Source organism: Daphnia pulex, chromosome 5 (assembly GCF_021134715.1).
Source record: "Daphnia pulex isolate KAP4 chromosome 5, ASM2113471v1".
Classification (NCBI taxonomy): domain Eukaryota; kingdom Metazoa; phylum Arthropoda; class Branchiopoda; order Diplostraca; family Daphniidae; genus Daphnia; species Daphnia pulex.
Window position 1 is genome coordinate 1,837,700 of NC_060021.1, and position 72,089 is coordinate 1,909,788.

At 38.7% G+C, this 72,089-nt stretch overlaps 4 protein-coding genes, 2 long non-coding RNA genes and 1 pseudogene across 11 annotated transcripts; 4 read left to right on the top strand and 3 right to left on the bottom strand.

Annotated features, from left to right (window-relative positions):
• Positions 1-13,482: 13,482 nt before the first annotated feature.
• On the top strand, positions 13,483-19,898 carry LOC124193886 (glutamate receptor ionotropic, NMDA 2D-like). Its single transcript, XM_046587876.1, is given in 18 exon segments — positions 13,483-13,831; positions 13,946-13,948; positions 14,266-14,452; positions 15,461-15,611; positions 15,711-15,943; positions 16,853-17,000; positions 17,189-17,372; positions 17,522-17,631; positions 17,774-17,886; positions 18,056-18,179; positions 18,274-18,434; positions 18,942-19,003; positions 19,006-19,031; positions 19,139-19,183; positions 19,186-19,234; positions 19,317-19,358; positions 19,361-19,551; positions 19,644-19,898. Coding segments are annotated over 18 exon segments (2,358 nt in total). The 3' UTR covers positions 19,824-19,898.
• Positions 19,899-21,360: 1,462 nt separating this feature from the next.
• Positions 21,361-23,707, bottom strand: LOC124193473 (extensin-2-like). Of its 4 annotated transcripts, none has more exons than XM_046587309.1 (3): positions 23,598-23,707; positions 22,880-23,406; positions 21,361-22,759 (listed from the first exon to the last, which is right to left on the bottom strand). In XM_046587309.1, the coding sequence occupies exons 1-3, from the start codon at positions 23,599-23,601 to the stop codon at positions 21,578-21,580; spliced, it is 1,713 nt and encodes a 570-aa protein (XP_046443265.1). In that variant the 5' UTR covers positions 23,602-23,707; the 3' UTR covers positions 21,361-21,577. The 4 variants fall into 4 exon arrangements, with proteins under 4 accessions (XP_046443265.1, XP_046443264.1, XP_046443263.1 ...); XM_046587308.1 differs by having other exon boundaries at positions 21,361-22,267; positions 22,343-23,406; XM_046587307.1 differs by having other exon boundaries at positions 21,361-21,721; positions 21,761-23,406.
• A 316-nt stretch (positions 23,708-24,023) lies between these two features.
• On the bottom strand, positions 24,024-24,763 carry LOC124193671. The gene is made up of 2 exons (XR_006874391.1): positions 24,633-24,763; positions 24,024-24,567 (listed from the first exon to the last, which is right to left on the bottom strand). It is a non-coding gene; the product is annotated as an uncharacterized LOC124193671 (long non-coding RNA).
• An 856-nt stretch (positions 24,764-25,619) lies between these two features.
• LOC124193559 (unextended protein-like) lies at positions 25,620-31,300 on the top strand. Of its 3 annotated transcripts, XM_046587449.1 has the most exons (14): positions 25,620-25,984; positions 26,048-26,178; positions 26,271-26,621; positions 26,731-26,990; positions 27,099-27,632; positions 27,753-27,916; positions 27,973-28,117; positions 28,180-28,209; positions 28,284-28,564; positions 28,632-28,770; positions 28,849-29,144; positions 29,220-30,229; positions 30,323-30,455; positions 30,568-31,300. In XM_046587449.1, the coding sequence occupies exons 7-12, from the start codon at positions 27,979-27,981 to the stop codon at positions 29,394-29,396; spliced, it is 1,062 nt and encodes a 353-aa protein (XP_046443405.1). In that variant the 5' UTR covers positions 25,620-25,984; positions 26,048-26,178; positions 26,271-26,621; positions 26,731-26,990; positions 27,099-27,632; positions 27,753-27,916; positions 27,973-27,978; the 3' UTR covers positions 29,397-30,229; positions 30,323-30,455; positions 30,568-31,300. The 3 variants fall into 3 exon arrangements, with proteins under 3 accessions (XP_046443405.1, XP_046443404.1, XP_046443406.1); XM_046587448.1 differs by having other exon boundaries at positions 29,220-30,455; XM_046587450.1 differs by having other exon boundaries at positions 25,620-25,975; positions 29,220-30,455.
• Positions 30,889-31,583, bottom strand: LOC124193560 (extensin-2-like). The gene is made up of 2 exons (XM_046587451.1): positions 31,478-31,583; positions 30,889-31,356 (listed from the first exon to the last, which is right to left on the bottom strand). Exons 1-2 carry the CDS (start codon positions 31,479-31,481, stop codon positions 30,929-30,931), a joined length of 432 nt encoding a protein of 143 aa, XP_046443407.1. The 5' UTR covers positions 31,482-31,583; the 3' UTR covers positions 30,889-30,928.
• Positions 31,584-33,681: 2,098 nt separating this feature from the next.
• Positions 33,682-35,623, top strand: LOC124193888 (annotated as a pseudogene).
• A 598-nt stretch (positions 35,624-36,221) lies between these two features.
• Positions 36,222-37,830, top strand: LOC124193643. The gene is made up of 5 exons (XR_006874381.1): positions 36,222-36,562; positions 36,936-37,115; positions 37,202-37,318; positions 37,403-37,457; positions 37,556-37,830. It is a non-coding gene; the product is annotated as an uncharacterized LOC124193643 (long non-coding RNA).
• Positions 37,831-72,089: the final 34,259 nt, after the last annotated feature.

Below are 72,089 nucleotides of genomic sequence, written 5' to 3' on the forward strand. Positions count from 1 at the left end.
AAATTCATGCTACATTGCAAATGGAAGAATTTGGATGGATTCAAATTGTTTATGAAATATGCTGGGAAACTTTACTCAGGGGTAGTTACTTCAGATTATCAATCACAGGTTTTACGGTGCAAAAAAATGTTCCCCATGAGATTTAACGAATTTTCGATTTATTTCCACAGGTTGCTCGATGCTTGGGGTGCTCAAAAGACTACATCTGCACCAAAGTAGGGATCTTATAAAGACGCAGTCAAAACCCAAAAATTCTTTCAGAATCTGCATAAAGGCTGTAAAAATACTACATTCTAAAAAAAAATTTGCGTAAATATTGATAACTTACGCGATGGTTTTAATTAAATTTTCAATGTCTGGTTTTTAATAGAGATTAAACACCGTGGGCATAATTTTGTCAATTATGACAGCGTTCAGCTCTTCTATATAATGAAATTACCCATCGTTATTCTGCCATTGAATCTCCCAATGAACAAGAATCTCTATATTTTTCGCCAGTTGAATATCCCCAATATCACCGTAAAAAATGAGGAAGATGATGGCGTAAGGTAACAAAAAGATCTATTTAATCACTTATGAATTGTATTGGTCTATAAACTAGTATCTTTGTTTTCCAAACAGGGTATACGGTAATGAGGTGTCAAGTTTAGAAAAAGGACTTGGACCATAAGCAGGCAAGGATGTCAAGAGAAGTTAAATACAAAAAAGAAGAATTTATTTAAAAATGGTAAATTCGTTGTAAAAGAAAGAGATTTAACCAAAAGAAAGAAAATTGAATTTTTTGTTGGACTTGCTTATAATTGCATTGAATATCTAGAATTTAGAGAACACTTTCATGGGAAGCTTCATAAATTATTTTAATTTTACTTTATTTATCTTGAATTTAACATACAGAAAAAATAGATCGACTTTGATCGTATTTGTGGTCTATATGATTACTGTAGAACAACCCTCTTTGCTCGGTTTACCCCAAGGAAGTGGTAGACGACAACTGACTTATTGCCTTTTTGGGCCCCATTTCTCCAAGTAAGCCCTCTAGCGTTAAATAGGTAAACAGACGTTAAATAGAGACAATGCACTGTGACATCTAGGAGTAAAATATGAACACACGATGGGAAATATAGAAGCTGCGGGAAATGCAAGTTTCAAAAATCGGTGATCTTACAGCACACGTTTCGTTATGAAGGAATATATATAAAAAATTTGTGTAAATGCTCTAACACTGAAGTATATCATTTTTTCTACAAAAATTTGGGCATTAAAATGAATATGAAATAGGTTTGCAACCGATAAACAGGATACATAGATATATTTCTAGCATATTAAAGGTCTCAGTATTTTGGCTACAACCCTACTAGCATACGTACGTCAATATGACGTTTCAAAGTCGTCCGCTTTGTTTGAGCTGGACATCCAAGCCGGACGTCATTTTTCATTGTTTTGTAAGTAAAAATGTCCTCTCCAATTAACGTCCAAACTGGTAATCGATTTGGTGTCCGTAAATGAACGTCAAATGGATGTCAAACAAAGAAATAAAAGAATTGGGAAAAAGAATTTCCCTCTACGAGTGCCAAACCTTGGCCTTCACGCATACTAACTAAACGCTCTTATTATTACACCATTTGACTTGATATAACAATTAAAATTTTATGTATTAATTTTACAAATCCTACACACTAATCAGAATAAAATTTTCGTACGACTCCATAATGCGTATGGAATATTATGAAAGAACCGGACAGAACAATATAAAATAACTAAATTTTATAATATTTTTTTACTTAAATCAATTATTCAATTGTTTATATTCTCTTAAAACTAAATAAAAACTATAGAAATTTACATTTTGATAGGCTTACAATTGTTATTTCGATCAACTGATTCGTGTTTCTGGCAAGGTGTTTCTCGTGGATGTCCACTGGACGTAAGTTTTTGTCTTTAAATGAACGGTATAAACTGATTATCCGATGGATATTCCAGCTAGGAAACCAAAAAACAGAAGATGATCAGATCATAATCGACCGTCAGAAGGATGTCCGCAGCTGCCGGAAAATGGACGGACCTAGTTTGGATTGCCGGACGTTCTATGGAAAACTTGTGCTAGTGGAGAAATTTTTTTTTTTGGGGGGGGGGGGGTGTATTTCAGTATTTTTTGGTCGCGGACTAGAAAAGCGGCATGCCGACTGGAAGCAAGGATCGATGAATCGCATTCAAACGTGATCGCTGATGGCATCTCCTGTGTTTCTGCCAAAGCCGTCAGGGGCCTCCGCACCGATATCAGGAAGCTTTAGACCGTCTCTCTCACCAACACCCAGCACCAGGGTCGTGTGGCAAAAGGGCTCACACTGTGGAAACTCCATGACATCGCCCGGCTCACTTCGTGCAACACCAGCCTCTCCTTTGGCGAATGAAACCTCCTCCACAAGAGCCGTCTTGGCATTCTACCGCTTTTCGGCACTATTGGCCTGGCCGCTCCCAAAACAAAATGTCGCAGATGCAAGGAAGTTGTGGAGTCCACTTCCCACGTTACCAGCCACTGCCGCAACAACCTGCCAGCTATCGGCCGCCGTCATGACTTGGTACTGGCCGAAATAGTCAAGACCATCACCAGATCTGGTCACACGTCCCACGTCAACAGAGTTTTTGAGAACTGCACCCTCAGGCCAGACATAGTCGTTACTACTCCTAACATCATCATCGACCTCACCATCACCTTCGACGCTCCTGAATCGCTCTACGCTGGATTTGCCAATAAGGAAGGGAAATACAGTTGTTTTGGACTCACGCTCTCTTTCGTCATCGGAGCACTTGGTTCCTGGCTTCCGTTCAATGATGCAGTCACCACCACCATTATAATCCAGCCCTCCGCGTGGATGCGCCTACGGTGGAAGTGCCGACTCATGGCCATCCAGGGTTCAATAGGCATTATCTCCCGCCATATCCGTGGTAACCATGAAATGGACGAAGACCCTCCTTCTACTCAGCCATCACCATAACGTTCACCTCTGTCCATGCTCTCAAACTCCTCTCACACTCTTTTTATTGCATTAACTTGTTAAATCTTACACCATATCAACACATATCAATGTATTTCGACCAACCATATTCAAGTAAATAAATATAGCATAACCCCCCATGTAATAAATCTATCGGTTGCAACCACCATTGTTGACACGGTATCTTATGGCAGATATTCACACCGTTAATTGATATAAGGTAAGAAAAAACTATATGGGACACGGCCAACGATAATACGAATTGGGACAAAAAAATAAGAGGTTAAATGTGAAATCCAATCAAACTAAATTTGAACTATTAGGCGGAATACACTACTGAGTGAAAGGGCATGTTTTAATACTTAGGATGAAACGAGAAATCGTTAATTGAAATATCACAATTTCCGTTTCGGGGAGGAAATTTGAGGAAGTTTTTGGCTGTAAGAAAAATTCACGCAGAAAGGATTATCTAGACCAAAAATTGACTAATGTTATAAATAATTATACCAAAAGATAGAGAATAAAGCGTTCTACAATAAGACATTAGATTATCTCGATACTTTGAGTATTTTTCGAAATATTTCGTTACCAGGAAGTGGAAAAAAACGAACTTTGGAACAGCGTATTGGGACAACAAATTTAAAAAGAAAACACATTTTTCGTTTTTCATAATGTCTATAGATCAATCGACGCAGAATTGCAAGGCTAATCCATTGATGTGCATTATTTATGTGTTTTATTGCTAAGTCAAATCATTATTAACAAAACATTATTTCAGTGACGTTGGATCGATTCTGGCTAGATCCAAGAAAATTGCCACTTCTATTTGTTTGAAATTGATGAATATTTTATTATAATTAACCAAAAAAGCATCTTGAAATACTTGGGATTAAGCGAAAAATTGTTTCAAATCTCACAATATCCCTTAAAGACAAGAAATATAGACCCTATGCTAGCTGTCAGAAAAAATCACGTCGCAAAGAATATCTAGAGTAAAAGTGGACTAATGCTATAAATAATTATACGAAATATACGGATTAAAAAGTTCTACAATAATACATATGGTTTTCTCAATATTTTGAGTATTTTTTGAAATATTTTGTTACCAGGAAATAGAAAAAAACTTCCAATTCTTGAACAGCAGACGCGTTTTTGAAAAAAATAAATTTTTTTTTTCGATATTTCACAATGTCTGTTTATCAATCGATGGAGAATTTCAAGACAAATTTATTGATGTGCATTATTTATGCGTTTTATTGCTTAGTTTAAGCATAATAAGCAAAACATTATTTCAGTGACGTTTGATCGAATCTGGCCAGATCCAAGAAAATTGCTACTTCTATTTGTTTGAAATTAATGAATTTTTTTTTATAAATGAGCGAAAGGGCATCTTGTTAGACTTAGAATTAGGCAATAAATTTTTACAATTCTCACAATTTCCTTTACGGACCAAAAATGTTTACCCTGTGCAAGCTGTAAGAAAAGATCACGCCGTAAAGATTATCTAGACTAAAAAAGGACTAATACTATAAATAATTATACAAAATATAGGGAATAAAAAGCTCTACAATAATATATAAGGTTTTCTCAATATTTTGAGTATTTTTTGAAATATTTCGTTACCAGGAAATGGAAAAAACTTCGAATTCTGGAACAGCAGACGTGTTTTGAACATCCAATTTCGAAAAAAAAAAATAGTTATTTCATTTTATTGCTTAGTTAAAGCATTATTAACCAAATATTATTTCAATGACGTTGGATCGAGTCTAGAAAAATCCAAGAAAATTGCCACTTAGCTATTTGTTTACTTGATGAATATTTTTTTATAATTGACTGAAAGGGGAACCTTGTAATACTTGGGATTAAACGAAAAAACTTATCAAATATCACAATGTCCCTTACGGACAAGAAATTAAGACCCTATGCTAGCTGTAAGAAAAAATCACGCCTTAAAGAATATCTAGAGTAGAAGTGGACTAATGCTATATAATTATACCAAAAGATAGGAAATGAAAAGTTTTACAATAATAAATAAGATTTTCTCAATATTTTGATTTTTTTTAATATTCCGTTACAAGGAATTGGAAGAAAACTGTGAATCTTGGAACAGCAGACGCGTTTTTATAAAAGTTTTGGAAACCAAATATTTTTTCGTTATTTAACAATAACTGTACATCAATCGATGAAGAATTTCAAAGCAAATCCATTAATGTGCATTATTTATGGGTTTTATTGCTTAGATTAAGCATTATTAACCAATCATTATTTCAGTGAAGTTGGATCGAGTCTGGCCAGATCCAAAATTTCTTGTTCACCCTGAGGCCCGTTTCCACGCCGGGCTTTGAGTCCTTAAGACATAACTGCCATGATTTGTTTAAATTATTTACCATATCAAAATTTTATTCATTAGGTATGTAGGTAGTAGAACTATAGATCATCAAAGCTGTTTCAATAAATGTTTTTATGGGACTTGGAAAGGGGACTTGAGAAGGGGACTTAGTGCTAGAAATTGTTCCCTAGTGTTCCTTGCCTAAGCTTAATTGCCTAGTAATGATAAGAAACGCTCGTACCGTAACGTTTTGGGATATGAGGTAGCTGGACTGCCTCATTCGACCAGCACGTATGGGTATTAATGTATCCCTGGTTTGCTATTTTAATAAATGCTCTCTCTTTCTTCGCCCCTTCTCCTCTTCGCTCATCCTTACTCCATGAATTAATCGTTCAAGACCTCCACAAATTTCTTGATTGTAAATTTTAAACTATGGAAAAAGTTATTCGCTGTATATTTTTTGCTTGCTGGGAAGGTTCTATTCGTCCAAAAACTTGTAAAAAACCATTGTCAACTTATGGCATCATTGGCATTGTGTCTACGTTTATTGTCCTCTTTTCTTACATTATGTACAGAAACCATAGTAACTTTATACATTCCAATCCTTTAAACTTTATTCCACCCTCCCAAACAAACTTATTTCTATTTTTTAGTATGATCATCAACGTGGATTAGGGATACACTCAGATTTACCAGGAATATAATAACCAATCCTTCATTTTTCTCAGTAATATCCCATGGTAAAATTATGTCCCTTTTCCTTAACTGTTTTTTTTTTACTTGAACTTAGCAAATCCAGCCGCAACATATACAATCCGTGAGCCCAATTTTATCTCACAGGAGATGACTTCAATTCCTGAATAACTAAGACCGCTGTCAAATCTAACCCAGAGGGTAATGGAATCAGAATGTAACAATTAAAAATTGATCCAACTAGAATTTATAATAACAAACCATTTAAGACTGGAATTTCAGCCCATATCCAACATGCACTCCCAGCCGAACAAGTCTTCATCACTTACCAACTACCCCTAGGAAACATTTCAAGAATGGAAACCGAAGTTAAGGAAACACTCAATTCTCAATAACGCAATTAACCATAAATTGTCATAAACCGGATCAGGCAAGAAATACAGGACAAGATCGTCAAAAAATCACGTTCTCCTAATAATGGACGACGTAGACTAACATTACCTAATTTAACCATCAATAAAAACCAATTTTCCAATCAGATGATAAATCTGCAATCAGATGAAAACTCCTTTTTTCAACTCCTGATGCCTGAACAAATCCCACAACAACAAATACAGCGATTTAACCCTCCTTTGCAATCGCAGTTGGGTAACAACAAGCCCAAGGGACTTTACTTAACAGGAACTCTCATGCCGCAACTTCGTTACATCCATTTCTTTGACTTACAAACCAATGATCTTCAAACTTTCCAACTCAGTTTTAGCTTAATTTCAGAAGCCGTCACGCACCTTATAAAAAAATTAACACACCTATCGTTTTCTTTAAAACCGAAATTTATCATTACCAGAGAGAATGGCTTTCAAACTTTATTGAAAATACTTGAACCGTCCAACACCAATTATCCTGGGTTCATGATAAAAGAATCATTAAATCCCTATCCCAACTCTATAATCCTGATACTGTCCCATCTTCTTTGTTCCATGACAAAAAAATTCTGAAACTGAGAAACTCAAATTCCACACAATTCCATATCTTAAAAGTTAATAAAAGACGTAATAACACTGTTATATGGAATGTTGCAGATTATGATAAAGCCAACAGACATGACAATATAACATACATATCTGATCAATATAAGTATAGAGAACTCTCTCAAAAGGAATTCACTTAAAAATTTAAAAACCTTAAGCAAACAAATTGTGCTACCTCTGAAAATCTATTCGCTCCTCCACCTCAACCCACTGAAGACGAAGCCATCTGCGACCGTCCCCTTACCGACTCTAATTTCTATTATTTACCAAAAATCCATAAAACATGAAAGCAACAAGTAAGAATTTCCTGGTATACCCAACGAGGCCATTACTTACCTTTTGAATAAATATATAACATAATTAACAAGCCATCTACTCAAACTCGTCCATGGCCCTCTTAAAGACAATCGAAATATTTTTCAACAGCTGCTATCCGTACCCTTACTGCAGTATTCTTTACTGGTTATATTGCCGACGTAACCCATCCTACTTTCCCGTGAAAACTTGCATTGAAGTTTCTACCAGATTTTACGGATAACTTTTCTTTCCTAAAATAAGTAGTACGTATTTTCTGAAATTCTCACTCTTGTATTTACTAACTCCATGATAAGCTTTGAAACAAAACTATGTTTTATCAATTAAAGGATACGGCTATGAGAGGCTGTAGGGGGAGACCGGGGTTTTTTGGCTCACTTTTTACACACCCGGCCCTGCAGCCCGTAATTTTTACCAGAATGGTAAAATATTTTAAAATATGAAAGCTTATTATCTTATCTGAAATATAGCGTCGAAAAAATACGATAAAATGACTCATAAACAGTGATAATGAGTGATTTATCACTTTGCTTTAAGGAACAAATCGCCACCGCTACTAGGGGAAAGTTGGCCGCCAAGAGAAAAATGCGAACTTTTGAACGACGATAATAATGGGCCAACTTACCCCAGCTAGAAGACAATGTTATGGGACAACTTGCCCAGAAAATAAATGTCCGATCTACCCCATGGGTAGGTATCCAGATTCTAAATTTAAAATGAAATAGTAAATAAACTTTATTTTAAAAACCAAAATACACAAATTTTAGCCAAGATAATAAGTTTTCTTTTTACAAAATATTAGTTGATAACGAAATACGTGGGAGAAAAATTACTATCGCTGGAAAAAGTTACTTTGTAAGTAAAAAATTAGTTTATCCTGCAAATCTACATTTTTAGCAACAAACCATCAGTAACTAGATGAAAACATGATTTTTTGTAAAACTACTCGATTTGGCTATCTAAAAATCAGCTCAATTGGAATTGTATTTAAATAAATCAGGAAAGAGCATCTTACCTCGTATACCAAATGACCTCGGTCTCCCCTATCTCAGTATATTTTACAGCTATGTGTACAAAACCAGACGCCAACTTATTGATAATCCACCCTTATATTTGATTATCTTTCTATACGTTTCATTGATGATCTTTTTTCATAGTTTCTGACCCATAAGAAATTCATAAAATTATCCTTCTCATTAGTGATACTAATATCCTTTATGAAGTAAGCACACCATCAAAATCTCAAAATTTCTTCGATACACGGTTTCCATCACTTCTAAAAACATCATCCTTTTGGAACCATACTAAAAAGTAAGCTTACTTAAACCCAGCTCCCAAAAATCCACTACAACGCATTAATGCAACCCTTTACTCAAAATCACTTCGAAGCCGACGAATTTCATTCACTAAATTCATTTTCAAGCGCCAAGCTAGGAGAATGCTCAATAATTTCCGCAATATGGTCAACAACAGTCAACTCCTAATAATCTTCAAATTTGAACAAGCATTTCTGCAACAAACAAAAAATTCCAGAACTTCTTTCAAATTTATAACCAACTTCAAAAATGCAGCCTGCTAGCCTGCCCTGAAAAAAATATTGAACACCCTACACTCTAATATCCTTTTACATTACAGTGAACCAGATCTTTGAAAAAAAAAAGAAATAGAGGACTTACTTCTTTCAAAACCCATTAAATTGGAACTTAGGAAAAAGAGAAACCTCCCATTATTCTAAACACAACCTTCAATAAAACAAAAAAAAATTTCTTCCAAGCTTCATCTTTCAACCTCCCAGTCAATCAAAATGAGAATAATTTTGTTTTTTCAAAATGTTTTACCACACATTATGGCATGTGCTACCAGCAAGGTACTTTACAAATTTAGACACCCCAATTTAAACATTGGGTGGTAAAATTGGATGAATGTTCCCTTTCACCTTCATTGGATTTAACATTTCTTATTCCGTCTGTCCAGGTGATCAAGAACCTGCAGAAAACGGATTGGTTAACCTGCAATTACTTAGTTGCCATTATTGAAGCGTCCTTTAATACGTCAGATTCAAATTCAATAGGAATTGATTGTTTTCTAAGGAAGTTTGAAGGCATTCATTGCACAGGGCCAAGAGGGAATGGGGGATATTCTTTAACTGGGTGTATTTTCCCAATGGGCGAATGTTAACTAATTATTTTGAAGTACTTTTATCCAACCTCATCAGAAGTGCTGCATCTCAAGAATGGTCATTGCCTTGTATTGAACTTCAAAGTGAAATTAAATCCCAAAGATTTCACATTTCCTGCCATTATTAGTGACTCCAAATTTTAGTCGTCCTCCTCTGTGGTTGTCCCATCAAATTGCTCTCCGTTGCCGGCTTTCCGGTCCCCGTCTTTCCGGTCACCTTTCTGACCGTCGCCGTTTATTCCGTCTCACTCGACCATATTTTGAAATTTATCACCGTTCTTCTAACATTCAACCTGCCAGGGAACAAGAATCTGTTACGTGGTACCCAGTTGAACATCCCCAAAATCACCCAAAAAAAAAGGAAAGAAAGGAATTTTGTTGTTTTTGCTGCCATATAGTGGTAAGTCCCAAATCTGTTTTTTGTTTCTAATGAATTTTCTTACCCCCTAGATAAAATGGGAGACCTACATACCATCACCGAGATGGTGAGTAAGTATGGCCATCTTAGATTCTCCAAAACGGAGATTTCATTCCAATCCGGAAAAGTTAAAATTGAAAGTTTTCATTTTGTCTATGTTTCTAACGAGATTTAATCAATATTCAATTTATTTTCTCAGGTTGCCTGGCCTGGCTTGCCATAAAGAATTTGTCTGCACAAAAGTAGCGATGGGTTAGGTTAGGTTAGTAGGAGGAGTAAGAGGTTCGTAGGACGCCTTGAGGAAGTAACTCTCCAATCTGAATGCCCGAACTGCATCCTTAGTTCTCCTTTCGGTAACGTCCCTGGATAGGCGATGGGCTCGTTTCAACACAACTTAGTCACCTTGGTATGGGATGATACATGGAAGGAAACTAAACCATGCCAGCTACGAGTACTAGAAAGAGGTACGGGAGTACGCTACACCGAAAACAATTTCACCACCTTTGCAGTTAGGGACCCTCTCAAACAACTCGACTTCATATACCGCCCCAAAAACGTGTCCGTCTGTACATTGGCCAAAGAATCTTCCCCTTTCCGAGTCGTGGAAGGGATGGACAAGGTAGTTATCACCGTGGAGTTACTTCAAAGTGAAATTCCTGAAGGTGAAAACGCACTGATCAGAATGCCTCCTGGTCTTACGTCTAACCTTTCAACCTCCAACGACGCACTCATGGTTACCATAACACGGGCTGAGATCGAGTTCGCAAACCACACCCAATACACCCGGGACCTGGCAATTGAAGTTTCCAACCATCTATATAGCTAAAGAAATTCGTAACTTACAATGCGAGCAACGGAAAGCTAACCACTACGCAGCGATATCTACCGCTCAATACAATGGTTGGCTCGTGGCCAGCTATTTGGGTTTACCCATTTTCTCCAAGTTAATAGTGGTAGGAGAATCAGCACCCGTCCTCCGTTGCATCGCGTTCTGCGTTGTTTCTTCTGATGGCTCTTGCCCGGGCAAGGATAGGGAATTTGGCAACACCTCTCGCCTTCATGGCAGTAGATACAAGTCTACAGGCCTTAACCATAGAGTAGGCCATGGTTGAGTCTATGCATTAACCATTCAAAATACAAAATGTCAAGTAGGCTTCCTTTTTTTTACTGAATTTTAAGTTTTAAATGTTGATGCTAAATTTCATGTTTTACATCCAAGTTATGCAAATAATCAAACGCAGGTACTGCAAAATTTTTATTACTGTGCACCCATATGAATCACCAGGGTTCCAATCACCAGAATTGAAGGATCGCCAACCCTTGTATAAGGCTTACAACCTCAATAACCCACCCGTATTTCCAAGATTAACTTATAACTATTAGGCCTATCACACAAATTAGAACCAGTTGTAAGTTTGATTCATTTCCGCTGCCAGGTTTTAAAAGTGATGATGAGGAGACTCCCGGAAACATAATTGATGCAAAGAAGCCTATTAACCCTGAAAAGTATCTCATAAAACCTTCTGTTCTCCGTTGAGTGATAACCTAATTAATGCAGGTTTTATATACGGGAACTGGCCAAAAATATAGGCCCCCAAATCTATTCCAGGCACGAAAGCAAAAGTATTAAGATTCTACTTCGGAAGCTTTTGCTTTTCTTGTCTTTCTGCCTCTGTGCATGTTTGATTGTTCTTTTACTTGTGTTATCTTTTCTGTTGCTATCATAAATTGATTATATTCCCTTCCACGAGCAACTCTCAGTTTTTTTAGTTACGACTTTTCAACCTTTCCACCGCCAACCACAATTCATAACCTGCACAAAGATAGATCTCCTTAACAACGAATTGAAAGTTTACAAGACTTATTTACCTGTCTTGAAAAATAGAATAACCAGCAGCATATGAAAGCCAAATTGCATGTGGAAGCTTTAATTGCATTACCCTCTTTCCCTAATGAAACAAATCTGGAAATTTTTCTCATAGAGCTGAAAGAATGGGTTCAACGTCAATTAGACGTAAAAATTGGTAAATATTTTATAGCTTTCCTGTCACTTTGTTCAAGTTAACTAAATTGTGTCATAGAAAAACGTCACCATAAATTTCGAAACTCTGCAACCACTGCATACAATACTAGTACAGGAGCCAGCCTACAATGATGCAAATTTTCATTGGCAAAAGGTTTGAAGCTGGAATATGAAAGATGGGGGTGGGGTAGTCACGTCTGGTCCACCAGAGTGGCCGCGTCTAAGCGTGACAGGTTGCCAAAGTCGGCGTGAAATGCAAAAAAAAACACTTTCTTTGGCAAGAAAAAAACTTATGCCATTTGATAGAAATAATAATGATAAGTCTATTACTACAAAACCAGACGTTTTACACGTCGCAAACATAAAACCAGACAAAGTTAAAGATAGGGGGTTTTGGTGAAATTTCACATATTTGTTGGCAGTGTCATAAACATACCAAAAAATAGTTCAAATCATATACAACACAATGTCGTAAGACCAGACATCATTAACAAGCGATCCACGATTCAAGTAGACCGAAATCCCGGAGCGGCTTTCCAGATCTAAATCCGGAAAAGGCCTTAAAAATATAAACAAAATATAGGCATGTTTGTCTTTGCACGCCGGATTTACCTGCGTTTGCAGAATGACAAAATTCCTACCCGTTTAGGAGTTATTTAGCTCTAAAGTATGGGTTTTTTGAATTTTGTCAGAAAGTAGGGGGGCTTTGACATCCATTTTGGGAAAAGCGGGGGAGCTAGGGAAAAAACTAATTTTTTAAAAAGGTTTATTGCATACTCAACCATTGAAATCCAAAAGGAATTTTCTTTCCGTTTTTTATTGGGTGAGATATGACTGATTTAGTGAAAGGATAATTTAGCTTGTTTCCCTCCCTGGCTTGCAGCCATTTTTTCGTACGGTCCGCTGCGCTCCTGGTGGAAGCCAGCAGAAGGTCTTATACATCGGCCAATAAGAAATCTGGGTTCACTATATATGAAGGCCTGTATAAATGCAATGGGTCTAATGTGAAGGCCGATATATAAGACCTTCTGCTATAAGACCGGTCTACTTGAATCGTGGATCGCTTGTTAAAAGTCGTTTTAATCAAACCAGACGATATTTTGTTGTTCAGTTTGACAGAGACGCCATAGATTTCCCATACGGCAACGCCGTAATCGTACGCGGCGATTTCAAATTTATTTCAGTAGGACACTGTAGTGTGTACTGGTATCACTGATGAAAAATATATTTTTGGGTGGATTATCAAAAAGTTTGCGTCTGGTTTAGTACACATAGCAGTAAAATATACTGAGAAACAGCCTCTCATAGCCGTACCCTTGAATTGATAAAAAAGTGTTTTGTTTCAAAGCTTATCAGGGTCAATCCGCGCCAACTCCACAAATCGGTGGCGCGATGAAACCTCCGATTTTATTCAAATTTACACAGTAGATCAAGAACTACTGTGCAATCACAACCCTCAAAGGATTTTTAAAAATTATTAGCCGTAAAAAAGTTGCTCCATGCAGCTAAATATTCTGGATATGGTATACGAAACGTTCCTGAAGCGCAACGTCTCGGCCATCCTGTTCCTGTCCAACACGGAACTGTACGGACGTAACATTGCGGCCGCCCAGTACTTCCAGCAGTTGACCAACTACTTGCGAATTCCTGTCGTCGCCTGGAATGCCGACAACTCCGGATTAGAAAAGGTACAATCAATGCTGCTGGATTGTATGGCATCGCGATTATTTCGGATTATTTTCGATCGAATTAATTCTTCCGACACACATCCGATTCCCTTTGAACCATCGTCGTCGTCGTCGTCCATCCAGCGTGATGCCATTAAGCTTAGACTAAGGTCGCGTCAAGGTTTATGATAAAGTCGTATCGTTCGCGTATAGAAAGCCATAGAGCTGGTACATATAATATAATGCTAAGGCACTGTTTTCGTTAAGCATAATAACGTATTGTGATTATATGCAGACTGTAATAGACTGGATATATACAGTGGGTACCGAAAGTATCCGTACGGCTGAGAGGATCAGTAGGTAAAACGCGTCTTTCAAAACGCTCCCATTAATTGAATTCTCGGTGGAATTCGATACAATTTTTTGTAAGACGGCAGCAGCAGCGTCCAATTTATTCTGTTTCCCTTTGTTTCATTCATTGTCATCTCTCCTTTCGTTCAAAATGTCATCCGGGATTGGGACCTTATAAGGGATATCTATACGGTGTCTGCCCCCCGGCCGGCTGCGTGTGCATAATGAGAACAGTTAGGGACACTATACATTTGATTTGTGCAGGTGTTCATTTCGAGACGACGGACAACCAGCTGACCAAGAGCATATCAACTGTTCTCAAAGTTTTTGTCAATGGAGTGGAGGGCTTTCACCGCGAGTCGAATGCATCGACCCTGCTCAGCCCCAAGGTTTCCTGTGAAGACTCGACATCCACGTCATCTCGTTGGGCTCAAGGCGAGCAGCTCTTCAAGTGAGTTCCATCCGTTTCCGTGTCGTTGTAGATTTTTCGCTATCAGCGCAAAATTTATTTCAGATATCTAGTTGTTTTTAATTTTCAGTGCCATAAACACCGAAGATAATCAAACGAGTCTAATAAAAGTTTATCGGATTATTCCCTGTCTTTCTTTTGCTCCGACAACAGCGATGGCGCTGTTTTCGTCGTATGAGCCTGCAGGCTCATTACTATTGTACTGGGCCATAGAAAAAGAAAGAGTCAAATTTCCCGAAATGGATGAGAAATGCTCGAATAATAAACTTTAACTTTGTTATCAGGTGCGCTATAGATCCCTATATAATGTCTAAGCCGAGTACTCGAGCCTAAAAGCTGTCCGACAGCGTTTCAAATTTCATTGACGGAGAATAAAAAAAGGAACCCCACTTTGACGCGCATTGACGGTCACCCGAACCGCGCGCCTTAGTACTGGATATAGTGTGTGCATATGGATATCTCACCTTTTCTCGGTTCCAGCGCGGAGAGCAAACACAACGGAAAGTGTGGCGGCAAACACACAATGCCTTGCCAGTGGCCGATACAGAGGCCGATACACACAATGCGATTATCTCTGAGCCTTTGAGATGGGCAAGTTTTTTAACCGTTATATAGAAGCATCAATGATTTAACTTGGAAATAAAATTGCATTTAAAAATACCCCAGCAAGCAGAGAGCTAGGGGGCGGCCAGACATAAGGCTTTACTTTTTAGACCATTGAGAGAAAAAGGAAAAACAAAATACTTGGGAAAGAGCAACTTTGCTTTCCTGCCGTGCCAGTCAGGGATTCGCCTATAGTATTATGTTATTGCGCGGAATTCCTTTCGGGAAAGCGAGCGGCAAAACGCAATGGAATGTAGAAAAAAGGGGACCGGCTGTAGCTATTATTATTACATAACCTTAGGATGGTTTGTTATTTGACTTCAGGAGCGTGGGTAGTATTTTCTCGATAACCTTATTTTCCCCCTTTTTCATTCATTTTTTTCAAAGATATCTTCAAAATGTGCGGATTGATGTCGATCCTGGCAGGCCGTCGCTGGAATTCGACGCTGACGGTACCCGCAGTTCAGTCGAGCTGACGATTGTCAATTCACAACCGAGTAATAGCGGTGGATCCGGTAGAGAACTTCTGTGGAGACAAGTAATCCGTCGGCTTTTTTGCTTAATCAGATTTATGGCAAATTAATTATTTGCTTTTTTGTTGTTTGGTGTTTAATTGTAAAAAAAAAAAAAATAAAAGATTGGCCATTGGCAGTCGTGGAAGAAGGATGGACTCGATATCCAAGATATCGTGTGGCCCGGTCACAGTCACGTACCATCACCTGAAGACGGTCCTGACAAGTTCCACTTGAAAGTTGCCTTTTTGGAGGAGCCGCCGTTCATCAGCATCGTGCCGCCTGATCCGGTTAGCGGTCGCTATCCTGTCAGCCATGGAGTACCTTGTCGCGTGGGCAACCATGTTCCGCTGAACGGGTCAGACTCTTGTCCCCTTTACTTTGTCAACTGTCTGGTCAATGTTGACTTCAAAAACCGTTTGTGTACTATAAGTACAGTAGATTAACCAGAGGCTGCCCTATATATAAGTTCACTCGCCTGGCAGAACGCGCGTAGGTGATAAGTTGATAACTCGATTTCTCTCTTTCAACGGAAAAGGTAAACAAAGGAAATAATAATATAAGAGCTGACGCTAGAATAATGCTAGGAGACGTTTCAGCGATTACATTCGAATGGAAAGAACCTAGCTATTATTATATTCAAAAGGTGTGTGTATCATAGAATACAAGTTGCATTATGCCTCAACCATAGTACCGTATGATTTCTCAGCTTTCATATTCTTTATTTCCGCCTCTTCTCCGTATAGATTTTGCTCTTCAAAGAGACGAATAATAATTTAAAAAAATATATCCTGAATATATACAGAGTAAATTGCTAGTTTCCAAAATTCTTCCTCCTATTCACGAGGGGGAAAAGGAAATGAAAGATATCCACGTAAACCATTTATTAGATGCTTTCGTCTTGGATTTTGCGGATCACGTATACATATGTTTGGCGGAATAAGTCTCAAGACGGGAAAAAAAAAACCCCGCGATAACAGAAAAGAACATACAAACCCTTCACAGAATCTGATCTTATTAGATTTGTTTAAGTAAAAAAAAAGTTTAGACTGGCAGATCGGACGTTAGACAAAGTTGCTGCTGGCTTTGACGTAATCCAGCAATGCTGCTTATATTATTCGGCGGACAAACTATCAAATAGTAAAGAAAGTTTGCCTAAACGAGATATAGGCCGAGAGTCATTTTCTTTGTCGGGTTTTCTGTTAACGAAGGCGGGCGTTATCTGTTGTCCGCCCATCTAACATCTAAATTTCATGGTGAATTCCAGGGAAACTGGTCCGGGGCTGTTTCCAGCACGAAACGTGACGCAATGTTGTTCCGGCTTCTGCATCGATCTGCTTGAGAAGTTCAGCGACGATCTCGGGTTTACTTACGAACTCATCAGAGGGGACGACCCAAAGTTCGGCACTCATGTGGTAACATCGAGTAACATAAAGTTCCATTCAATGGTTATATTGCTGATATTCTAGCTTATATATACACGTATAATAACTAGCGCTTTATAGATGCCTGTACAGTCGATATTTCCTATTACACCGCGCACTGTGTTTAGAGTGAAGTATAAACCCGAAAATAACTTCGTGTCTATAAATCAAAAACTCAGAATGGAAGGTGGAACGGGCTGATGGGAGCGCTGGCCAATCGCAGAGTGGATATGGTCATGACATCTCTGACAGTCAACGCCGAGCGGGAGCACGTCGCTGATTTCTCAATTCCTTTCATGGAGACGGGCATCGCTATTTTGGTGGCCAAGAGGACCGGCATCATTTCGCCAACTGCATTTCTAGGTAGGCCTAATATAATAACATATACAGTAACCCAAAAGGTCACAATAACTGCTGTGTGCATCGTCGCCAAACAAAAGAGGGCCTAAATGTCAGAGTATATATTTTATGCTTATACAGTTTGGTGTTATTTTTTCGGTTGGGCCACACAGAGCCGTTCGATACGGCGTCTTGGCTTCTCGTCGGCGTCGTTGCCTTTTAAGTAGCCGCCCTGGCCATCTTCCTCTTCGAGTGGCTCTCTCCGTCCGGATATAACATGCAGGTGAGTGTCTAGTTCTGGATAAAGTTACGTGTATTATATACCGCTATACGTTGTATAGTCAGACTCTCTTACCCAGTTTGGAAAATATTGACATTTCTTGTGATGCTGATGCTATACACGGCTATACATCTATTATACACAGTTATGCGTTCCGACCAATCAGCGTTTCTCGCTTTTCCGGACCTACTGGCTCGTCTGGGCCATCCTTTTCCAGGCTTCTGTCAACATCGACTGTCCAAAGGGGTTCACATCGAGGTTTGATAGACATATAAATAGAAAATAATCCTATATTATTTCTATATTATTTCAGGTCTGAAAAGAGACCTGAAAGCTGATTTGCATGCGCCCCATATACACACTATATACACTTATACAGTGTGCTTAAGACTTTGCAAATATTGGATTATTATCTCTTGGAACGCAGATTCATTTCCAACGTCTGGGCCACATTCGCCGTCGTGTTTCTGGCCATTTACACTGCCAGTCTGGCGGCCTTTATGATCACTCGCGAAGAGTTCTACGACCTGAGTTGCGTCGAAGACCCATGGGTATTAGTATTTTTGAATTTCTGAATGGAAATTTCAGAGAGAGGTTTTTTTCTGCATCGGCTCCCCTATTGTGTGTATGTGTCTGCGCCGACAGCTGATGAGCCCCAAGAGTCACGAGCCGCCGTTCCGCTTTGGCACCGTGTCCAACACTCACACGGAGGCGACCATTCTCCGGCACTACAAGGAGATGCACTACCACATGCGAAACTACAATCTCAATGAAATTCGAGCCGGAATCGAAGCTGTCAAACGAGGGTAAATGTATACTAAATAGATCTTTGATCGAAACTCCATTTTTGGTTTTATTGAACGCAACCATTTGTGTTCTCCTTGGGGTGGTAGTGTTATTTTCAACAATGGAAGGAAAAATCAAAATGGCTTTCAATTACTCTATTAGGAGAAAATTGCGTTGTACAGTATACTTATTAACAGATAATATAGTTTTGTAAGAGCATTCTGGGTGGAGAAAAAAATACTGCCGTCGAAAGTTATGTTGACTCGATAGATAAAATAGTTGTCTGAAGAAAAGGACACATTGTGTGATGGACAATGGGTACTCGGACACAACAGCTAGCTAAGTTTCTTTTGACGCAATAATCGTAAAAAGAACAAATCAATTCAATGTGGAAATCTCGTTTTCTGGTTTGACCCACAAATCCAGTTTGGCTAGGAATAAATGGCTTGACAGAAATGGAAAATTATAGTGTCATCGGGAGTGTTTCCGAAATTTTTTTTTTCTCATCCCAATTCGAATTTGCGCAGTGAATTGGACGCTTTTCTTTACGACGGCGCAGTGCTAGACTATTTGGTGGCCCAGGACGAAGAGGTCGTCTGTTAACCGTCGGCTCGTGGGTAAGTCGCACAATTAGGTTTCGAAAAGGTCAAAGTGATATATATATGCTAGAGATCTTTATAAACGTCGGCCAATTTTGGGGCATTTCCATTTCCGGGCGGAGTAGTACGCCATGACAGGTTACGGTGTCGCCTTCCCTTGCGGCTCCAAATACAGTATGTGGCACCTTTCAACGAAAAGCTGCTGGAATACATTGAAAACGGTAAATATAATTGGAAAAAAGCTTAATCCGCCCGGCGGATAGTCCATTGACGTTGAAGTGAATCTAACCGCGTTGAAAAAAGGCGACGTCGATCGTTTGCGTCGCTTCTGGTTAACCGGCGTCTGTAGCCATACAAGGAGGAGTGCCAGTTTTCCGAGCCGCTGTCAACCGAGCAATTTCTGTCCGCCTTCTTGTTGCTCCTCTCGAGCATCGGACTGGCCTTTCTCCTCCTCTGTCTCGAGCACATTTACTTTCACTCCATCCGCCCCCATCTGACATCACCGACGACCGGCGCTTGCTGATCTCTCATTTCGATTGTGAGTCCACCATCGTTGTTGCCCGGATTATATAGCCCGTACTTTCTTCTTCATCCTTCATTGCGAATTCTTCTGATTTATTTTTTGGATAGAACATGGGCAAGTCGCTGACATTCCGGGACGCCGTTTTCGAAACGCAGGACAGATTGAAATCGCATCGTTGCCGCGACGCCATCTGTCGCTTGCATTTGCGAAGACTGAATCTCCAGCTGGATGTAACGCGGAAGAGGATCCGCCAACTGGAGAAGCAACTCGGCGGCGGCAGCAACTGACGTAATTGGCTGTGGGCGTCACCGTTGGTTCGTTCTCATTGACCTTTTGATGTATCGGAAATTTACATCTGGCATTGTGGCTTACGGTGGAGAACTTTATGAAATTAAATCTAATGACATAATAACTGGTCTGTTTCGCTTGTCGAATCATCTGGTCAAATTGTTTTATTGTATATGCGATAAGATTTTGTAAGATGGCCACAGGCTTAACACGATCAACGCGTTATTTTTAACTAGATTTATGGATTATACAGAAAGCGGAAAAATGTGTATGCTTGTTAGATTGCTGAAGTATATGTGTATTTGTGAGATAAGCAAGAAAAATCTAATGATTAAAGACACATTTTTGGGCGGGGATTGACAGATCAATTACCGCTGAAATATGGAATAGACTTCTAGATTCTATTTCTATCTAAATGTTTTCCAGTATTTAAAAAACAAAGTTCAGCTTGACACTAACTCAGACTAGACTATTTGAATCTTTTGTTTAATAGGGTGTGTCCTTGCGACAGTTTGAATTGGATTGGTTTGGGAAATAGCACGTTGGATAAAAACAGCTGTCGGTGCCAACAGTCCAGTACAATCCGTCAGGACATTTCATACGAATCGGAACACCATCGGAGCATTGATGATAATATCTAAGATTTAAAAAAATTCACTTGTTATGTTGATTATGAAGAAAAATAATTGTTATAAAGTTTATTTTCTCTATACATACCCACAGTAATAGGCGTCAGACAGGAAAACTGTATTGTAAGTTGTAACTATATTCTGGACATGTTCCGACGGGAGTTGGCAATGGCTGGCGCCTCCGCTGGATGTCCCATATTTCTGTCAAGTTGCGGAAGAGCGGAACAGCTGACAATAAATGCAACCAAGAGGTAACCCCAAGCTAAATCAATTCTCATTTCCAAAATTGGTTTTATTATACTGTTCAAATGTCTTTTTCAAATTTATAAAAGAAGGTTTACATGTATTGAGATTGAAATTTGAATAATAAAAGAAAACAAAACTTACCTTTTTCAATAACAATCGACGAGAAAGTAACTGCTGGAATATTGTCTTCGTGCTAATGTTTTATATAAAAAATCTTATAAATTAAATTTGTTGCAATGCTTCGTTTAATAGCTGGCATTGCTAAGCCAAAGCAAGTCTTATGTTGAATTGAGAAAAATTACGTCACAAAAGCAGTAAATTTCTTTCTTAAAACGACTACCGCACAAAAGGAGGGCGCATAAATAAAGAATTGGACTGCATCGTCGTCTTGCTGCGCCAGTTTGATCGGTCGTATCATATCACTATCTTACTTACGCGTGCCCCTGCTAACGGCGCGTGCAAATCTTTCTGGCGCTATATTACGTTACTCCAGTAGATAAGTTACATTACAAGTTTATAACCTATAGGCTGTTCCGCGAGTTGCAACATCGAAACTTTTCAGTCTTAACTTAATCGAACAAAATCGTTCTGGACACTTTATAGAAAAGAATGGAGGATATAATCTTGAGTAGAAAATTCTAATTGAGATTCCAACACAGTATTAGAAAACGTAAGTTTTTATTTCTTTTATATTGTGCTTTTAAACTATTCCAATAATTTCTCAAGATGCCGTAAACATTGAACACCAATAAAAACTAATGCAACACATGACATTTGAGTGAACAATGCAATGAGCTGAGTCATTTCAATACGCTGATTTTTAAAGCGAAACGAATAATAAATAAATAGATTCTCTTTACATGAAATATTAACAACATCTAGTATGCTGGCGCAGAATAATATTTGGGAGCCTCAGTGTAGTACTCGGTTTTCTTGGTTGTGTAGTACTCAGGAGCCTTTGTGTTGTAGTAGGAAGTGGTTGTGTAATATTCGGGAGCCTTGGTGGTGTAGTACTCGGGAACCTTGGTGTAGTAAGCAGCAGTGGTGTAATACTTAGGAGCCTCGGTGTAGTAGCTGGGAGCAGCGTAGGTCGTAGTGCTGTAGTAAGGTGCTGGAGTAGTGTAGTATTCAGCTTTCTTGGTGGTGTAGTATTCTGGCGCCTTAGTGGTGTAGTAGTAGGCAGTTGTATAATACTCAGCTGCTTTGGTGGTGTAGTACTTTGGGGCCTCAGTGTAGTAGGCAGGAGCTGCATAAGTCGTAGTGTAGTAAGGTGCCTGGGTTGTGTAGTACTCGGGTGCCTTGGTGGTGTAGTAAGCAGCAGTAGTGTAGTATTCTGGAGCCTTTGTGGTGTAGTACTTAGGAGCCTCGGTGTAGTAGCTGGGAGCAACGTAGTACTGAGGTGCTTCGGTGTAGTAAGTTGGCTCAACATAGTAAGATGGGGCAGCAGCGGTGTAGTAAGTTGGAGCTATGTAATACTTGGCGGCTTCAGTGGTGTAGTAAGGAGCAGCTGTAGTGGTGTAGGTTGGAGCCGAATAATACTTCTGGGCCTCTACGTAGTATTCGGGTGCCTTGGTGGTGTAGTACTTTGGGGCCTCTGTGTAGTAGCTAGGGGCTGCGTAGGTTGTAGAATAGTACTCTGGAGCCTTGGTGGTGTAGTAGGGGGCAGTTGTGTAGTACTCGGCGGCTTTTGTGGTGTAGTAGGAGGTAGTGGTGTAGTACTCGGGAGCTTTAGTATAATAAACGGGCGCTTCAGTCTGGTAATAGCTCGGGGCAGCATAATACTTAGAGGCTTCGGTGTAGTAGCTTGGGGCAGCAGTTGTGTAGTACTTTGGTGCTTCGGTCTCGTAGTAGCTAGGAGCTGAGTAATATTGCGGACCCTCGGTGTAGTAAGTTGGCTCAACATAGTAAGACGGCTCAACATAGTAAGACGGAGCAGCAGTGGAGTAGTAAGTTGGGGCTACGTAATACTTAGCAGCTTCAGTGGTGTAGTAAGGAGCCGCTGTGGTGCTGTAACTTGGAGCCGAGTAGTACTTTGGAGCCTCAGTGTAGTATTCAGGTGCCTTGGTGGTGTAGTACTTAGGAGCTTCGGTGTAGTAGCTAGGAGCTGCGTAGGTCGTGGTGTAGTACGTCTCCGGTGTTGTGTAGTACTCAGCTTTCTTGGTAGTGTAGTACTCGGGGGCCGTGGTGGTGTAGTACTTTGGGGCTTCGGTGTAATAACTAGGGGCCGCATACGTCGTGGTGTAGTACTTTGGAGCCTCAGTGGTGTAATACTTCGGAGCCTCGGTGTAGTAGCTAGGGGCAGCGTAGGTTGTTGTGTAGTACTCGATCTTCTTTGTGGTGTAATACTCCGGAGCCTTTGTGGTATAGTACTCAGGCGCCTTTGTGGTATAGTAAGAAGCCGTGGTGTAGTACTCGGGAGCCTTAGTGGTGTAGTACTTTGGGGCCTCGGTGTAATAGGTAGGAGCTGCATACGTCGTGGTGTAGTACTCCGGCGCTTTAGTGGTGTAGTACTTTGGGGCCTCAGTGTAGTAGCTGGGAGCAGCGTAAGTCGTCGTGTAGTATTCAGCTTTCTTGGTGGTGTAGTACTCTTTCGTTGTTGTGGTCTGGTAATAGCTACTTGATGCAGAAGATGAGCCCATCGGTCCACCCGTAGTAGATCCAGCCAGCATCGAGACAACAGCTAGCAGCAGCGTGATGGCAAAGTTAGCTAATGATAAAAATTGTAAAGTTAATCAAAGTGTCAAAAGAATTATTTCAAAGTTATCACTTCAATCATTTTAGTACATCAAAAACTATACTATGTTTAAAAGAGTTAAAAAAACATTGCTGAAAGTTAAGAAAAAAATACATTTCAAATTAAGTAAAAGTTGTAAAACAAAATAAATGAAGAATTCATACCCATGGAAACAGGATGAAATTTGATGGCACAGTAAATGGCAGATGGACTAGTGCTCCTGTTGACGTGTCGAAAAGGCGAACTCGACTGATTTCAGTAGCCTCTACTCCCGTCTTTTATATTCCACCATTACCCCAAAATTCGCGCCGCTGGCGTGATTTGCTTTGTAATGATGAAAGAATCAAGATTCTAACTCCTCCCCTTTTTCATGCCACACAATTAATAAAGTTGATTATTTTTAATTGTAAGAATCCTGTTATAGATAAGAATTAAATATTTCCGCAATTAAAATTTACAAAATAAATATTACTTTCTATTAAAGAATAAGACAACGATATGTAATGTTTGAAATTTAATTATGATTCGTAAAAATATTAAAAACCAAAAATCGATCCACTTCTTATTTATCAATATTTTCATGACGCGGCTAATTTTAAATCGTTTTTATTGATCCCTGTTAATTCAGAACTAAACAAGATTATCACCGCTGTGTTATTTCTCTTGAACACACGAATCATGAATGTATTAACGTAAGGAGAAATTCGGCTAATAAGAACAGCCAAGAGCAAAATGGGTAAATCGACTAAACGCAGGTACTTGGCATCCATATTGCCGCACAGAACTGTAAAACATATGACTGGCTTAACATCAGGTTAGTAAGCAAATAATTCGGTGGTAAATTACTGGAACAAACAATTAGATTATGAGGGATAAACACTGGACCAAATGAACTTAAAACTTATCCGAAGGGCTTTAAAAGAAGTGGTCACATGTTTGCTGTGCAAAATTTTCGTGCTGACGATTGTGGTAAATCTGAAGGGATATTATCATTTTTCCTTGTCACCAAACACAAAGGCTCCGTCTGTTCAGGATCCGACCAATAAACTGACTCTTCACACGATAAGCTCAAAGATTCTGGATGCGGAGAGTCAAGACTAGTAGATAATTCTTCCATTGAAACTAAATTATTTTCTTCTAAAATGGAAAAACAGATCGAGTCAAACAAAGTCTCACAAAAATAATTCAAAATAGGGTACCTCTGTTTTCTTTGTTGAAATCCAAATTTCTTGATGTCTCAAGTAGTTTACGGTTTTGACGGTAACGATAAATTGTACTGCGGACACACCTGAAGGAAGGAATCAGCGATTCAGGGACACCACCTTTGATAACCTGCGTTAACTGCGTTAACGACAGCTTATGAATCATAAGCTGTCTCCGTTCAAGAAAGGCAAGCTAGTTTAAACTAGCTTGGTTTTCTTGAAGAGCGTCTTTTTCGGTCGGTTTACTTTCAACCGTAAAAGTAAGCTCTGAGAACGTATCGACAGTTTCGCCAGATTCGTCATTTTCTAGAGAATCTTCCAACACTGTTGACAATCGGGTCTTCTCAGCTGCGTTGGGTTATGCTTCATGATGAGCTGTTGTACCCAGACTGTTTTTCTGTTGGTAAGGGACTTGGGCAATGTGGAATACTTGCTTGACTGGTCAGAGTTAGCACTTAAGATTTTTTCAAGACTTCAGAATTCCTTCAAAGTTTGCCTGTTTATGGAACTGGAAGAACAAAACAGTCCCTCATTTAAATGCGAACAGTGAGGCGGGATTCCAGACCACTCGTAGTCAGTTGGATGCATTCAACCTTATCCGCTAGTCCCTAGATTTTAAATTTCCCCAAAAATATTTTAATGAATTGCAATCGTCTTACTGGGTCATTTTTTAAAAAGATATTGTATTAATGTATTGTAAATAAATAAACAAAAACACTGTGGTAGTTATTTAAAAAAAAAATTATGTTTTAAAAGTTTATACTAGGGAAGAAAAGTCGAGGTTATAGAAACTGATAAATATGAGGAGCGACTCATTCCGGAATCCGGATGCGAACTCGCAGGCGTCTTGGGCATCTGCTTTCTTTTTCCACGGATTAGTAGGACGTCTGCTGCCTAGTACATATCTTCCGCTAGATGGCGGCATATTCCCAATATTTTCTTTTTAAAACTAAGGGGATGGCGGTGATTTCCTTTCAGTCATGGCTGCTGGCTGCTGGCTGCCACTTCTAGCGATATTTTCCTGTTTAGGTTGTTAAGAAAAGAGAAACTTAAGACCGCTTTGCTCTTCTTATGAATGTCGTATGAGATTTATGTTTGTTACTTAGACTATGTTAAGTAGAGAGGACACAAACAAACTGCCATTACTTAAGATAGAATTCTGTTGGGTTGGGATTGGGGCAAAAGTGCATCAACACATTTTTGAGAAACCAGCAAGTTTTTGTGTTGGATCTTGGATGTCAATGAGGAAAGTGATGGCTTATAATTGCAACTATTACCTCGAATGCCCAATAACTGACAGAATCAATTTAATTCTATTCACATCCGCTGCTTCAAAAAATGTGTTTATCGTAATTATTTCTATTTTCTGTTTCTCTTAACTTTTACATCATTTTTCATTTGTTAATTAACAGGTTAGCAAGGACCAATAAATGTAGAACACATCACATGTTGTTCATTGTTACATCACCATGTACGCAAATATTAAAAAAAAACAGGACACTCAACCCAAGCCAACTCAACAAGTTTTATTATATCTCAAGAGGTAACACAATTTTACTGCATTTATTGTCATTATACCCTTTCATTATCATTACCATACTGGCATACTGCAGAGCTAAAATTGTCTTTTTGAAGGTCTGAATATTACTCAAATTTATGATATATTGGTGAATATGACTCAAACTCAAACGTCAACCTGCAAAAGGAAAGGCCAGTTTGCATGGCCTCGACGCTCGAAGGTCACGGAGATCATTACGTAAAACGTGTCATGCAGTGGTGTACAGGTTGGGTGAGAACGGACGTACTATCAAGCAGGTAAAATAGCCGCAAGGCTTAGGAGGTGAGGGTGAGAAAAAAATCGCACAAAAGGAGAGAAAAAAGGCGAAGGAAAATTAGTCGAGGAAGCATAATCTCCGACACGGCAAAAACTGATGTACAGTATTTGTCACCAACTTCCTTCATCGCATTACCACTTCGCCATCATGGGTAAATATTCTGTTGTTTATATTTAGTTTTATGTCAATTCTACTTGTTTCTATTTGTTAATATGCTAGTTGTTAATGAATTTTAATGTTTAAATTTATGAATTACTTAGTTTGCTATGGCGTCGTGGTGCTGTTGGGTGTTGTATATCGTTGATGGCGGGGTCGACGATGTTTCCAGGATATGGTGGATACCAAACCGCAACGCCGCCGCCTTAAGTCCCGAAGTATAACTCTGCTTAGAGCTGCGTGAAGGTGAGTGAGAAAAGGTGGTCGAAAACAATCGAGTGACGATCTCCGACACGGAAACAATTGCAGTGCACTATCTGTCATCAATTACATTCCTCATCGTGTAACCAGTTCGTAATTATGGGTAAATATTCTCTCTTTCACATTGAGTTTTGTCAATCCTATATTTTCTGTTTACTAATATGCCTTAATTATTATTGAAAATTAATGTTAAAATTTATTAATTGTTTAGTCAACTATAGCGCCGTGCTGCTGCTGGGTGTTGTATCGTTGTTGGCTGGGTCGAACACTGCTGTACCGACGTCTCCTGGATATGGCGGATACCAAACCGCAGTGCCGCCACCTTACTACACAATTTACGAGTTGGTTACTACTGCAACGACCAGTTGCGACCGAAGGCCCCCAAGTGCTACACCACTAAGGCACCGGAGTTTTATACCATGACTAACGCTGCCCCGAGCTACTACACCGACGCCCCGAAATATTAATACCCTGCCGCGACTTTTCAGTCAGATTTTCAGAGCCAAGCAATGCAATTTGCGAGTGCCAAGCAAATGGCGGATGTGAGGCCTGCAATTTTGGGAACATGCAGGCCATTTGTTCACGTCACGGACTTGCCATCGGAGCCCAAACAGTTTGGATAACAAAGTTCTTTATGCTCATCACCTTCCCAATGTCGTATCCCATCTCTTTGATACTGGATCGGATACTGGGCGAAGAACTCGGCGCTTATTACAACCGAGAAAGGCTAAAAGAATTGATCAAGGTAATTGATTCCATTTATTTTACATCTCTCGCGTTGCAGTGCAAACATTTTTGTTTTGTTTTTTCGCTGATGCGATTTAAAAGCCAAAAAAGTAAAATATTAAGTTTGTTTTCTAAACAGGATTTTCGCGTGTACCCATCTACGACGTAGAACGGAATAACATTATCGGATTACTTTTTATCAAAGAGCTCGCTCTGGTAGATCCGCAGGATGCCATTCCATTGAAAACGCTGTGCAGATTTTACAAGAATCAGTGCAATTTCATCTTCGAAGATACCACACTCGTATGAACGGAAATGTGTTATATCTCTCAAAAACTAACAGTTTTATTCACATTCAGGACATAATGTTTAAAGAATTCAAAGAAGGCCATAAAGGCCACATGGCATTTGTTCAACGAGTCAACTGCCAAGGAGATGGAGATCCTTTTTACGAAACTGTTGGATTGGTCACGCTTGAAGACATTATCGAAGAGTTAATTCAAGGTATCAAGTCTTAGAATATTTTGTACGAGAAGTTTAGTAATTGATTCCGTCTATATTTATAGCTGAAATCGTCGACGAAACGGACGTGTGGAGTAAGACATTTTATCGATTACCCTCTTATCTATAGTCTTATGATAATAATTGTTCATGTTGCTGTCACTTTCAGTGGACAACCGCAGCAAACGTCGACGAGAGAAAGGAAGACTATTCCAGGATCTCAGTGGCTTCGCCCTGCAGTACCACGAGCAAACTGCTCGCAAGATCTCCCCGCAATTGGCTCTAGCAGCGTTTCAATTTCTTAGTTCATCAATTGATCTCTTCAAGACCGAATTGATCTCAAACAACGTTCTCCGGCGATTGATGCAACAGAGTCAAATCATTCGCTTTATCCGCGTTAACAAAGAAAAATCAGAGTTTCACCCGGCAGAGACGCTCATCTTTCAGCAGGTAAATTATTGGGAAAGATCTTTTATTCGTTTTTTATTTATTTTTTAATTTTAATTCATTTACTCAGGGAAAACCAGCCGACTATTTCGTGCTGATCCTTGAAGGACGTGTGGAAGTGACAGTTGGGAAAGAAAATTTAGTTTTTGAGAGTGGGCCATTCAGTCATTACGGTTCACAGGCCCTAACGTCCTACTCGTCGGCAATGGGTCAGTAGATAGAACTAATTTACCGATTCTATTTTCGCCTCAATTACTTCAACATTCATTTCATGCCAACGGAAACAGAGTCGGCGTCTTCTACTCAACTTTCACGCAGCGTTCAATCGGTGCGGATGGCCGTCTCGCCCGACGGCGGAGTTGGCAGCGCAGCGCGTGGGCAAACGTTCGTCACCGACTACACGGTGCGTGCCATCACTGACGTCGTCTATTTCTGCCTCAGTCGGATACTCTACCAAGCAGCTTGTAGTGCCACTGTACTCGAAAGAACGCAGCGCGGTGACGCAACCAAGCGGATATCAGACTGTGACAGCAATTTGGAGCACGTCTTGATCTTTTCCAACGGAGAAGAAGCAATTGGTTCAGTGAGTTTTGAATGAAATTTTATTTTTCAATTGATGGTCAATGATTAATTATGAATTTTTGTTTTATTCATCAAGGGGGATCACACACTCAACGAAAATTCTCCGCTCATCACGCAAGGCGGATACTGTACAGATTATTTGATGTCCGACACTACTGCGATCGCATTAGACTCTCGCCAGGAAGATTTATTGAACGGTCCATCATTACCCGCCCTATCCAGTTTCCTTATTGGAGAAAACCCTGGAAATTAGATCAATGAAAGGATACAGGGATTTGAAGAATTATTTCCGTCTCTGAGTTGAATTTTTGAAGGGAAAAACTGAAATGAACAAGATCATCTAAAAGAATAATAATATTAATGAAGAAATATTATTTTTTGTTAATCAAATGCAAGTGACAAGCTATAGACACCGTACGAAAATTCAGAAATAACCAGAAATAGATGCCGTTATTACAATGTTAATTCCCTCGCAAATTTGCACAGTCACACATTTCAAAGCATTCAGTTTCTTTCTATGCATAATATAGTGAGATCAAGTATGTTTGTATGTACTTATGATATAAATATGTCTAAAGTTTTGCACGATTCCTTTTTGCGATATGCAGTCCCTTTGTAACTATATTAAAAAAACATTTAAACCTGTCGGTCTTCCGTCAAGAAAGTTGTCTAGCCTTTAGCTAGATCTTAATACAAACCTCAGTCTTACACACTCTGCTGATTATAAAAAAACCTCCAGATATGTTTACGACTTTACGGTAAATTTTTAATATCACAATCGAAATTTGTATTATTTAAAAGCGTAGATTCACAGTAGGTAATTTTGACAGTAGTCTTTTTATCTGTGGTTTGAATGTGATCCCATTTCCCGCCATTGCTTAAGTAAAAACAAATGAATAATCGATTTTCACTGGTTTTTTCTTTTCGTGCGTCGGCAGAAGCAGCTGTTTTATTGTTTGCTCATTCTCATTTTATCTTCTACAGCCATCGGTACAGCCATGTCCACCACGCGTCCGACTTCCGACAGCCAACCAAATCTCAACATGTCGATTACTTCCAGTGCTACTACTACTACTACTACAAAAGGTATCATTGATTGTGTTGAAAAATGCACGTGTCACGCCACGCAAGGTTGGCATGAAATATTTCGTCGTTTCACGACCTGTCAAAATTCTGTAGACGGTGAGACGACGGCTCATTCGTCGAGTGAAAACATTCAAAGTGTCGATCGCAATTCAACTCGGGTGCCATCGTTTCTGTTCCGCCAACATCGCAGCAGTTCAAATTCGTCTCCCCGTAACATTCTAGACAGGTTCGTTAGTTGATATCAATTTGTGTTAGTAGAACTGAACGTAACAAGGTCGATCTAAAGTAATTTGCTTCTTCTTTTGTGTTTTTGTGTTGGGGTCTGGCGTGATGTACAGGTTGATTCCATCTCGTTCAGAAACGAATATGCAGCTGGCTCAGCATCTTTTTTCGACCACGTCACATCGTCCCGTCGGAGACGACTCTGAGCAACACTCCCGGCAAGTCACGCCAATTCTCACATTCGGCAATAAAGTTGTGAGAGTGAAACCGATGGCATCTTTGTCTTGTGGTACGACTCCTAAATCCAAATTTGAATTCCCCACTTTACCCCATCGAGTTATGTACGCCCGGGAACCGGGAATCCATTTCAGTAAAACCAAAAATAAAAAATTGCCTCACGATGGCAATTAATGAATGTGTGAAGAGAAACGAGAAAATATGACTAAACATTTAAAGGTTTCTCAAGAAAATATGAAATCAATACGACGGCGCTGCCCTCTGATAGCTGGCGGGATACGACACAGTAGTAGTGTAGTATGACGGAGCGGAATAGTACTTGTGAGCTTCGGTGTAGTAACTTGCTGTGGTGTAGTACTCTGGCGCCTTTGTAGCGTAGTATTTCTCAGTCTCGGTGTAGTAGCTGGGAGTGGTGTAGTAAGGGGTCGGCTGAGTGTAGTAGCTCGGAGTGGAATAGTATTTTGGAGCCTCGGTGTAGTACTCTGGCGCCGGAGTTGGGTAGTAGCTTTGAGGTTGAGTGTAGTAGTATTCGCCGGCTTCATTGGCTTTATGCTCCATCCTGCCCATGTGACCTTTAGGCATCATACCACCCAAAACGCCATTGGATGCCCACAATAGACATTGAATCAGCAAGATCTTATTCACGTTTTTGATCGAACCAGACAGACCTGTAAAACATAAATGCATACGATTTAAAATTTCAGAACAGAACAACTTTTCAAACAAACAATACTTGATTAAAATTGAAATATTTAACATCACTAGCAACGAAAAAGTAAACTAACTTACTCATATTGATGACGGAATGAATTGGAACAGAGTAAATCAAAACAGATATCTTGGTACAGTACGTGATTGAACAGTATTGGACTGATAAATTTAATGGAAGACGGTCTGCCTTTTATACGCCCCCAATTTTTTGTTTCGTTACGTAAAACAAAAGTATGGCGGCACGAATAAGCCAATAGAATTACGTTTCTTTATAAAGGAAGGGCTATCTGTTTTTAAAATTATTTAATCACCCTAGGCTTCTTTCTCTTCCCCATATTCGCCGCCATTCTTCCGCGTGACAGCATTGCCTGTTTTAGGTTGAAAAAGGAAGAGTTTTCACTTGGCCTGAAGCAGATTTGTGGGAGAATCCTGCCCTCATTAATATCTACCTTCTTTTCCTTATTATGCAATGCCTCAGCGCGATTTTTTCAAGATACAGTTAGGAAAAAAAATGATAACTAAAATAAAAGCAAAGGAAAAGAGAATCAAAGAGATGCTCACAATGTCTAAATTACAACGAATGCCAGAACGAAAGGACGGAAAAGACATTTTCCTCTACAAATTATATTGTCCTGCTAACGGGTCGGTTTGATGGCATCGTTTCTGTTGGCTTAATTCTTGTCACATCTTTATTGTCGGGGTTGAATTCAAGTGTGGGAGGATAGACGCGGCCACTACACTCGCGTTTCTAGGAAGTCGGGAAGTCCTCTGATTAAATATATAGGCTACTCCAGACTATTCGTCTATTGAGGTTTTCAATTCAGAGTGAATGGGAGTATGGTGGATGGTGGGAGTATGTATAGGCCTATATGGATTACACTTTCTTTTTTTTAGTCACAATCACAGTGGAATGTCCAGACTGAAATCTGCTTCTTTATTATATAACAAGGAAGATCAATAAAACATCAGATACGGGGTTACATGATAACGTAAAAAAAGTAGAAGATACTGCGGGACATACAAGGAATATCTGTAACACACCGATTACATGCACTAAGAGGCCGATGTATTGACTGTCGGGGTGTACAGAGAGGGAGCGAGTGCCGGGGCAAGAGAGTGAGAGAGATATACATCTTTTGGGTGCAGCTCATACATGGGGTTAAGGAGCGGGGAAGATGAGATGATCCGCGGCGGGCGCGCCAAGTCATGTCGGGACGGTGCGGAAAGCCGGAACGGGATGGTGCGCGCGGCCAGTCATCTCGGGATGGCGCGGCAAGTCATCCCGGGTTGGCAAGTGCTGACCGGCTGCTTCTCCCGCGTGACGTCGGGGGTGACGCTGTAGGGGTGACGTCAGTGTTGCCGGTCGTGACGTCAGGTCGTGACGTCCTTGGCGGTGGCCATCTTGACGTGGGCGGGGCTACCGCCGGGGCATTACATATCACTGCGTGTATTGAGTTAACTAAATTCCTTGGCCTTGAGCGCCGCCTTCGTCATTTCTAAGCCTATACCCTAAATACGGGATTTTACACAATGTTTTCGTTTTTTTGGGGGAAAGGACTCACGTGCTACCGTGTATATTCCCAAGGACTGTTATTCGCGAGGTTATTCGATTGGAAAATGGCTTTCCTTACGAAAACACACGGCAGTCCAAAGACGCAATTGATTGAAATTAATTGAAACAAGAAAAACAAAATCAGTAGCCTAACGGTTGTTCGGCGTAAATAATAAGAAAATAGTGGCCTTGGAACGAACCCTACTACTATCGTAATAAAATAAAGCCGGAATAATAACACCGTGATAACACGACAAAGTATAGATTATGAGTAGTTTCTTTAACATTTTAATCGAGAAAATCTGACAATGTACCAAATGACCCCCAAATATTCGCCACGTAGCGTGACTGACTGTTACAGTGAGCCAGCTAACAGTAGATTTTTTCTGTCTAAACAACTTTTAATGGAAATTCTGTTGACGAGATCGTCACCAGAATACATATTGAGACGTATAACTTTAGAATCTTTAAATTACTCTCGGCCGTCGTTCCGATAATAGATTCGTACCGATTGACTGGAGTTAGCATGTAAACCTCCTGTAGACGAACTGATGAATGCCAATTTGCCAATGCAACCAATTAGTAACCAAGTGCTGATCTTTGCATGATTTAAAAATCCCGATGCCTTGATTAAGTTCAAAATCACGTACTATCGTATTCCGAAAATGATATAAATAAAGAATCCAGCGCCGTACCGGACACAAATCATTCGGTGTTTGCTAGACTCCTACCGGACGTTCCACGGGCACTTCCATCTCTATAATTTTAAAAGAGAAAACCAGCACTCACTAAATTTATTCCTTACTGACGAGACGTAATTTTCTCTTCAGTTCATATCAATTGCGGGTCTTTGGACTCGGTCGTGAAAACTAATTCAACCAAGTGCGCTTGTGTCTTTTCCGGGAAAAATCCCGTATTCGTCAAGAGCAGATTTTCTCTACAACCATTGCGATAGGGAAATGAAAAGAGCTGTTGCACACTCCAATAATAGAGACTCCACTTTCTCAATCGAAGAAAGCAAAGTCAATTTGAAATCGATGGGAACTTGTTATGAATGGAAGCGTAAGGCAAGATCAAAAGTCAAGGGAGCTTGCACCGTTGAATTACTAAGACGGCGGTTCCCCATTCTCAAGTGGTTACCAAGCTACAATTGGGATTTTGCTGTCTATGATGTCATTGCCGGAATTACCGTCGGTCTCACCACCATTCCTTAGGGAATCGCCTATGCTGCTGTCGCCGGACTGCCGTTACAGGTAAAAAAGAAAAAAATCATAATTAATAATATAATATTCATATAAAAATGAATTTTATAATTATAAGACATTTTTCTACAGTATATTCGTAGTAAGGGCTCTTCTCGGCTTTCCTGGGATTATTCGTCTTTGTAATTTTGGGGACTTCCAAGGAATGTTCAATTGGTCCCACGGCCGTCATATCTTTGATGACGTTCTCGTACGCCAGTGATGAAGGAGGCCCGATCTATTCCAGCACCCTGTTAGCTTTCCTAGCTGGTTCGCTAGAACTAGTAGCAGGACTCTTGAACCTAGGTATATATCTTAGATGTCTTATGCAATTTTATGGTTTATTCATCTATTTCTAAAAATATTTTTTGATGGACAGGATTCATGGTCGAGTTTATTTCGGCTCCTGTCATTTCTGGCTTTTGTTCAGCTGCCGCTCTGACTGTATCGTCGACTCAAGTAAAGGGCCTCTTCGGCTTGAAATGCAAAGGATCCTCGTTTATCGAAATTTGGCGAGGTTTTTTCGAAAACATAACGAAATGCAATCCTTGGGACTCCGCCCTGGGTTGTTCTATGCGGTTCTATGATAGTAATACTTCTTCTAATGCGGGTAGGTTACGAATTTTTTTTTCTTCTATAGATTAACGGTTCATTAAATATTTTGGGGGGAACTGATTTGTATCCCCATAGAAATTGACTTCATTAAAAAATCTTGGCCCTTTGAAGAAAGTTGGTTTCTTGCGCAGTCGCGCTGTCGATTCTAGTCTCTAGTTTTTGCCACAAGTCGCAACGCTATCGCCGTCATCGCCGGCTGTTTAGCCGCTTATTTTTTAGAACAAAATGGCTCCAAACCTTTCACTCTGACAGGTCACTTTCACTTTCAGATGTCAATTAGGAACATTTATTTATAAATTTTGTCACGAATAACCATGAAATCATGCAGGTAATATACAAGCGGGTATTCCCCCGTTTGGTTTGCCACCGTTCTCTGTCAATCGAACGACCGGAAACACCACTGTTGTTTTGAGGTTTTCCGACATTTGTTTGGAACTCGGAGCTGCTATCGGCTTCATTCCGCTCATAGCCATTTTAGAACAAGTTGCTATAACCAAGGCTTTTGGTATGACAAATGTATAGTAGATTTCACATGTCAGAATACAATAATTGCTATTGAGTGATTCACGATCACAGCAAACGGCAAGAGAACAGACGCCACCCAAGAAATGATTGCGCTGGGTGTTGGAACCATCCTTGGATCGCTTTTTTGGTAGGAGTGTAAATCATCGCGCGTTTTCATTATTTAGACATTCCACGCCAATATAATACGATACAATACGACAAAACCTTGTCGCAGTCATATTTCCGAATTAATTTTTTATGACAAATCTTAAATATAGGTTAAAAAAAGACTTTTTGCCGAAAGGTTTATAAAAATAAGGGTATGGATGATGGGCGTGGCATCGATTTTAATTTTTCGTGGACTGCTAATACCGTATTTGTAATTTCAATATTTTAAAGTAAAACAAAAGTAAAAAATACTGATCAGAACGCATAAACGAAATGATAACTTATTTTTAGAAAAAAAATCGCGTCGTTATCGGACGCTCCAGGGGACAGCACCATCGATCTTTCGGAATCCTAAAACCCCCCTACTTTGAAGTTTGAACTATGCGTTAGGTACGAGGTCATAATTTTTTTGAATTTTTTATTTAATCTTTAAGTAGTCCTATAGATGTTATACCAATGAAAAAGTAGTAGACATGCCAAAAAATCGTGCGCAGTTTACGCCGATGCGCACCACAGCGGCAGATAGCATAACTAAACTTTTTATTACGCTTGACAAAAACCGTACCGCTCGAACAAAGGATCTTGCGGTACGGTTTTTGTCAAGCGTAATAAAAAGTTTAGTTATGCTATCTGCCGCTGTGGTGCGCATCGGCGTAAACTGCGCACGATTTTTTGGTATGTCTACTACTTTTTCATTGGTATAACATCTATTCCACTAGTTTGAGTAAACTAATGATTATAATCCTAACTTAAGTAGCAAAAATTAAATTAATTCCACAAATTGCAAAAAGTGTCAAAATCGAAATTTTTTGAAAATTCACAAAAAATTGTTAATAACTTTTCTTGCTTTAAAGTATCACATTGAATATAGCTTAGTATGTCCTAAAAGATGTATTTAAAAATTGTAGGAGTGTTTTTTCGAGAAATCTGCATTTTACCTTCACACCGTAACCATTTTGTAAAGAAATTCAGCTGCCCAAAAGTCAAAAACCAATCTGAAACTGTGCGCATGGTTAAAGGTTTATCTAGCACTTCTTTGACAACACAATTTAAAAAAGAGAGGAGTGGGAAAAATTGAACTCGGTAATAATATCATACATTTTTAAAAAGTGAAAACCTTTGAAAATCCCATTTTATTAAGTTTTTTTTTTCCATTTTAATGATTACCGGGTTAGATTTTATGGTTGGTCTTTTCTTTATACGAATTTAACTAGTCAACAATATCTTCGTCAAGTTATCATTTGAACAACAAGTCCTGAGCATTTTCCAAAATTAGGAATCGATGCCACGTCCAATCCCCTTGTTTTTCAAAACCCTTTGGCAAAAAATTCTTATTTTAACCTATATTTAAGAATTGTTATTTAAAAAAATTAATTTAGAACTATGACCTTGGCAAGGTTTTGTCGTCTTGGCGTGGAATGTCCTATTCTAAAAATATGTTTTCACTTTTTTGTAGGGAAACGAAGTTACCGAGGAGAGAGTTACCGTCAAAGCCGACTCCAATTTGTATTTCCCAGGAGTTGAAAAGTTTCGCCGAGCGCTCAATGAAGCCAGTGAGGTGGATGCTGAAGGGCGAAGTTCTTGCTTTATGGTTTATCTCTCCAACTTGACGGAAATTGACTACAGCGCACTTAAAGTATATAATAAACTACAGCATTTATAGAAAATCAACATGTATAGCAACCGACAGTAATAATCGTATATGATGGTGCGAATTCACAGATGCTTGTATCCGTGGCGTCTCAGTGTCACAAAAACAATCTGTGCTACATTTCGTCAATGCTACTCCAATTGATTTCTTTTACCCTACCATCGGCAGATATAGCATTTTTGCCCAAGGTAATATCAAGTTGGTTTAACGAACAGCCTTATAGAAAACCGCATATACATCCTATGATTGGAATCCCTTTAATTCTGTCAAAGGTGGATAAAGATTACGTAACAAAAGAAATCCAGATGGAAGAAATTGCCGCTTAAGGTACTTGGGTATCTAAAAAACAGCTAATCAAATTTTGCAAAACAAAGTGGTTAAATTATCGATTAAAGATACGTACACCTTTCTCACTCTATAAACAGTTCTACTTTAGAAGGTAACACCCGTGGATTGAGGTACAAGAGTGACGGGAAAATTATAGTTCTTAATGAGGAGAAAACCTGGAGAAATGCGCGAGTTCTTTTAAACGCAATTATAAACAAAAAACAGTGTAGAGATAAATTGTTTCTTTATTTCACTTTATGTATTGAAGTTCATTTGATGGACCTAAATATCGGTTAGTTATTGAATCCGTTAGTTATATTACACTGTAGCCAAATTGGATTAAAAGGATGAATTACACAGCTTTGTATTTCTTTGTGTTTCTATTTCTCCTCTAGTTTCTCAGGTGAAAAAGTCGAGACAAGGTAATTTCGTGATTTTATTGGTTTCCAACTTCCAAGACGCATGAAGGACGAAATGAGGAGGCGCTGCTCCCATAAGGCCATGTAGAAAAAGTGTGCCGATGCTGATTTTGCCTCGGGTAGAGAATTTAGTTCTTTTTCGGCCACTAGATGGAATGGTAGCTCGTCTAGATAAAAAGCTGCGTTGTGAAATTGCTAGAAGCCCTATTTTCCTTGGGCATTGTTGTTACTTGGCAACGTCGCCCTTCTCTCCTAAAGTGTGAGTAGTGCAGATGTTTTTTATTTCTTGCCGACGAAAGTAACGGAAATCTAATGTCAACAAGATCCCTTTTATCTCATATCATTTTGTACAATCTTCACAATTTTTACATTTTGGGTCTACTCATACGTATCTGTTACTACTGCTTAGACACTGCTTAGATATAAATATTTATAATATAATCAATTTAAGAAATAATAATAGGGATATAAAAGGGAAAATCGAAGTAATATAAAGGGAAAACTGGTTGATTGCAAATGGTGTCAAAATTTCTAATCGTTTTGCGTTAACCGTCACTTGGGTATTTTAATTTACTTCAAAGTACAGTTCAAGGCAGTACCCAGTTTTGAGATGCAGCACATCTGAAAAGGTTAAATAAGAGTACATTAAAGTAATAAGTGTTTACACCCGCAATTCGAAGTGACTGTATTGCTTAATGTTAACTTGCTGGCCAGCTAATTCAACATGGATCACCAAAAACGGATAATTCATTGTTTTCGTGGCAATGCTACGAGGGGGAGGAAAGCTGATTGTCGATCTGTTGTCGGTTATAGCCATCGTTCGATAAATGAAATTTCAAAGCGGAATGGTCCCATCTCTGAAGTCTATTTTCTTCCTTCTTCTTGTACAATTTTTGTTGTTTGAAGTCGATTATAAGGCAACCACCGTCCGATTCCTGTCGGCTGTTGGTCTGGATGTTTTGGGACACATTGTGAGTGTAACGTTGGAATGCCTCTTCCAGCAATAGATTGTCTTCTGCATTCAATGGTCGAAAACTATTCGTATTGGTTTTGGATTTCTTCCAAATGATACAGCTTGAGATTCCAGCATAGAGAATTTCTACCCAGACTCAGAAGTTTAAGAATTCAGAAGTCCTCCGCCATCATTTATCCCTCTTGCTGCCTTCTTGCTGGTCCTTTTGGGCAAAAACATTGCCAGCGAGAAATTTCAAAGAAATATAAAATAGGTTTCGTTAAAATACAAGCAGGGGTGGAGTGCACAGCCGCAGCAGCGCAGGCAGCGATGTTGTGCAACTTCCTCACCGCTGGCATTAGTTACAGCTTCCACTTCAGCGAACATCACTTTTTTGCGTCACCTGCTCTTCGCTAGTGACGTCAACAGCAGGACTAGGCTGATCGGGCTTGGAGCACAAATGTTGATAACGGAGGGAACATTTTATTGAAAACAAGACATGCAAATTTTATCAATTAAATCGCGTAAGTCATCAATATTTATGCACAAATATATTAGAGGATGTAATACCTTTGCAGCCTTTATAAAGATTCTTAAAGAAATTTGTGATCGCCTCACTGCCTCCGTATATCGCTACTTTGGTGCAGACGTTCTCGCTGGGACATCGTCTGCATCGGACAACCTGTGTAAATAAATCAAATATTCTTTCAATTTCGGAGGAAAAAGAGATAGAATGAAAACTTACAATTTTTAGTTTTCCGGATTTCAGTGAGATCTCCGGATGATAGAATTTCGAATGTACGTAGGATTCCCAATATTATCCAATCACTGTTTCAAGTATTCTTGGATTTGCTGATCTGGAGGGTTAGGCAATATATTCAAATATATTTGAAAATGTATCTTTGCAGACTTTGTGAAGTTTCTTGAAGAATTTTCCGATAGAGCAAGGAATTTATACTTGGATAAAATTGTTCACACAAACTCTTTTGCACACCGTTTGCACCGAACCACCTGTGAAAATAAATCGCAGATGCTTTTAATCTCGAAAGAAAGATGAAAAAAATATTCAATTTTAGATTCTCCTGATTTTTGCGATATTTCCGGCTCGTGGAATTTTGACGTCCAATAGCTTCTCCAGTAACCGATTATAGAATCCAATTGGGTGTGAACTTCATCTCGAAGGTTATACATTTAAAAAATCTAAACACAGATTTGGAAAGAGCGCGGGATTTTGTAGTTGATTAATATGGTGCAGACAAACTCTTTTGCACACCGTTTGCATCGAACAACTGTGAAAATAAATCGCAGATGGAATCTCGAAGGAAAGAGTGACAAAAAAACTTACAATATTAAATTTTCCCGATTTTTACGATAACTCTGGATAGTGGAATTTAAACGTTCCGTAACTTCTCCAGTAACCGATGATAATTTCCAAGTGGATTTTAACTTCATCTGGAGGGTGACGTAACGTTCCGTAACTTCTCCAGTAATCAATGATAGTTTCCAAGTGGATTTTAACTTCATCTGATCAAAATACTAATAAAACGGCGGGGGATTTAACAATTGAAATCGGACGAAAAATCGTGAAAAAATGCGATTCATTGGTTTTGTTCCTAGTTTGATAAGTCATTAGCAAGGTTACGCAATCTTCATTAAAAAAAGTGTAATTGCTAATATCTCCGTTTTCAAATAGCGAAGCTTGTTTGACTCGATTAAATTCGGAACCAGTGCGGTGTTGATCCTTGTTGATGAAAATGTCTTAGAAGCATTAGGCAATATCCAGTCTTGAGATGCAAAGCTTCTGAAAAAGTTGGATAAGGTATAAAACATATAACTACAAATTGAATGAGCTTTAATCAGCTGCAGGACGTCTGAAAACCGCTTAATTTAACAAATAAATTCTGCCGATTTTTACTGTCCAATTTGATTTGACAGGAACATCGGTCGCAAAAAAGGCAAAATTTCACCACCGCTGAAGTCTGTTGGGACAATCCTGGCATCCAGAATTTCATACATCCTTTCCGCGTAAATAGTTCAAATCAAGCAAAACTGATGAAAATACAAATAATTATGTCAAAGTCTGAATGCTCAATATATCCTGGTAGTGTAGCCCAATCGACGCAAAATTCACAATCGGTTAATCCACTTAATCACTTAATCCACTTAATCCCTCAGAATCTTTCTTTTAATCTATCTATCGGTGAAAAAATCATGAACTGGTGGTTAATTAGAACGGCAAAATTTGTAACCAAGAATGATATAGTTCGGCTGTTGTCAGATGGTTCACAAGTCACGAAATTTTTTTTTTTCGTTTGAAGAAAAGGTATAGTGCAAATGGATGAAATTCTAATAATCATGATAATTCTAGCGTAAAATTGCTAGGAATAATACACGAATTGTCTCGCTGGAATGATTCAGCGTAATCGGCAGTGCAAAAATGCTTTCCATTTACCACAAGTATTGGATATTTAATGGCGTTTTTGCAAGTCATAGATATCTGTTAAAAAACAATTCGATTATGTCAAAACTATCTTTTGGTAAAGCCAGTCTTTCACTACATCCGATCAGCTGTGAAGACATATTTTTAGTGTACGTACTTCAATTGGTGCATCAAGATGTTCATGGAAATCTATTATGTTTTCATCACTGGTAGAAATTTATCAACTCGCAAACTGTCTTCTTAGTCTAGCCTGAGCCATAATTTTTGACAAAAAATTGCAAGCTAATGTAAAATGCAAAATTGCATGTAATGTTTTTGAACCCTGAAATTGTCTTTGCACGAGCCCACCCGCATCTTCATAAATAAAGGCAGAATTCGCCCATGGAGTTCCACAATGCCAGACACTTTCAACAACATGCTGTAAGATTTGGATATTGTAAATCATTTGTTCTTGGCCATACAAAGTACCAGTCAAGCGAGTAAACTTCATTATCATAAAATAAATTTTTCAAGATCACGGTCATATATTTTCATTTATAGCAAAATTGTCATGGCGTTTACAAGAAGCATCCAGTGCTCGAAATACTTTTTTGGTAACAAATATTTTAAAATTCCAGCAGAGTAGAGCAATACAAAGTTTCGATATTCACTGTTTTTCCAATATTTCCCAAAAATATAAAATGACCAAATTAGTCGTAAATTGTCTGACTTTTTTTGTTTGATTGTGAGTAAAATTACATCAATTGCTTGAGCATCATTGTGAAAGGCACTCCCAGCTGGACTTTCCGTAAGAGCTAGAAATTGTTTCACCACACCTAAGTAAACACAATGCATAGAGTTTGGAATAATACCATCTATAATGCTAAGAAGTTGAATTAAATATAGATAACTAAGTCCTTTTACCCTATTAATTTCTGGAAGAACTCTCTTTCCACAACGTAAATTGCACTATTTAAACTTTCGTCGTGAGTTCTTTTACGTGGAAGTGGTGCTTCATAGGATAAACCCTTGCATATCCTTTATTTGAATAGGCCTATAACACCTTTATGCAGACAATACCCACATCCGAAAGAACCATTGAACTGCTTAAAATTACTCAACATGGCTCGGGCTGGAGCATCGGCTACACAAATTGGAAACATTATCTTGGTGTGCATAATTGATCCAGTGTTAAGATTCTTCCAGTAAAATCCATGTGTTAAAAGATTTTTTATTTCAATTACAATTGGATTCAATAGAGTATTTCCTTTCAGTTTGGTGTTTCTCGCATACAAAGAGTGGTAATGTTACTTAAGTAACATTGTTACATTGTTAACAATACTATTTATTACACCATGCACGAGTGATGAAGATAGATACCACTCCTTTGACAACACTATTCCCATTTGATATTTTCATTGTACACATCTCTTTATTATCCATTTACATATTTCTTTTAGGAATCAAGACTCTTAACACTTTATATGGGGTGTTATTTATTCAGTTTGATCTTTTTATCAATAAAAACAAATATCATTTATATCAGCGTTTTTCACTAGACTCTTGAAGTCTTCCTTTTTGCTAAAATTGTGGCTCCTGTGTTTTAAAAGGGCACTGCTTCAAACTAACCCTTCGTAATTTTTATAATACGATAACTTCTCTGCTAAAGGTTATTCTGACTCCAATGCAGACAATATGATATCTTGAATTACAGTGACAATCAAAATACAAAAAACATAAAAACACTTTACAACAAAAAATGAAACAAATAAAGGCGCTTCATTTTTTTTTCTGATGAGTTCTTCTAGAAATTGTTTTGCTACATTTTAAAATGTAAAATAAACAACCTTGTGCATTTAAAATTGTTATCAACATCTGCCAATTTAGAAAGGGATATTTTTAAATGTGTTTTGTGCAACTTGCGGGGTAGTGAAACAAGTTAGTGTCCCTGACAAACAAAGGATTTGAATAAGTGTATAACATGTTTCACTATTACATTTCACGGGAAAAACAGTGGTTCCAAAGAAATATAGGAAAGATTCTGTAAGCAAACGCAATATCGATCAATTCACAAAAAAAAAAAAAAAACCCAAGTTGACAAAATTTGATTGTGATAAAAGTGCTGTGGATTGAACGACGAGTTCTTTAAGTGAAAAATGTCTGTTTTGTAGTTTTAAACTTAACAAAAATAGCATGAAGAAAAATATTTCTGTTGTTAACACAATAGCTTTCCTAGAAACTATCGTAAAAAATTACAATGAGAGAAATGATGCATGGGCCATAGAAGTCCAAGGAAACATCCAAGGGATAGTTGACTGTACCGCTGCAAGACAGAAATATCACATCGTTTGCAGCATAAACTTCCATATAAGAAGAAATAAATCAATTTGGAAATTTGTAATTGCTGCTGAAAAAATAAAGAATCAAACGTAAAAGTATCGCAGTTTCTAGAGATGAAGAAAAACTATTAGCGTTTCATCAAACTAAAATTATGACGTTTTCTCAAGTCTGAATTCCTAACTTCCTATGAAGAAACGTTGGGGTTTGTGCCAGATCACTTGCAAATATTCTTTCCATAATCATTGCAAGTGAAAAAATCAAAAGAAAATACCTTAATTGCAAAATCATTAATTCTGCAAGCTTTTTCTAGAAATCTGCATTGTCCGCTATAAGTAATTTTGTATTAATTAAAAGCATTGATCTAAAATTAATAAATATTTTTGTATTATTATGCAGCTTGGAATTGCCATCTTTGATACTCTTCAAAAAATCTTATAAACATTATTCATGAACATGGATTTTGTGCTGATTACGAATAGGTTATTTTGAAAGCTGTGGCAAAAACCACTAACACAGAATTGGTTATTCCTCCAATTTTTGTTGTTCAGTACGTAAAGTTACAATGCCATTACTTGCGAAAATTACCCGTAAACGGTACCCTTCATGGAATGAAAATAATAGCATCAATAACTCCATCACCATCGAATAAGTATTACTTTATACATTTGTAGTACTTATCATACATTTCTCGATTTATTTAGGTGAGTGACAATGGAATACTAAACCATGGTCAGATAAAAATTCATGGCCACGAAATAGATCATAAAACTTTAGCTTCAATAACTTGCAGTAAGCTTCCACAAATTACTGCAGAGAATGCTTGTAAAATATTGATTTAATGTGTCATCTCTCTTTTCTTAAACAACCCAGACCTGGATGCCAGGGATACATGCAATGTACAACATCAATTACATAAAATTTAGTCACGTCTTCTTTCAAAACATGTTAGACGAATAGAATTGAAGTTTTATTTTAAAATTTCTATGCTTAATAAGCTGCACTGGGAATTAGTTAGTGAATAAAACTGAAAAGTTCGTTGCGAGTTTTAATTTCTTCTCTAAAACTAATTATCCATTTCTCTATTTGCATCTTTTTTCATAACAATGCTTTCCGAAAATGCTAGTATACTTTACGCAGAAAGGCTGCAAAATTGTTCGATGCTTTAGTTTTGAAGAGGTAACCTTAAAGATAAAATATTGTTGCAGCTAATTTAGACTATAGAAAATGAACGATGTAGATGTTTTAATTTCAGTTCAGCTTTTTTACATTAACGTTCAATTTGAAGACATTACTTGAACGAAGAAAAAAAAAGACAAAGCCATCCAATGGGTGAAACAGTTTTTCGCTGTGTTTTTCATACTAAGTTTAAAACAAGTCGGTTATGGACTTGGATTCATATGTTTTTGACGGCAACAGCTATTAGTGATTACAAAACGTTCCACTACTGGAAAAAAATTAGTCCCAAAGTTTTAAACATTTTGGAAGATAAGATATCTGTCAGTAGGCTTGTGAATAAAAAACTTTCAACGTTACGCAGGCCCATTTTTGTGGGCAAGCAATTATTAAATAATAACAATCTTCAAAGATTGTATTAAATTTGTGATAACAGTTGAACAATTGGAAATTACTCTGCGTCATTATGCAACAGAGGACAATTTATCAAAAATAGCTGCAGGATATTGTGTTGAAAAATCAACTAAAACAAAAATTGTTGTTGATACTGGAATTTCTATTACAAAGTACTATCTTAAAAAACACAAAATCTTACTGTTTCAAACACCGAGGAAGAATGGTGAAAGATAGCTATTTTTATAGAATAATGAATTTCCCCAGTTGTGTGGGTTCAATTTATGGTAAACACATTGGGATGCAGGAACCAGCAAATTGAAATTCCTTATAAGACATTGAAGAAAATTTAAGAGCATAATACAATTGCCTCTTTGTGATGCCAACTACAAGTTTACGATGTTTGATCCAGTTGCCTATATGAGGGAAGATGATAAATCTATTTTCATTTCATCTTTTATATTCAAACAACTGGAAAATGATTCCATACAGATTTTCCCGCAAAAAATTGCCGTATTGTGACGTTAAATTGCCTCATTGCTTTGTTTGGGATAATGCTTTTCCCCGAAAAACTTATTTTATGAATCCCTATCATGACCGATGTACTGGTACAATGCCCAAAATATTCGAGTTTCCAATTATGGGTAATAGCTGCATCATAATAAAAAATTAAAATAATTTCTGACTGCATTAAATCATAAGGTTATCTCGTGCTTGGCGAGTAATTGTAAAATTATCATTTTTGTTGTTGAACTGTTTTGATCTATGGTCTAAAAGCTTATCAGACAGAAAAAAGGCTTTTTGACAGCTCAATGTTTGGATTTTTAAATGAATTTATCTTAATATTTTTCTATTGACCCATACTTGATGTAATGAGAAAATCAATTCAGAAGAAAAGTTGGTGTTGAATGAAACAATTAATTTATTTTTGCCCCTATCCAGCATGCACTCCAAGCCGAACAGGTCTTCATCACTTACCAACTTGCCCTAGGAAACATTTCAAGAACGGAAACCGAAGTTAAGGAAACACTCAATTCTAAATAACGCAATTTACCAAAAATTGTCATAAACCGGATCAGGCAAGAAATACAGGACAAGATCGTCAAAAAATCACGTTCTCCTAATAATGGACGACGTAGACTAACATTACCCAATTTAAACATCAATAAAAACCAATTTTCCAATCAGATGATCAATCCGCAATCAGATGACAACTCCTTTTTCAACTCCTGATGCCTGAAAAAATCCCACAACAACAAATACAGCGATTCAACCCTCCTTTGCAATCGCAGTTGGGTAACAACAAGCCCAAGGGACTTTACTTAACAGGAACTCCCATGCCGCAACTTCGTTACATCCATTTCTTTGACTTACAAACCAATGATCTTCAAACTTTCCAACTCAGTTTCAGCTTAATTTCAGAAGACGTCACGCGCCTTGTAAAAAAAATTAACACACCTATCGTTTTCTTTAAAACTGAAATTTATCATTACCAGAGAGAATGGCTTTCAAACTTTATTGAAAATACTTGGACCGTCCAACACCAATTATCCTGGGTTCATGATAAAGAATCATTCAATCCCTATCCCAACTCTATAATCCTGATACTGTCCCATCTTGTTTGTTCCATGATAAAAAAAAATTCTGAAACTGAGAAACTGAGAAACTCAAATTCCACACCATTCCATATCTTAAAAGCTGATAAAAAACGTAACACTGTTATATGGAATGTTGCAGATTTTGATAAAGCCAACAGACAGTTATCTGATCAATATAAGTATAGAGAACTCTCTCAAAAGGAATTCACTTAAAATTTAAAACCTTAAGCAAACAAATTGAGCTACCTCTGAAAATTTATTCGCTCCTCCACCTCAACCCACTGAAGACGAAGCCATCTGCGACCGTCCCCTTGCCGGCTCTAATTTCTATTATTTACCAAAAATCCATAAAAACATGGAAGCAACAAGTAAGAATTTCCTCGTATACCCAACGAGGCCATTACTTACCTTTTGAATAAATATATTACATAATTTACAAGCCATCTACTCAAACTGCGCCACTACTACTACCGGCTACCGGTAGCACGCCAGTTGGCGCCATTCATCCATCTTATTTTAATGGCTCCTTATTTTGTGAAAGAAATATTTCCCTCTTTTCTTTTCGTTTTTTGTTATTTATTTTTCTTGTACAAGTCCGAAGTGGTAATTAGGAAGAGGACTAAAAGGCCGAAAGGAAATAACTGTTTAGTACACGTCACCTTTGCTTTTCTTGGTTTTTTTTTGGGCGGAGATGGTGCGCCCGGATGGATGTGCAAGTGAAACTGAACGTTACATTTGCGCAGATTCGTCGTAATCGATCGTTAACCAAAGAAAAGTGAAAAAGAAAATGAGAGAAAAGGTGATTATGGTTAAGAGCGCGCGGTTTCCGTTCGCACCATTGCGGCTGTCGGTTGTTTTTATTTCATTGTCTTTTGCTCTTCTCCAAAACGTAAAAGTCTCCCTTTTTTCGTAACCCTTAATCTTTATAGCATCTATTGAATTAGATCAATTTTCAACTGGTTTATGTCTCGCCGGTCATTTTTGGGAACAATCGAAAGTTTCATTCATTCATTTCTTCACTTTTAAAAAAGGAGGAAACCGTATGTGTTTAGACACGCGCCATACATATCGACAAACTATATTTCAATTTATTTTTTTCGTGGGGAAATTTATCTAAACGAGTGTTTCGTTTTCTCTCTCCCCATCTGGTTTTTTTTCTCTCTCTCACAATATGTTGATCGAGTTGAAAATACTCTAACCCTATTAACATTATTGATGATGGGGTTTGGGATCTTCTTCAATTTCTTCTCGGGTTTCGTACTGTGTTTTTTTTAACTCTCACCAATCCATTGTCTCGTTAAGGAACGGACGGGCGGACTTGATGCTGTTAAAAAACGATGCTGCGTCTAACGACGTCACGTCACATTGGGATGACGTAGCTCGCTCGTCGTTCGCAGTATGATGCATTAATGATTATGTTAATAATCATGATATGATATATAATTTATAATTATGATGTTTAATGAAGATGATGTTTGATGTTTTTTTTTTAAATTTCTATTGATTACAGGTAGAAATGAAGACAGTAATCACTAAACACTTCCTGGAGAAAAGAAACCGATGACGAAAATCCCAATCTCGTAAGACATGTACAGCACCTAATTCATGGATGCTGCCGTACGCGAAGCAAACTGTGACAACATCAATCATCTTTTTAAATGTGTTTATCATGCATGTAATTAAATTTTCAATTTCCTTTTGTTTTCCTTACTTACATTCCTTTTTTTCCATAGTGACGGGCAAAAGCGGCACTCAAGCAGTGAAACCTTTACCAAAAAAAAGCCAGTGGTTTCAAGATACCGGTAAATGGTACAATTCCGGCAATTCAGTACCACACAGAGGGACACGGTGTGTGGTGTCAAAATGATGGCCATTTAGAATCGTTTCATAACGTCGACACTTTGCAGTTAAATTGCCAAAATTGCAAGACCCCTTCACCTGTCCCCCATTTCAAGATGGCAGCAACACATTTTGGACAATGCCACCTTTAGTGCCAATTCAGTCTTTGGCGAACTGCTTTTTGATCGTCTTGGTTACCCGTTCCTCAAGTGGGCGGGTTATTCCGCCTCATTTTTTTCCAAAAATTGCGCCAAAGCGTAATAGATAACTACAGGTAAAAAAAATCTTTTGCTTAAAATAAGGGGATGGGTAAACGTGGCTTTTTACTGTGATGCTTCGATCGTGTTACGTGCGATGACCATCAGCGCAGCCGAGATGCTGCTGCTGCTGTGCAACGGTGTAAATGGCCAAAAAAGAAACCCGTTTGACTGATCCCGATCCTGCTGACTGTGCGAATCCCTTAAACATTAATTTTACTATATTGAGTAATTTGTATCGATTTGGGGCCGTGTAGAGAAGTAACAAGGGAAACTTTGAACAGCTGCCACTTCAAACAGAATAGATAGCCTACAAGGATGCCAGGGGGAGTACGGCGGACTACCGGCTACTACTACTATAAAAGGTTATGGCGTGGGCCGTTTCCTATATCTCAACATCAGTTGTTGTTGTTGCATTATTTACCAGTTTAGATAAACACATCAGATGAGGGAGGAGGATGATGAGGTGCTGTTCAATGGATGTGGCGTGCGCCGAGTAGTAAAAGAATAACAGCACACACTACACTATACTATATCAGGAGTCAGAAAATTAAAAAAAACCCGGTTTCACTACACTATGCAACACTACACTACGCCATATACTACACTATATGGGAAACCAGGCAAGTTTAATCGGGATTTTACCATACTACACCACACTACACTACGCCATCCACTACCACTACACTACACGGTGGCTGGTGTCGGAGCATCCTCTATGGTAGTTACACATACGCTCACTAGGTGGCACAACGGTATTTCCAAGTCAGCCAGGGGTAGTGAGCCAAACGGCGCGTCATAGGATTCCAGCAATTTCACAACGCAGCTTTTTAACTAGACGAGCTACCATTCTCCATCTAGTGGACGAAAAAGAACTAAATTCTCTACCCGAGGCATAATCAGCATCGGCACACTTTTTCTACATGGCCTTATGGGAGCAGCGCCTCCTCATTTCGTCATTCATGCCTCTTGGAAGTTGGAACTTCCAACTTGGAAGCCAATAAAATAACGAAATTACCTTGTCTCGACTTTTTCACCTGAGAAACTAGAGGAGAAATAGAAACACAAAGAAATACAAAGCTGTGTAATTCATCCTTTTAAGCCAATTTGCCTACAGTGTAATATAACTAACGGACGCAATAACTAACCGATATTTAGGTCAATCAAACGAACTTCAATACATCAAGTGAAATTAAGAAACAATTTCTCTCAACCCTGTTTTTTGTTTATAATTGCGCTTAAAAGAACTCGCGTATTTCTCCAGGTTTTCTCCTCATCAAGAACTATAATTTTCCCGTCACTCTTGTATCTCAATCCACGGGTGTTACCTTCTACAGTATAACTGTTTATAGACTGAGAAAGGTGTACGTATCTTTGATCGATAAGTAAACCACGTTGTTTTGCAAAATTTGATCAGCTTTTTTTTAGATACCCAAGTACCTTTACCGGCAATTTTATCCATCTGGATTTCTTTTGTTACATCATCTTTATCCACCTTTGACAGAATTAAAGGGATTCCAATCATAGGATGTATATGCGGTTTTCTATAAGGCTGTTCGTTAAACCAACTTGACATTACCTTGGGCAAAAATGCTATATCTGCCGATGGTAGGGTAGAAGAAATCGATTGGGCAACCTTAGGATTAGCATTGACGAAATGTAGCACAGATTGTTTTTTGTTACACTCAGACGCCACGGATACAAGCATCTGTGATGTCGCACCAACATACACGATTAAAAGATAATTCAATTCTTTTAATTGAAATCATATTTTTGGTAAACAACTGAAGACTTCAAGACTTCCAACTCTAGGCATTTAGAGTTCTAACGGATTCCTACGTAATCCCACTGATATCGTTTATAGGCCCCTTTAGGGCTATTTTCATGTTTTTCTTCACTCACTTAATACCCAAAGTTAGAATTATTACACTAAAATTTGTTAGGAATAAATAAAACTGAAATACCTATAGCCATCCCGGTCAAATACCCATCAACATTCGGTTCATTGCTTTTCTGATAATCTTGCGAATTTTGAATTTCCTCGCCCCGCTCCAACAGTTTGTCTCCACCGAACATTGTAAAGTTGTCCTCAACGCCTCTTTTTTTGTTTTTGCCTTTGGTAATGTGGACACCATGAGACATGAAGTATACATTTGAAGGTTCGATGCCTCCTCTCCTCAAAAGCCGTAGATTATGAATCTAATGTATGTATGTATGTATGTATGTATTGAATTTTTATCCCGCACTTTCGCAAAAAAGATCAAATGACGGCAGAGTGTGCTACGATTTACATTATTTACAAAATGAAGGGAACGCTAAGGAGAATAGATGAGTCTTAATAAGTTTCTTGAAAACTGGGCGGTTGGTTGTGGAGCGAATCAGAGCTGGAAGACGATTCCAAGTGTGCGGGGCATAGTTGGAGAAAGACCTCATCAGCAGCTTTTCCTTTGTGGCGAATGGTTTCACGTAAGCTCCTCGTCTCCCCTCTCTGGGAATCGCCCTCCTCGACAATCTTCTGCTAGAAGCCTTACGAACATCAACAGTGAGTGTCCGAGCAGATGATCGAAGTCCTGTGTGGCCTGGGACGTGCAAGTTGATTGTCTCTTGGAGGTAGAGTGGTGCTGAGGCCGTAAGACAGTCAAATACCATCAAGAGGATCTTAAAATCGATCCTTTGCTGAACCGGGAGCCAGTGCAAGCGGTACCTTGCGTCCTCGGTCGAGATTGACCGGCCGCGGTAGATAAGGCGAGCTGCTGAATCCTGGACTGCTTGAAGAGACTTGAGTTTGTAGGCCGGCAGACCCGCGAGAAGAGAATTTGCATAATCCAGACGAGAGATGACCAGGGAGTGAACCATCGTTTTTGTAGCAGATGTTGTAAGCTGATTTCGAATCTTCCCAAGACGATACAGTTGGTAGTAGGATGATTTTACCACGGCAGAAATCTGACTGTCCATAGATAAATCGCTGACTAGAGTCACTCCAAGAAGCTTTGCTGAGTTGGATGGGCTCAAGACTTGATTTGAATCTAAGTGTCGAGAAAGAATGTAAGCGATTATCAATGAGCTTATTGTAGATTACACTGACGTGGTTCGAGAGTTTTCCTGTTATCTCTCCTGGAGAGTTTGTCATATAGCCAAACTTGGCTAAGCGGTTGGAATTGTAATAGAAAAATAGGTTCGAAATGTCTGCTGCGGGTAGATGTAATTGATTTTCATCGTTGCCAACATGCCCGGTTGAATCCGACAACAGTGACAAAATGGATCCTTGCTGACCAATTTCTGCAATCACATGTACTTCGTAGTCCAACCCAGTATCATGTTTCAAAACGCTAGAAATCTTGCTGTAAAATAAAAAGTTACTTAGTTTTTAAAAAGAAAGAAATATTTAATGTAATATTACCTATGGTTTTCTACGATGGTGTCATTCAAATCTGCGAAAATGGAATTCCCAATGGTTCTATGATTCGAAATCCGACTAACTAAAACCACAAAAAAATGGGACATGTAGATGGTATGGCAATCAATGTCGGAAGTGTCCAATAGATAGTCCAGTTAGTTAAATATCCTCCGCTTGCAAAGCATCTGTTGCAAAATTTCTTTTCAATTTCGATGTGAGCTGACGATCCTAAATGCTCGGTATTCTGACAATGAATTCCGTGTGGTTCGCTATAATAGTCAATTTTTGGAAGAACACCATCGGGCATTTAGGAATAGCCGCTTTTCTTTTTTTGCATAGTTTTTTCTTGTTTGCCCTCCACTACACAAAAATAAATTAAAGTCAAGATTCATTTCAACGACAGATATCTGTTATGTGCTCTCTTTACATGGAAACTTAAAAAACTGTAACTATAACTTCACTTTTAACTTACTATGGTAGTCAAAGTTGATAAGGAACGAATCTAGGTCTGGGCAATTGCTGTTCTTCAGTGCACTTGTATTAAAATCCAAGTATTTCCAACTTTTTGGACAGCTTCGTTTTTTTTAACTACCACACCTGCACGAAACTCGCAATTTAAGGGACTATTAGGGGTAAGGGGTAATTAAGGGGGAGCAGCAAATTCCCCTTTTCTGATCAGTCGTGGTTTACCTCGTGTAACGTGGTTCTTTACTACGTGTTCACAAGCTTAAGTGTTGTTGATTTTTAGGTTAGCATAAACTCAAGTGTTGTTGAATTTTAGGTTTGCATAAACTTAAGTGTGGTTGATTTGCAATGTGCGAAAATTGTTGATACAAATATACCGACAAATGAGTCGTTAGAAGACTTATTACAGCTTTTTGAATCGGACTCTGATATACCTAATCTAACGGAAGTACCACTTTTATCAGAAGCTGGTTTTTGTACATATTGTCACGGTCGTTTTATTCCGATTACACTACTCGGCGAAATCAGTACAAAATAGGAGGGAAAACAACTCGATGGTGGTACAATAGACACAGAGAGGGAGCGGAATCGCCACTACTGGCACACTAACCAGTAGATCGATACAGGCAATTCACAAAAAAATTAAAAGATAACTAAAGGGGACAACAAAAAGAGCGTGTGCGTTCTAGAGAGTCTGGGACCAATCTGCCGTCTAAGAGAGTCCAGCTTAACGAGGATGACAAACCACGAACAACAATTCCAGGCAAGCAAGTAGCAAACAATTCCTAGAAGCGGTGACAATCATACACAACTATCTTAGTTCCTAGTCAACGTAACCAACGTTGACTAGATCAACAACAAGGTCGATCATAATCACTTCTGGTGAAAGACCTTCAACTAAGATACCACATTAACGTCCGATTACCAACGTCAACATTCCGTCCGTGAAAATATTTCAATGGACACCAGAAAAACGCAATTAAAAAGATTGGAGAAGTGATGGATACAGATGGGTTCAAACTGCAAAGAAAACTGTTAACAACAAAAGTGGAGTGAAGTGCACTTAATATTACTTTAAATCTCAAGTGGAAAAAGGAGGTGTCACGACTAATGGCTTTCAAAAAAGAGCAATTGTGTGCCCTGCTTATCCGCATCGTGTGTTAGTCCGATACTTTGGAGACCACACAAGTGCAAAAAATTTCCCCCTGGTAATTCGAAGAGTACTACTAAGATATTTACCCGAACTAAAGATTCGGAGTTGCAAAACGTAAAGAAGGAAAAAGACAAAAAACCGTTGAAATTTTACTTATCTCGGAACTTCAACTACTGATCGATCGCGATGATTTGCATCTAATAAAAATCGAATATTCTGCGACACAACCTTTGAAATGGGAGATTATTATGTGAAGGTTGTAATTTTCCGACACACGGAATTTGAAGAAGCTCCCGTGATTCCTCTCATATTCATGATTCACATGAAAAGGATTGAATTTATCCAGTTTTCTATTTTCACGGGTTGCGGAACTCGTTCCGGAAATAACGGGGTCTAAGAAAGTAATAATTGTCAGCGATGGTGAGAAGGCAATTACCAATGCTATATCCAAAACATGGCTCAACATCCCAATGTTTCAATGCTGGATATATGCATGGAGAAATATGAAATTTAAATTGGGAAAATTATGCAACACCAGAGAAAAAAATTTGTTTCAAACTACAAGACTTACTTTATTAATCTTCTCTTACAAAAATCAGAAAGATCTTACAATTCCGTTATTGCTAGATGTTATTTAAAATGGAACAAGGTAGACTAAAAAAAATCCGCAATTTTGTTTATAATTTTGAAACTTAACTAATCAATTTGTTGGAAATTGGATTTATCAGTTTACTTCGACAAAAACATCGACAAGGACATGAATAAAATGGGATCTTGGATATTGAGACCGTATGGAGTCAAAATTTTGTCGAACAATCAATCCGAACATTTAATGCCACAATGAAGCGGCTAATGAATTGGAAAAGACTTTCGGTAGATCACATGGCGAATTCCTTGAGAATAGTTGCTGGGTTTTATTCCATGAAAATCCAAAGGGGAAGAATTGGATGTCGCAATTATACCTTACTACCTCACCTTCCATCAACAATTGTGAAGAATGCCGTTGAACGACAAAAATTCCAGTCTTCTGACGACTTATATGACAAAATTAAGTCGTCTCGACTATTGAAAAAGGTAAATTTCTAATAAAATAAAATACATAAATAGAAACGTATTTACTTTTTGTTTATTTCATTTGTTTTAGGATGATCACATATTGAATCCAGTCGACAAATATGAGAAACCCCTGGTAGTGCCCTGGTAGTGATAGTGTTAGACAGCGGGCTATGGAAATTCTAAGAGAAAATAGAATTCCGCTGGTCCAATCTCATCAACATTGTTCAGTTATAGGCTCCTGCGGCGATGTTTATTTCGTGACGTTGTTCAAAGCTAGTGCGTAACATGACTTGTATGTGTTCCGCATGTGCACTTTGTTTACACATGTTAGCAGCGATGTACAGCATCGACTGCGAAATGATTTCAAAAAAAGGTAATATAACACTGACCTAGCGGAAAGCAAGAACCTGCCATCGTTACCTCCGTAGCGGGACGAAAAAGTCGTCTCGACTTTAGAAAGAATCAACCAGACAACGAAAGCATGTTTCGAAGGGGTCGAAACGGAAAAAAAATTCTGACGATCCAGTCATTTGCACACCTGAACACCCTGATTTACTCGACGTCGACCGGAAGTGGTTCAGTGGAAATGAAAGGAAATCATGATCTCACCGAAAAAAAAGAAAAAACGTTCTGGACTCTCTCCGTCACGGTCGCGGACCCGTTCGAGCTCTTCATCGTGGTCGCGAACCCTTTTGCGCTCTCCGTCTTGGTCTCGTACCCGTAACCGTTCGTGCTCTCCAATACTGCCACGATCCAGTTCACGTTCTTGATCACCATTGCCGGCAAGATTTTACTGCCCATCGCTGCACTGTTCAACCAGATCGCAGCACTGTCCGTCACCGCCACAGGGAGGATCACCAACTAAATCGCAATACTTTCCATCGATGACTCAAAACGGATCGCTATCCGGATCGCCAACTGGATCGCGCTGTCATTTACCGTTAGTGACCTCATCGTTCGCTCAGTCACCATCATGAACTGGAGCATTGTGTCCATCGCCACAGCGAGCCGGATCACGACTTCCGTTGCCGGGTTATTCGTGCTTCCGGTCACTATCGCGTTCCCGATCGCGCTCTCCTAAACGTTCGCACTCTTCTTCACTTTCCCGCTCTCCATTGCCGTCACAGTCCCGTTCGGTATGTATTATGAAGTGAAATCCAACAACATTTTCTTTAAATTTTATTTTTTATCTAGCACGTAACTTCGATCACAGACGATACTGATGACTGCGAAATGGAATTGGAAGTCGCCAAAATATAATCTCAATTTGATCAACCAATCGTTATTGACCAGAGGCACGGTGAAATTTTGGATCAAGTTGAAATTCAAGAAATTTCGAAGGGCTGGCCGCTGGCTGTCAACAAAGACTATAAATGCAGCAATGGAACTTATTCGAATTAAGTTCCCTCAACATTGGAGGGCTGTACAACTGCCAGTGGGGGGGGGGGTTGCTGCAGTATAACCCAGTGAACTGCCGTAAGTGGATACAAATCCTCCACAACAACAGAGATCACTGGGTGGTTCTAAAGGTTTTGATTCGACCGGGTCTGACACCGTTTTAATGTTTTCCAGTCTCTGGAGTGAACATCTTCCCGATCAACATTATTGCTAAAATTGAAAAAAAAAACAGTTCAGAAAACCTTAAAAATTGGCCTCATGGCTTGAAAAACAAAAGGAGGAAGGGAGCTGTGGACTTAATACGATCACATTTGCGACCGCACTCGCCTATGGCTTGAACCCATGCGAGTTGCGATTTGACATGTCACAATTGCGCCCTCACCTTATACATTGTGTGAGCAAGGGGACACTGGATCTGTTTCCAACTATTGGAAAGAGAGTCCGCTCTAACTGGAGACCCAGAAAACTTTGTCCGTGCCCGTCTCTTGCATTTTCCGCATGCACCACTTTGGAGACCCAAAACTTCTTCCAAAAAAAATCCACATCATGGTGCAATGGAAAATTTGCAAAAAAATATTTCCACCAAGAATGTGAAAATGTACCAAAGTCGGCAATCGAGTGCAACAAAGTGCCTTGGTTTTGTTCTATTTGTTCGTGTTCTTAAAAAGATGTTGCGTTCTGATTCTGATTGATACCTTTAATTTTCAAAATGGTTCTACAATATGTAAACTATTAATAAAAAACTTTGAAATATAATTCAATGGTTCTTTCAAAAATTTCTTTTGTTGACTGAATATAAAAATAAAAAAAATAATTATATCATGAAATAATTTGTCCATATTTAAGTTCATACTTTCGGACAGACTGTGCCATCTAGCGGAGTAGATGCCAAACTTTAGACTTTCGGACAGGCTGCGCCATCTAACGGAGTCCATAGTTTCTGGTGAAAGTCCATGTTTTAGTAGTCCATTCCATCCAACTTAAAATCCCATTCCAACTGCTGGCTGCACAAAGTCAAGGCTTTGCAGTGTTCTAAAATTCTTTTATAAATGAGCATAAGGATTTCGTACTTGAACATAACTAATAAAAACAATTGCATTATTGCAGGGATATAGTCAACAATTTACTGTAATTACTCTGAAGTATTTGCATGGGAAGCATCTTGCAGCCAACTCGTACAGGGTAATAATAGAAGACATTTCGGCAAAATGGACAGCTTTCTCCCACGTGATCAGATTAGGAGGATTTTATTATTTTCCCTGTTGTTTCCTTTTTTGCGACCAAATCTAGGAAAAAAGGGGGGACCCATACTTTCCTCTTCTCACCTTTCTTCCCACGGGACAATTCTCTGTAGGTTCGGTCGTGAAAAAAGTAAACAACATGGAAAAACATTTTTTAAAAATACAAGGAATGTGATCGGGAGACAGAAACTGCTACACATACTAAACAAGATATGTAGCAATTAACTGACACACACAAAATATAAAAAAAATAACACACTGATTCTCAAAATCCACTTTGTATTGGGAAAAAACACTTTCAGCCAATACAGAAAACCAAAAAATAAAACAAACATGGCGGATATAGAAACAATTGACTCGCGAACCCACGAGGTGAATAGCCTCTATTACGCTCGCTTCGATTTACCATTCTGATTTACCGGCTTTATTCTTTGGCTACAAAAAAAAATGGAAAGTAAACGATGAAAAGAAACAATAAAGAATAAAAAAAGATCAAAAATGAAATAAAATCACGCAAAATGAAGGAGAAGTAAAACCAAGAAAATCTTCTAATATGCTGGGAAACATAAGTAGAAAAATTCGACAATTTTCAAATTTCGTGCTGAAAAATTCGAACTTGTTGCAGTGTGTATGTTGCCCGACAGGTGGCTTCGGAGTTGGTACACAGCTGTTTCTCATCCTCTCACTAAACTCACGAAGTTACCTTAACAACAGCAGACAGCTACTTATGATAAAACAAGCGGGTCACACATTACAGGAAATGTCTTACCTGCTTTTTCACCAGCCTTTGTTTTCTCAATTAAGGCTAACTGTCAGTCAGCTACTTGCTAACTCATCAGGGGATCGTGCGTGCAAACAGAGGGGCCCGACAGACCGTATACTGGCCGGGCATTACGAACGAAATCACGACGATCCTTTCTACCTGCTCTACATGCCAGGAACATTTGTCAAGAAACCAGCAGGAGCCTATGATGTCCGACCCCTTGCCGACGCACGTGTTCGAGGACGTCTCGGCCGATCTGTTCCAGTCGGGTCAGCTCCATGTGCTGGTTTACGCCGACCGCTTGTCCGGATGGCCGGTCGTCCACAGATGGAAGCGGGACCCAACCGCGCGGGAAGTGTTGCACGTCGTCATCGACAATTTTGTCGAACTCGGTGTCCCAATGCGTTTCCGCTCCGACAACGGACCTCAATTCGAAACTGGAGTTTTCCGAACAGCCTTGGACCGATAAGGCGTCGCCGTTAGCAATTCCACGCCAAACTACAGTCAAAGTAACGGCCACGCGGAAGCGGCCGTCAAGGCAGTAAAGAATTGGTCGAGAAATCTCCCCATCCGGTGACCTAGACGCGGAGGGCTCCTAGGGGGGCTCCTAGAATTCCGGAAAACCCCCCGGGAGAACGGACTGTCACCCGCGCAAATGGTGTTCGGGCACCAGCTTCGTTCGATCATCCCAGCCCACGCGACGTGTTGGAAATCCGTCATGGAGGTGAGGGATGGGAAGGCGGAAATCAAAGCGGACTCCAAGACACACTACGAATTTCGCTCCCGTGACCTCGAACCACTGCCAATCGGCACCAACGTACGCTTGCAGGATCCCAAATCGAAGTTGTGGAGCCATGTGGGCGTGGTCGTGGCGATCGGACGCTATCGCGCATACCGTGTGAAATTTGCGAGCGGCAGCGTGGTGTGGAGGAACAGGCGTTTCCTACGCCGACTGGTAAACGCCGAACAAAGGGAAGGCAGAGACGCGGATCACGCGCTCGCCGACGGAAGCGACGGAAAGGACGGCACGCCCTCCGACACGGAAGATTCCGGTAAAGAAAGCCCGAGCGCGCGCGCCGGCAAAATGAGAGCCGCACCCCGCGCCAATCTTCCGACTCCGTGACGTAGCGGGCGCCGTCAAACTCCTAAATTAATTGTCTCCGTTTAATATTATTCTCATTTTTCTCAGTATATGCTTCGTTTCAATGTTCCCCTTTGGAAAATGTGTGCGGGGTATTTTTTCTCGTCCACCATTGCAGATTATCATGCGGTTCCGTTTTTTTTCTATTTTGAAGCTGTCACGACCTATTTGGGCATTCTTTGTTACGACGTGACATCTTAGGGAGAGTTGTTGTGTCAGTGTTCCCTTCTTCTCGTGACCGCTAGGTGTCGCGCGCTCGAGCCGTGAGAAGCAGCGGGCCGAGAGAGGGGCAGTCTTGTTTCTGCTTGGGTTTGTAGAAGGAGCTCATTTTGTATCGTCGAATACATTGAGTTAATTATCAAATTAACTACACAGACTAGTAATCTAACAGTGGTCACATCAAAATTAAAAGAATTAGATGAAGAAACAAATTCTTCAAATAGACAGCTGGTAATGTCGAATTCTTCCAATGTAGAGGAGCGTCCTCCTTTGGGAGCTGGATAAATTCTTCTATGAGTTATTGAAATTCTAATATTCTATTATAGAAATAAAAAAATTATATCGTAAAAAAATTTGACCAATCAATAAAATAATTGATTGAATAAACCGTTATGCATTGCGGGGAAATAGCCATGTAAGATTGGACTCATAGTCTGTAGTGGAATTAATTCTCTTCTAATAAATTCATCTATTGCCATTAAAAATTCTTCTCCGGAAAAATAGTTTGACATGGTTTCGTTGCATAACCATAACCTGTCGTCTGTACCTCTAGTCCATAACAAAAAGAATTTAGAGATTTAGCAGGAATTCCCAATTTGATAGCGTTTAGAATGAAATCCGCCTAATTAAGTAATAACAATATTACAGTAAGATGTATAAATTAAAATAAATAAATTATATACAAAATGAAATGGACTGATGATGAAATTAGCCGGATGAATCATTATTAAAATTGTCAGTCGACATCTTGGATAGTATTTTGCAAATATCACATCAAGAAGGTTGCTAATCGGTTGATTCGGTGACCTCATGCAACAAGTTGTCATTTCAGAAATGACACATAAGCATCGGCATGAGCGTCAAAGGAATCGACAAATTTTTGTCGAAATTCCAAATTGATATGGCCCGTTTTGTCCAAACTACAAAACCATCGTAATTTATTTATTTTTGAATTTTTGGGGATTTGCATAAGTGATCGTCGCGAAGAAGCAAGAAACCCAACGGGAAGAAAGTAGAAGAAGAAAGTAAAATAAAGGGAGAAAACTTACAAAAAATACGAGAAAACAATTGACTACAAATTCTATAAAGACACAAATTAGTTATGAAAGAGCAATAAACTTATTATTTGTAGTAGGAGGCTTCACATCTTAAGCGATGAGAAGTATCCATTGTTTTTCCGCCAGTGTGCCTCCCAACCACGAATTAATATGCGTACGGGATCAAACTGAAAGTGTCGGGACCCAAATTGAACTTAATTTTTTCTTTTGGTTTGGTCAAATGTCTTCGAATGATTCCCGCACCACATAAAGGACACTTGCCACAAGACTTGTTCATGGAATTTGCAAGACATACCGCACATTCCATTACAGAAGGCGGGTACAGCAAATTGAAGCCATTCTTGGATTCCACTATTTCAAATAATGTTTTCTTGAATTGATGTTCAGGTAGGGAATGGTGTTCAATAAGGGAAGTCGCTACCTCACCTCTTGATATTAGAATTGGAAGCACAATTGAATTGTTATCCAACTACGACTCAAAACTGGAATTCAAATTCACTGCCAGTTTTGGCATATAAACAGGGACGCATGTGGATAGAGCTAACAGGGTATGAACACGGAGACAACAGAGAAAGGACGCTAAACAAAGCTTCGCTGCAGGCACGACAAAGATTGTTACGATGTACACACGAAAGAGATGGTCACTTGATCACACCTATCACTTCATAACTACTGACGAGATGGCCCTCCACACTGTTCTGGTGTTCCTCCAATTTTCAGTAGCCTAGACACCGACACCCTCAGGAATGATCTGAAAACTGACCATATATTTCAATCGTTTATTTAAATTTTATTTTTCAGGATTTCAAATTCAAAACATTTTTCAAAGATTTCAAATAAATTAATAGTGGTTCCCATTCTTTACTACTGAATGATTTCATTTTCACTGAATCCAAATATATTTCTTGAAAAAACTTTAGAACCGTTATTTTGGCTTTTAAATTTTGCTTAGACTTTCAAGAAAGCTAGCTCGACATTTTAGGTCTGATTAGAACCCGTTATTGTGAACGATGTCTTCATTTTCTGCAATAGATTACCCTGTGCATTCTTTAGGCAGCAGGAAGAGTATTTTAATTTCTACGACTTCATTCATGGGTGGTAGAAATCCTTTACTCGACATCGCTCACACTACTGTGGGCTGCTTCGCTATTCTCCTTACCATAGTTTTCCTCGTGAAACACATTAATTATGGCAAAAGCCATAAGGTAAGTCATCTTTTGTGCAACTTCATTTTTTTATTGATCACCCTAAAAATATGCCGCATGGAAGAAAAAACTTGTTTTGCATCCCAGAGTGGTTTTTGTAGAATGTCTTTTGATGGGTTTGCGTTTTCAGGAAGACTTGAATCTTGCCCTCTGTGAGGTATTGATAGGGAAACAATGGCAAGAATGGATTTCTCCCTCAAAGTTAGCCTCTCTTGAGGGGGGGAGGTTTCTAAAAATCGCAGGGAACCTTTTAAAATGTTATTTTCAAGAAATTGAGGAAAAATTAACGCAAAAAAATTTTATGGTTGTTTTTTATTTATTTTTTTGTGGAAGCGGGAGTAGCTTGAAATGATATTTATCGCGTACGCTTATCCAAGAATTTAAAGAAAATTTATGAAATTCTCAAAACTCCTGGGGGAGAAAAAATTGTTTTCTTCGATTTTCGTTATGACAAAGAAGCTATTTTAGCTATTGTCGAGGGGTTTAAAGATCGTCTGTCTGAGGGATTAGATCTTATTGTAAGTTTAGTTGATGAAGCGAATATCTTGGAGTCTTTTATTGGGTAAAATTCGGTGGATTCTTTTGAACAATAAAAAAACGATTAAAACAGTTTTTCAATCCATTAATTATAAATTCCACGACAAGCCAAGTAAAATTGCTTTATCTGAATTATGAACACGGACCAGGCAAAAAAAATTAAGGAAAGCGTATAGTATTTTTTGATGATATTGTTTCTTCTGGGGAGACAATCTTAGCAGTTGTCCAAAGAAAGAGGTCTAGAAGAAGATAGAAGAGGAGAAAAAGTCCACCAACCAAAAGAAAGAAGGAAAAAGGCGTTTTGGGGGGACAGAAAAAAGGAGTTCTTTTAAGAATTCCATGAAAAAGGGTGGATCTCCGACAGCCGATAAACAGCCTCCCACGTTTCAAATCAGAAAAAAAGAAGAAAGAGTGCGCACGATATCTACGGGCATGATTTATCTCCAGACAAGGATGAATCCCCAACATTCCAGCGCCTGTCGTGCCCACAAGACTCGCCATCAGGCTAAAGAAAAACAGAAAGATTGTATTCACCCAGGGAGTTCCACGAAACTCGATATGAATCGTTAACCCCCCCCCCCCCTGTCACAATATATAAAGAGCTAATGAGGAGAAAAAAGGAAAAAATTCCGAAAGAACGGGTGTCCCCAAGCTGATATCTGTGGCTTTTCAAGCTGAAGGCCATCGAAAACATTCGGGGACAAAGGCAGCAGAAGACCATCCCAAAAAAATAATGTCATGATATTTAATCCGGATTCTTGGAGCCCAAACGAGAAGAAGGGCAATGCTTAAAAGAAGGCCACAGAAGGGAAAAAGATTTAAGAAAAGTGCCATTGCTCTCTTTCCTTTTGTCGTACCGCCTCACCCAAAGCCCTCAAGGAGGGCGCACTCTTTTAAAATCCGTCTCAGTTGACTGACTTCTTTTTTCCAATGGTAAATCCTCACCCTTCATCAAAAGATAGGTATCTGCGTACCAAGAACTGCCAGGAAAATTAATCCCTAAACCTGCCGCAATTTCCGTTCCGTTTCCGTTCGGCATTTCCGTGAGTAGCATTTCTCTACTACTTACTGCAATTTGCAGTAAGTAGTAGAGAGATGCAGAGATTTGCAGATAAGTAGTCTTTGCAGTCTGAAAAGAAAGTACTAAATTTGTTCATTTGAATATACTTAGATCATGGCTGAGCCGGAAAAAAAAACAATTTATTTTACCCGGTAAAATAACGTACAACGAAACGCATCTATATTGTTTTGTCTCAAACGCAAAATACGCTAAGAAACCTGTGACAAGAAAGGTGACACACATCTAACCTGGGACATTAAGGGAAATATCAACTCCAACCGCTCCTCTAACAGGTTTAGCCATAAGTGTATCAACTGCAGTTTTCATTTTCTCAACTAACTTTTGTTTTGTTTTATAGGACTGACAGTTACCCCTGCCCCGTCAACCCCTACACATACAGTTGACTTTCATACCCCTACCCTGTCAGACGCAACATTTACAGTTTATTTGTCTGCCATCTCTACTAGTCGCTCTCTCAATCCCTTCAATCGAAGGACTTTAATACAGACATCATTCAGGAGTTTAACTAATTCAAATTCATCAGCTCGTCGTCGTCTTGACTTTTCCCCCAGTGGTGATTCAATCCATAGATTTGATAATGTGGAACTAAGAATGTCCCCGCAGGCCACACCTACGCAAATATGAAGGTCCCTGAAGATGTTTTTTGATTTCATCTTATCTATTTTGAAATTTCTATCAAATTATGCCTTTCAATTCAATAAAAAAGTTAATTTCGAATTTTACTTGCATTAAATCTGTAGCTAAAATTCTAACATTTTAAATTTTTCCGAGCTGGCAGGACAGCCCACCATTCACTGGCGAAATGATTTGTGCTTTCACAGGTTTCACGTGTTCAATCATGGACTACTCTATACTAAAGGACTGGACTCTTTGATGATTACTATGTCAGCCGTGTAATTTTTTTTACGTCGATATCAGAAAAAAGCATTAAAAAACAGCTATCGTCTTATTAAATATCCCTATAATTAAAATCAAGCATGTAAAACATATTATATTTTACTTGCAGGAAAAGGCTGAAGAAGGGGAAGTTCGGCGATTTGACTCATTCGCCATCTACCCACCAAACAGCCTAAGCTCTTGTAAGCTGTGTCTGCAAGTAAGAAGATTTAGTCATCAGCTGTTGATATCGGCAACAAACAACACGTGCAGCCTTGTATGCACTTGTAAACAGAGCAGTAGTAAGAACTTGGGATGTTTGGCGGGTAGATGGCGAATGAGTCAAGATCAATGACGTTGAGGATTTTTACACGAAAAAGTTTTCTTCACCTGAGCTTCGTCTAGGTTTTGTTGTAGTAAAGATCCTGCTCTCTATTTGACTTTAAATTAATGATTATTAATTGTCTAAACAGAAATAGCGACGAACACAAGAAAAGAGAACGACAGAGAAAAAGAGGGAATTTGTATATTTGAATAAAAGGCAACGTCGCATAAACAAAGCTCAAGCCAAATATAAACTCTCTTCAATTTTATTTAAGCATTATTATAACTTGGCAACTTCGCCCCTTTCCTCTTAGAGATGCAGTAGTAGTGCAGTTGGTCTTGAATCTTTGGTACAGCAAGTACACAATTTATGTCGTTCTTAATAGAGTCCAATCTTACTTCATTTCAAGCATTTTCCAAGCGAGGAAATATGCACAGAAAGGACCAAATTTTATGAGGTTCAGAATCTTTTATGGAAAGGTTTAAAAAAATAATTAGATTAAGTTTGGGTATGCAAAAGGGAAATGCAATGATGGAATTCCTCAATCTTTGAGTTTCTATAAAGTGATTGCTCACAATTATCCGGAATTTATAAGTTCCTGCGATAAAAAATATTTAAATTTATTAAATCTATGCTAAAACAGTATACTTTTTATAATCATATAGACCTGGACAAATCCAGGGTTTTTTTGTCATCTTCAGACTTCTTTTTTAAATTCTTCTATGATTTTCTAAGTCCTCATTTACGTGTATTAATACTAAAAGTTACAAAAGCATGCAAAGAAATATGAAAATACAGCCCTTTGATACAAACTGGTGTTCGTGCAGCAAACAAAAATGTTGTCCACGGCAGCTTCCACACCAGTTCATCTAAATAATTTTGAATATTAGTTTAACAACCTCGGAAACAAATTTTTTAAAACACAAAAACAATGACTTACCTATGTGACCAGCTACTGTTTTCACAGGCAGATTCAATCCATCACACCATTCATCTAAAGCGCTCTGCTTCAGAATGAGCCTGTTCAGCACCAAATCAACTACAAGCAAAATATTACCACAGATTAATTTATATCGAAAATTGAAGTATGGAGGGAAATTAATCAATGCTTGATAAGAAATCTCACCTCCACGAAGTCCTAGCTTTATCTGAGAATATTTTGCTTGTAGTTGATTTGGTGCTGAACAGGCTTTGTCATCTTCAGACTCCTTTTTTAAATTCTTCGATGATTTTCCAAGTCCTCATTTACGTGTATTAATACTAAAAGTTACAAAAGCATGCAAAGAAATTTGAAAATACAGCCCTTTGATGCAAACTTGTGTTCGTGCAGCAAACAAAAATGTTGTCCACGGCAGCTTCCACACCAGTTCATCTAAATAATTTTGAATATTAGTTTAACAACCTCGGAAACAAATTTTTTAAAACACAAAAACAATGACTTACCTATGTGACCAGCTACTGTTTTCACAGGCAGATTCAATCCATCACACCATTCATCTAAAGCGCTCTGCTTCAGAATGAGCCTGTTCAGCACCAAATCAACTACAAGCAAAATATTACCACAGATTAATTTATATCGAAAATTGAAGTATGGAGGGAAATTAATCAATGCTTGATAAGAAATCTCACCTCCACGAAGTCCTAGCTTTATCTGAGAACTATTGAGATTCTATTGAGACACCGAGAAATTTGTTTAGCCGATAAACCAATGCTTCAGCAAACACCATTTTGGAAAATCAGTTTCACGCACCCACACCCCCTTTTCTTTCTCTAGTATGGCACTGTTGCCATACTTCAAGTCAGGCTTGCTATAAATATGCTAGATATGAATGGTGGCGGTTGTTGATTTCCACGGCCAGCTGACGGAGCAGAAGCAGCAGATCCTGGTGGCTGTTGTTGATTTCCACGGCCAGCTGGCGGAGCAGAAGCAGCAGATCCTGGTGGCGGTTGTTGATTTCCACGGCCAGCTGGCGGAGCAAAAGCAGCAGCTCCTGGTGGCGGTTGTTGATTTCCACAGCCAGCTGGCGGAGCAAAAGCAGCAGCTCCTGGTGGCGGTTGTTGATTTCCACGGCCAGCTGGTGGAGCAAAAGCAGCAGATCCTGGTGGCGGTTGTTGATTTCCACGGCCAGCTGGCGGAGCAAAAGCAGCAGATCCTGGTGTCTGTTGTTGATTTCCACAGCCAGCTGGTGGAGAAGAAGCAGCAGCTCCTGGTGGCGGTTGTTGTCCAGCGGCGCGATTGTCGGAAAGTAGTCCTTCGTCTTCACATAATTGAGCGGATGCAGCCAGTTCAAGCCCATTGCTGCGAACTTTAGGTTTAACTTTCGGTATGGCTCCGGTAAGACGAGTATCTGCAACGCTATTGTCTCACTTTCTGCTAGCGGAACGTTCAGTGTTATCAGCAACGCTATTGTCTCGCTTTCTGCTAGCGGAACGTTCAATGTTATCAGCAACGCTATTGTCTCGCTTTCTGCTACGATCCGGCGATCTCTCGACATCCCCTCCAATAAATCCAATGGAGGATTTACCTACAGTCATGACGGATCTGTCATGACTGCAGTCTCTACTTCTCATTCCTCTTTGTTTCCTATTCATCATGGTAAATATGATTGGACGTCGTTATAGGTTTCTTGACACTCTGACAATCGATGTGCGTCTCTAGCGTAATTGACTTTTCAGGTAGACAACGAAAGATGTGGAACACTTGGACAATGGCGTCTCTACTCTCTCCTAATGTAAACGCAAGAATGAAGAAGGAGCTCATTTTGTCTCGTCGAATACATCGAGTTAATTATCTAATTAACTACACAGACTAGTAATCTAACAGTGGTCACATCAAAATTAAAATAATTAGATGAAGAAAAAAATTCTTCAAATAGACAGCTGGTAATGTCGAATTCTTCCAATGTAGAGGAGCGTCCTCCTTTGGGAGCTGGATAAATTCTTCTATGAGTTATTGAAATTCTAATATTCTATTATAGAAATAAAAAAATTATATCATAAAAAAATTTGACCAATCAATAAAATAATTGATTGTAATAAACCGTTATGCATTGCGGGGAAATAGCCATGTAAGATTGGACTCACAGTCTGTAGTGGAATTAATTATCTTCTAATAAATTCATCTATTGCCATTAAAAATTCTTCTCCGGAAAAAAAGTTTAACATTGTTTCGTTGCATAACCATAACCTTTCGTCTGTACCTCTAGTCCAAAACAAAAAAAATTTAGAGATTTTGCAGGAATTCCCAATTTGATTGCGTTTAGAATGAAATCCGCCTAATTAAGTAATAACAATATAACAGTAAGATGTATAAATTATAATAAATAAATTATATACAAAATGAAATGGATTGATGATGAAATTAGCCGGATGAATCATTATTAAAATTTTTAGTCGACATCTTGGATAGTATTTTGCAAATATCACATCAAGAAGGTTGCTAATCGGTTGATTCGGTGACCTCATGCAACAATTTGTCATTTCAGAAATGACACACCTTGCATCGGCATGAGCGTCAAAGGAATCGACAAATTTTTGTCGAAATTCCAAATTGGCATGGCCCGTTTTGTCCAAACTACAAAACCATCGTTATTTATTTATATTTGAATATTTTTGGGTTTGGCATACGTGATCGCCAAGAAGAAGAAAGAAATCCAAAAGTAGAAGAAGAAAGTAAAATAAAGGGAGAGAACTTACAAAAATACGAGAAAACAATTGACTACAAATTCTATAAAGACAAGAATTAGCTATGAAAGAGCAATAAACTTACTATTTGTAGTAGTTCAAATCTTAAGCGATGAGAAGTATCCATTGTTTTTCCGCCAGTGTTCCTCCCAACCACGAATAAATATTCGTGTGGGATCAAACTGAAAGTGTCGGGATCCAAGTTGAACTTAATTTTTCTTTTGGTTTGGTCAAATGTCTTCGAATGATTCCCGCACCACATAAAGGACACTTGCCACAACTTCCACGACGCCCATAAAGAGGTCTTTGCATTCAAGGGCTAAGTTTTTTCCAATGTTTCTTGAACGACTCTTCAAATTTTGCCGTCGGTTCTTTTGAAATTTTCGATCAAAGGTTAGGAACGCCCATCGCCCTGATATAGATTGATAGATATAGCCTTTCGTCTCTTCATCAAATGTTATAGACGCGTGTAAAAAGAGGACGGACTTTTTTCTCACACTTACCTAGATGGGATTTTTTTTTATTTGTTTCTTGAGTTGCCTGGGTGCTGTTGTAATTTATGCCGCCTGGGTGCTGTTGTAATTTATGCTGCCTAAGCATTTTTGAATCACGCGCCGCAATCTTTTTTGGCCCAACCAGCGCTTTTATCATTGCAACAATTCCCTTTTTGGCCGTAGAGAAAAAGTCGCTCATATGACGGCCCCTGCCCGTTCATCGGGAAGGGAAAAAACGTGAATTCATAGCCGAAAGATGGTGGGACCCCACATAGAAGAGAAGAAGCGGGACGGGCAATCAGAAAGACGAGAGAACAATGAACCAATTGACTTTGGAAAAATAAATAAAAAAAAAAAAAAAAAAAAAAAAAACATTTTTTGCTGGTTTAGATTTCGGTCGTCTATTTTAACGTCCAGGTGGGAGGTTAGTTGATTATAATCTGCTCTTCTTCTTCTAACTTTCCCATGATGAAACGTTAAGCAACCAAACGAACGCCCAATACATTACATTTTCGTCTGATTTTAAATAGCCAAAATTTGACGATCATACTTTGTGGCAGCAGCAGTGAATTTATGGAACCTTCCAGACTTCTTTTTCGAAATTTTATTTTCCTCCCGTGAAAGAAAAAAGAAAAAGAAACGAGTGTATACGTGCGAGAATGTAGAGTGTGTGTGTTTCGTCACTTGTTCGACGAAGACTTGTTCATGGAATTTGCAAGACATACCGCACATTACATTACAGAAGGCGGGTACAGCAAATCAAAGCCATTCTTGGATTCCACTATTTCAAGTAAAGTTTTCTTGAATTGATGTTCAGGTAGGGAATGGTGTTGTTCACTAAGGGAAGTCGCTACCTCACCTCTTGATATTAGAATTGGAAGCACAATTGAATTGTTATCCAACCACGACTCAAAACTGGAATTCACATTCACTGCCAGTTTTGGCATATAAACACGGACGCATGTGGATAGAGCTAACAGGGTATAAACACGGAGCCAACAGAGAAAGGACGCTAAACAAAGCTTCGCTGCAGGCAGGACAAAGATTGTTACGATGCACACACGAAAGAGATAGTCACTTGATCACACCTATCACTTCATAAATACTGTCGAGATGGCCCTCCACACTGTCCCAGTCTTCCTCCAATTTTCAGTAGCCTAGACACCGACACCCTCAGGAATGATCTGAAAACTGACCATATATTTCAATCGTTTATTTAAATTTTATTTTTCAGGATTTCAAATTCAAAAAATTTTTCAAATATTTTAAATACATTAATAGCGATTCCCATTCTTTACTACTGAATGATTTCATTTTCACTAAATCAAAATATTTTTCTTGAAAAAACTTTAGAACCGTTATTTTGGCTTTTAAATTTCGCTTAGACTTTCAAGATAGCTAGCTCGACATTTTAGGTCTGATTAGTACCCGTTATTTTGAACGACGTCTTCATTTTCTGCAATAGATTACCCTGTGCATTCTTTAGGTGGCAGGAAGAGTATTTTAATTTCTACGACTTCATTCATGGGTGGTAGAAATCCGCATCGCTCACACTGCTGTGGGCTGCGTCGCTATTATCCTTGACATAGTTTCCCTCTTGAAACATATTAATTATGGCAAAAGCCATAAGGTAAGTCATCTTTTGTGCAATTTATTTTTTTTAAATTGATTGTCGAACCAAATGTTTTTCGAATTCCGAATTGGTAAAATAAGTAGCGACAGTTTAAGTAAAAATTTGAAATCTTGAACCTAGGGCGTAGTTGTGAAATAATTCAGAGCCTTACCGTATTCATGACGACAAGAGCACGAAAGATGCTTTAGCAATCGATTTTCGATTTCACTGACCTTTAACTTTCTTGAATCGCAGCAAAAGGGAAATGCCCAACGTGACTCCTCTTTCACCTTACCAGTGCCTCCCTCCCCCTAAACAAAATTGTTTTGATCGGCTTCCTGACTTCCTATTTCTCTCTTTTCCTTTGCATCACTCGTCTCCGCATGTGTAAATGAATATTGCAAGTGAGAAAAAAATCAAGAAATGCTGAAAAAGGACAGGAATTACAATGTAAAACTACAAACCCAAATTATCGTATTTGTTGAATAGCGAAAGACAAGTTCAAGAGGTATTAAGTCTGCTGAACATAATCCTTTCCCATTGACTAATGATGCCTTCGTCGACTGCACTACAAATCCAAGAACAAACCAGAATATCAGAATTCATGCAGAAAAGAATCGTGCACTAAGTAACAGTCTTGAAACACTTACTAAACTAAGGGATAACATGCAAATCTATTCTGTTTGTTTGTTTTTTTCATCAGCGACGAATATGAAGAAGAATGCAGCGAAGAATTGATTCAAGAGAGACATCGAATTACACAGAATTGAATAATTCAGTTGTACCTTGCGTTCATCCAGTTGCAAATGTTAGGCCTTAACTGCACTGTCAGAGAGCAAACAAGAAGGTCAGAAATTTTACTCTTACTTACTTTAATCTCACTCTCCTTACTTTATTTGCGTCAACGTTGGACGTGAGGCATTAAGTGGCAATTATTTTGTCATTCTTTAAGCATTTAGATTCTTATGTAACAACACAACTTTTTCATAAACAATAAAAGAGAGACAGTCTTGATAATCTGGTTGACATTTCTCAATTTTTAGTCAAAATCAGTAACGATATATCAAGAATTTTAAATGTTCTTGAAATTTTTGTAAGTAAAAATTGATTTTTGCAATGTAGTCACTTCCTGAAGCGAAACAGATTTGACAAAGACTTTTTGAAACTATCCAAAGCTGTAAAGACGACATTCCGTTTCAAAAGTATTGAAAGGTTTCAAAAAATTTGCATGGTGGAAACAAGTTGTCGGAAATAACACGAGTCGTATCCTAGGTTATTTCAATTAATTTGTTTTTATTCTGTGAGAAACGTTTGGTATTTCGTGCATTTTACTTTCAAATACATTCAACGAAAAAGAAAATTATATTAATAGCACCCGAGCTGACAAAAAATTGTTTTAATAATGTTTTTGCAAAAACTTGTGGTTTCATAAATTTGTTTTTTAATGTGACACTTGACATTATTGATTATCAGGTATTTAATAGCTCGTTAAAAATAATGAATTGACAAGACCTGCGTTCAGTAAAAACAAGAATGG

Coding starts and splice junctions, on each gene's coding strand:
- LOC124193559 (XM_046587448.1), top strand. CDS start 27,979: ATGTTTAAAGAATTCAAAGAAGGCCATAAAGGCCACATGGCATTTGTT. Junction 28,118..28,179: donor TATCGAAGAGTTAATTCAAG/GTATCAAGTCTT, acceptor CTATATTTATAG/CTGAAATCGTCGACGAAACG. Junction 28,565..28,631: donor AGACGCTCATCTTTCAGCAG/GTAAATTATTGG, acceptor TCATTTACTCAG/GGAAAACCAGCCGACTATTT.